General features: G+C 43.7%; 3 protein-coding genes and 1 long non-coding RNA gene across 4 annotated transcripts; 2 read left to right on the plus strand and 2 right to left on the minus strand.

The window, feature by feature from the left end:
- Nucleotides 1-13848: 13848 nt before the first annotated feature.
- On the plus strand, nt 13849-23216 carry bphl (biphenyl hydrolase like). Its single transcript, XM_024422239.2, has 7 exons — nt 13849-14122; nt 14797-14900; nt 19524-19690; nt 22029-22182; nt 22297-22428; nt 22552-22675; nt 22863-23216. Exons 1-7 carry the CDS (start codon nt 14046-14048, stop codon nt 22951-22953), a joined length of 849 nt encoding a protein of 282 aa, XP_024278007.1. The 5' UTR covers nt 13849-14045; the 3' UTR covers nt 22954-23216.
- Nucleotides 23217-23406: 190 nt separating this feature from the next.
- Nucleotides 23407-27084, minus strand: LOC112251313 (oocyte zinc finger protein XlCOF6). Its single transcript, XM_024422238.2, has 2 exons — nt 26738-27084; nt 23407-26345 (listed from the first exon to the last, which is right to left on the minus strand). The coding sequence occupies exons 1-2, from the start codon at nt 26961-26963 to the stop codon at nt 24298-24300; spliced, it is 2274 nt and encodes a 757-aa protein (XP_024278006.1). The 5' UTR covers nt 26964-27084; the 3' UTR covers nt 23407-24297.
- Nucleotides 27085-27206: 122 nt separating this feature from the next.
- On the plus strand, nt 27207-29612 carry LOC112251315. Its single transcript, XR_002953652.2, has 3 exons — nt 27207-27502; nt 27640-27715; nt 29078-29612. It is a non-coding gene; the product is annotated as an uncharacterized LOC112251315 (long non-coding RNA).
- On the minus strand, nt 29399-42498 carry LOC112251316 (solute carrier family 22 member 23-like). Its single transcript, XM_024422241.2, has 7 exons — nt 42317-42498; nt 41710-41837; nt 40116-40218; nt 35127-35353; nt 34639-34671; nt 33083-33206; nt 29399-32399 (listed from the first exon to the last, which is right to left on the minus strand). Exons 1-7 carry the CDS (start codon nt 42466-42468, stop codon nt 31961-31963), a joined length of 1206 nt encoding a protein of 401 aa, XP_024278009.1. The 5' UTR covers nt 42469-42498; the 3' UTR covers nt 29399-31960.
- Nucleotides 42499-72089: the final 29591 nt, after the last annotated feature.

Here is a 72089-nt window from a genome sequence, read left to right on the forward strand (position 1 = left end):
TGAGGTTCTTAACTATGAAGTTGTTAATGTTCTTCCATATTGTTATGAGGTTCTTAACTATGAAGTTGTTAGGTTTATTCTACCTGTTAGAATAAATATAAACTTTGGGAGGAGTCATGTCCTTCTGAAGAGGTTTATTCTAGGTTTATTCTACCTGTTGAGTTTTCAATATTAGTCAGGTATGTCAGGCTAAATTATTTTAGCTGGAAAGTTGAAGGCTTCCAAAGTTTTGAAAAGAAAAGACCATGCCTTTTCGGCATTAACAGCAGTTATTCATAAATCTAAATCATGTATTTCAGCAGTATTGAATTATACTGAAACATGTTCTTGTATTTGTTTGTAAGTGTGTATTTTGAATAAACCCTGTTTGATTAATATGTCTCAAGTCTGGTAAGACTTTTACCATTGTGTTACATATGAGTTTTATTATTATTTTATTGTCACAATTTATGGTTCTGTAATCTGCAGGGGACTCTGCAGATTTTTCTGATTTTAATATAACTTAAATAACTTTTTGGAAGCACTGAATTGAGTGACGTGTGTTGTCATTTGAGTAAATAGAGGCACTACTTTGTCCTAGAATGTCAAACAAAAATCTATGTGAAAACCGTCCCACAGCTGGTACTTTTCTCCACGGTAATGTTTTAACAGTGAATATTTATTTTTGATTGATTTATATTTTTAGTGATTATTTTTTGTCTGCTGTGTTAAGGTTTTCTTCCTCAGAAGAGGAGGTGTAGCAGGGATCGGACCAAAATGCAGCGTGGTTATCTTGATACATAGATAATACCGAACAATACATAAACGTAACGTGAAAAACCGAAACAGCCCTATCTGGTGCAAACAAACACAGAGACAGGAACAATCACCCACCAAACGCTCAAAGAATATGGCTGCCGAAATATGGTTCCCAATCAGAGACAACGATAAACACCTGCCTCTGATTGAGAACCACTCTAGGCAACCATAGACTTACCTAGACTACTACACTACCACAATCCCATAACCTACAAAAACCCCAAGACGAAAACACACCACATAAATAACCCATGTCACACCCTGGCCTGACCAGAATAATAATGAAAACACAAAATACTAAGACCAGGGCGTGACATGCTGATAGTTGCTTTAGGGTTTTTGAGTCTAAGAAGGATGTAGGATCAGTCCAATTGCAAAAAGTATTAGGACAGTGACAATTCTTTGTATTGTTTTGGGCTCTGTACTCAGAATTGTACCATGCTGAAATTATACAATGACTATTAGGTTACAAAGCAGACTGTCAGCTTTAATTTCTGTGTATTTTCATCCATATCTGGGGAACCGTTTAGAAATTACAGCACTTTTTGAACATAGTCCCCCAATTTTAGGGGACAAAAAGTACAGTGCATTCGTAAAGTATGCAGAACCCTTGACATTTTCCACATTTTGTCATGTTACAACCTTATTCTATTCCTAATTTTTTCCTCATCAATCTCCACACAATACCCCATAATGACAAAGCAAAAACAGTTTTTTAGAAATGTTTGTACATAAGTATTCATAAGCCTCCAGTCTTCCTGGGTATGATGCTACAAGCTTGGCACACATGTATTTGGGGACTTTCTCCCATTCTTCTCTGCAGATCTTCTCAAGCTCTGTCAGGTTGGATGGGGAGTGTCACTGCATAGATATTTTCAGGTTTCTCTAGAGATGTTCAATTGAGTTCAGGTCCGGGCTCTGGCTGAGCCACTCAAGGACATTCACAGACTTGTCCTGAAGCCACTCCTGTGTTGTCTTGGCTGTGTGCTTAGGGTCGTTGTCCTGTTGGAAGGTGAACATTCACCCCAGTCTGAGGTCCTGAGTGCTCTGGAGCAGGTTTTCATCAAGGATCTCTCTGTACTTTGCTCCATTCATCTTTGCCTCGATCTGACTAGTCTCCCAGTCCCTGCAACTGAAAAATATCCCCACAGTATAATGCTGCCACCACCATGCTTCGTCGTAGGGATGGTGCCAGGTTTTCTCCAGACGTGACGTTTGGCCTTCAGGGTTCAATCTTGGTTTCATCCGACCAGGAAATCTTGTTTCTCATGGTCTGAGAGTACTTTAGGTGCCTTTTGGCAAACTCCAAGCGGGCTGTCATATGCCTTTTACTGAGGAGTGACTTCTGTCAGGCCACTCTACCATGAAGGGCTGATTGGTGGAGTGCTGCAGAGATGGTTGTCCTTCCAGAAGGTTATCCCATCTCCATAGAGGAACTCTTGAGCTCTCTCAGTGTGACCATCGGGTTCTTAGTCACCTCCCTGACCAAGGCCGTTCACCCCCGATTGCTCAGTTTGGTTGGGCGGCCAGCTCTAGGAAGAGTCTTGGTAGTTCCAAACTTCTTTATTTTAAGAATGATGGAGGCCACGGTGTTCATGTGAACCTTCAATGCTGCAGACATTTTTGGTACCCTTCCCCAGATTTGTGCCTCGACACAATCCTGTCTCGGAGCTCTACGGACAATTCCTTCTCAATTATGGCTTGGTTTTTCTCTGACATGCACTGTCATCTGTGGGACCTTATATAGACAGGTGTGTGCCTTTCCAAATCATGTCCAATCAATTGAATTTACCACAAGTGGACTCCAATCAAGTTGTAGAAACATCTCAAGGATGACCAAAGGAAACAGGATGCACCTGAACTCAATTTTGAGTCTCATAGAAAAGGGTCTGAATACTGATGTAAATAAGGTATTTCAGTTTTTTATTTGTAAGAAATTTTCTAACATTTCTAAAAACCTGTTTTCTTTTAGTAATTATGGGGTATTATCTGTAGATTGATGAGGAAAGAAATGTGTTTCATCCATTTTAGAATAAGGCTCTAACATAGCAAAATGTGGAAAAAGTCAAGGGGTCTGAATGCTTTCTGAATACACTGATTAGGTGAATCCAGGAAAAAGCTATGATCCCTTATTGGTGTCACTTTGACCCCTTATTAAATCCACTTCAATCAGTGTAGAATGAATGGGAGGAGACAGTGGGAGGAGACAGGTTAAATAAGGATTTTTAAGCCTTGAAACAATTGCAACATGGACTGTGTATGTGTGCCATTCAGAGGAGGGTGAATGGGCAAGGCAAAACATTTAAGTGCCTTTGAACGGGGTATAGTAGTAGGTGCCAGGTGCACTGATTTGTGTCAATAACTACAACACTCCTGTGTTTTTCATGCTACAACTACAATGCTCCATGTGTATCAAAAATGATCCCCCACCCAAAGGACATCTAGACAACTTGACACAACTGTGGGAAGTATTGGAGTCAACATGAGCCAGCATCCCTGTGGAAAGCTTTCGATGCCATGTAGAGTCCACGCCCTGACAAATTGAGGCTGTTCTGAGGTAAAAAGAGGAGGTGCAACTCAATATTAGGAAGGTGTCCTTAAATGTTTTGTACACTCAGTGTGTATGTTGTTGAGGGTGGGGCTCAAGCCAATTTTAACTGCACACTTGTTAGTGTACATTGATTTAATACATTTCATATGTTTTTCCCCCAACACCACTTTCCATCAGTTTGTATAGCAGACCCTCACGCCAAATTGAGTAAAAAGTTTTTTTGAAATCAACAAAGCATGAGAAGACTTTGCTTTTGTTTGTCAGGTAGCGTGTGCAGGGTGTATATGTGGTGTGTCGTACGGGATTTTGATAAGAAGACCATTTTACTTTTGCTCAGGACATTGTTTTCACTGAGGAAGTCTGCTGTTGATGATACTGCAGAGGGTTTTTCCGAGATTGCTGTTGGCGCAGATTCCACTGTAATTATTGGGGTGAAATTTGTTTGTGCATTGGGGTGATCAGTCCTTGGTTCCAAATATTGGGGAATATGCCAGAGCTGAGGATGATGTTAAAGAGTTTAAGTATAGTCAATTGGAATTTGTGGTCTGTATGTTTTATCATTTTTGCTTAGGATACCATCAACACCACAGGCCTTTTTGGGTTGGAGGGGTTGTACTTTGTCCTGTAGTTCATTCAATGTAATTGAAGAATCCAGTGCGTTCTGGTAATCTTTAATAGCTGATTCTATGATTTGTAGTTGATCATGTACACTGAACAAAAATATTTACACAACATGCAACAATTTCAAAGATTATACTGAGTTAAGTCAATTGAATTCATTAGACCCTAATCTATAGATTTCACATGACTGGGAATACTGATGCAGCATGACAAACATGCTCAATGGGTGACATGTCTGGTGAGTGTGCAGGCCATGGAAGAACTGGGACATTTCTGGGATCTTTTATTTCAGCTCATGAAACATGGTTTTGTGTGTTCCAATATTCCCAGAAGTGGTTAGATTCAATCGATTCTTCAATTGCCTTGAGCTGATTTTTGATGTGTTGTTCCTTATTTTTTCTTAGTGTATTTCTGTACTGTTTTAGTGTTTCACCATAGTCAAGATGTAGGCTCAGGTTTTCTGGGTCTCTGGGTTTTTGGTTGGATATGTTACTAAATTTCTTTATTAGGGTTTTGTGTTCATAAAAATGTTTTCATTGTTGTTAATTCTCTCTCCCTCCCTGCTGCCATCTATCTGTCACAGGAGGAACTAAGGTCTTACACTCAGTCCTGTAATATACACTGTAGTAATATATCTGTCTTTTCTTCTGCCTCGCAGTCCATTTGACATAAGCAAAACAATCTCGATATAATCAAATTATTTAGACACGGAATAGGGCAGTTTTACATGCACACACAGACAGACAGAGAGAGACAGATCAATAGACACCCCGCCCAGACCAGTGGGACCCCGACCCCAACCAGTCAACACTCCCCCAAGTCAACCAAGTCAACACCCCATTTAGGCCCCCTCAGATCAGACCTATGCCCCTCCTGCCCACCCCATGCCTCCCACTCCCGCAAAGAAGGCCTCAACATGGAAGTCACACATACGCCCAGGCCGTGAGCAGGCAAACAGGCCCAACCCCCACTCTTACACTAACCCAAGCCAATAGCATGTACCAGATGCTCAGCAGGCTCTGCTCACACTTACTGGCCTGAGGCCAAACCACACAAACAACAACATTGGACACTTTATGGAGCCTTCACTATCTCATCCTGGAATATCCAATGTCATCTGCATTTGGCCTACAGAGCAGGAACCTGGACTTCACCAACGAAATCAGAATACAGACATTGTCATCCTGCAAGAAACATGGTATAGAGGAGACGGACCCACTGGTTGCCCTCTAGGTTACAGAGATCTGGTAGTCCCATCCTGTCATGTGTGCTCCCTCTCCGGCCTCTAGGTCACCAGGCTGCTCGTGATGGCGCACACCTGTCACCATCGTTATGTGCACCTGCACGTCATCACTCACCTTGACTCCATCACTTCCCTGATTACCTTCCCTATATATGTCACTCCCTTCGGTTCCTTCCCTATATATGTCACTCCCTTTGGTTCCTTCCCTATTTATGTCACTCCCTTTGGTTCCTTCCCTATATATGTCACTCCCTTTGGTTCCTTCCCTATATATGTCACTCCCTTTGGTTCCTTCCCTATATATGTCACTCCCTTTGGTTCCTTCCCCAGGCGTCATTGTTTCTGTTTCATGTCTGTGTGTTGTCCGTGTTTCTTATTTTGTATTATGTTGTGTTTATTTATTAAAACACTCACTCCCTGAACTTGCTTCCCGACTCTCAGTGCACATCGTTACACATCCACCAAACTACCAGGTGTGCAACAGGGAAGGGACTCATGGGTATGCTAATTTGGAATAGAGCAGATCTAACTCACTCTATTAAATAAATCAAAACAGGAACATTTGACATTTGGTTAGAAATTATAAAGGAAATTGTCTTACCAGAGAAAAATGTCCTTCTGTGTGCTACCTACAGTTGAAGACGGAAGTTTACATACACCTTTACCAAGTACATTTCAACTCAGTTTTTCACAAATCCTGACATTTAATCATAGTGAAAATTCCCAGTTTTAGGTCAGTTAGGATCACTACTTTATTTTAAGAATGTGAAATGTCAGAATAATAGAATAGAATAATTTATTTCAGCTTTATTTCTTTCATCACATTTCCAGTGGGTCAGAAGTTTACATACACTCAATTAGTATTTGGTAGCATTGCCTTTAAATTGTTTAACTTGGGTCAAACGTTTAGGGTAGCCTTCCACATGCTTGCCACAGTAAGTTGGGTGAATTTTGGCCCATTCCTTCTGACAGAGCTGGTGTAACTGAGTCAGGTTTGTAGGCCTCTTTGCTCGCACACACTTTTTCCAGTTCTGCCCACAAATTTTCTATAGGATTGAGGTCAGGGCTTTGTGATGGCCATTCCAATACCTTGACTTTGTTGTCCTTAAGCCATTTTGCCACAACTTTGGAAGTATGCTTGGGGTCATTGTCCATTTGGAAGACCCATTTGCGACCAAGCTTTAACATCCTGTCTGATGTCTTGAGATGTTGCTTCAATATATCCACATCATTTTCCTTTCTCTTGATGCCATCTATTTTGTGAAGTGCACCAGTCCCTCCTGCAGCAAAGCACCCCCACAACATGATGCTGCCACCCCTGTGCTTCACAGTCGGAATGGTGTTCTTCGGCTAGCAAGCGTCCCCCTTTTTCCTCCAAACATAAAGATGGTCATTATGGCCAAACAGTTCTATTTTTGTTTCATCAGACCAGAGGACATTTCTCCAAAAAGTACGATCTTTGTCCCCATGTGCAGTTGCAAACCGTAGTATGATTTTTTTAATGGCGGTTTTGGAGCAGTGGCTTCTTCCTTTCTGAGCAGCCTTTCAAGATATGTTGATATAGGACTCGTTTTACTGTGGATATAGACACTTTTGTACCAGTTTCCTCCAGCATCTTCACAATGTCCTTTGCTGTTGTTCTGGGATTGATTTGCACTTTTCGCACCAAAGTACATTAATCTCTAGGAGACATAACGTGTCTCCTTCCTGAGCGGTATGACGGCTGCGTGGTCCCATGTTGTTTATACTTGCGCACTATTGTTTGTACAGATGAACGTGCCACCTTCAGGCATTTGGAAATTGCTCCCAGGGATGAACCAGACTTGTGGAGGTCTACAATTTTTTTCTGAGGTCTTGGCTGATTTCTTTTGATTTTCCCATGATGTCAAGAAAAGAGGCACTGATTTTAAAGGTAGGCCTTGAAATACATCCACAGGTACACCTCCAATTGACTCAAATGAAGTCCATTAGCCTATCAGAATCTTCTAAAGCCATGACATAATTTTTGGAATTGTCCAAGCTGTTTAAAGGCACAGTCAACTTAGTGTATGTAAACTTCTGACCAACTGGAACTGTGATACAGTGAATTATAAGTGAAATAATCTGTCTGTAAACCATTGTTGGAAAAATTACTTGTGTCATGCACAAAGTAGATATCCTAACCGACTTCCCAAAACTATAGTTTGTTAACAAGAAATTTGTGGAGTGGTTGAAAAACTAGTTTTAATGACTCCAATCTAAGTGTATGTAAACTTCCGACTTCAACTGTATATCCCACCCCCGCTAGAATCTCCATACCTTAATGAAGACAGCTTCTCCATCCAGGAGGTGGAAATCAATAATTTCCAGGCCCAGGGACATGTACTAGTCTGTGGCGACCTACATGCCAGAAACGGACAAGAACCTGACACCCTCAGCACACAGGGGGACAAACACCTGCCTGGAGGTGACAGCATTCCCTCCCCTATATGCCCCCCCTAGGCACAAAATTACAACATAACCAACAAAAACGGGTCACAACTCCTGCAGCTCTGTCGCACGCTGGGTATGTACATAGTCAATGGTAGGCTTCGAGGGGACTCCTATGGTAGGTACACCTATAGCTCATCTCTTGGCAGTAGTACTGTAGACTACTGCCAAGACCCAGAGTCTCTTAGAGCGTTCAGTCAGCCAACTGACACCCCTATCAGACCACAGCAAAATCACAGTCTACTTGAACAGAGCAATACTCAATCATGAGGCATCAAAGCCAAAGGAACTGAATAATATATAGATGGAAGGAAAGTATTGTAGAAACCTACCAAAAAACAATTAGGCAACAACAAATTCAATCCCTTTTAGATAACTTCCTGGACAAAATGTTCCACTAAAATAGTGAAGGTGTAAACTTGTCAGTAGAAAATCTAAACAGTATATTTGACCTCTCAGCTTCCCTATCAAATCAAAAAATGTCAAACAGAAAACCGAAGAAAATGAACAACAATGACAAATGGTTTGATGAAGAATGCAAACACCTAAGAAACCTATCCAACCAAAAACATAGAGACCCAGAAAACCTGAGCCTACGCCTTCACTATGGTGAATCAATGAAACAATACAGTAATACAGTACGGAAGAAGAAGGAAGAGCACGTCCGAAATCAGCTCAATGACATTGAAGAACCCATAGACTCTAATCACTTCTGGGAAAATTGTAAAACACTAAACAAACAACAAGAGTTATCTATCCAAAATGGAGATGTACTGTATGAGTAAACCACCTCTCCAATCTTTTTGAACCTATAACAAAGAACAAAGAACAAACAGCAAAAACATATACATGATAATATACAAATCTTAGAATCAACTTTTAAAGACAAACGGAACCCACTGGGATTCTCCAATTACATTGAATGAACTACAGGACAAAATGCAAACCCTCCAACCCAAAAAGGCCTGTGGTGTTAATGGTATCCTCAATGAAATTATAAAATATACAGACAACAAATTCCAATTGACTATACTAAAACTCTTTAACATCATCCTTAGCCATGGCATCTTCCCCAATAGTTGGAACAAAGGACTGATCACCCCAATCCACAAAAGTAGAGACAAATTTGACCCCAATAACTACCGTGGGATTTGTGTCAACAGCAACCTTGGGAAAATCATCTGCATTATCTTTAACAACAGACTTGTACATTTCCTCAGTGAAAACAATGTACTGAGCAAATGTCAAATGGGCTTTTTACCAAATTGCTGTATGACAGACCACATATTCACCCTGCACACCCTAATTCACAAACAAACAAACCTATACAAATTTATAGAAACCAGTGACGGGGGAAAACATACGACATTATAAAATCCATATAAACAAACAAGTGTGCGGTTAAAATTGGCAAAAAAAACACATTTTTTTCCCCACAGGGCTGTGGTGTGACACAGGGATGCAGCTTAAGCCCCACCCTCTTCAACATATATATCAATGAATTGGCGAGGGCACTAGAACAGTCTGCAGCACGCTACTAGAATCTGAAGTCAAAGGTCTACTGTTTGCTGATGATCTGGTGCTTCTGTTACCAATCAAGGAGGGCCTACAGCAGCATCTAGATTTTCTACACAGATTCTGCCAGACCTGGGTCCTGACAGTAAATCTCAGTAAGACTAAAATAATGGTGTTCCTTCTAGACACCATTGCCCTAGAGCACACAAAATAACTATGCATACCTCGGCCTAAACATCAGTGCCACAAGTAACTTCCACAAAGCTGTGAACGAGCTGAGAGACAAGGCAAGAAGGGCCTTCTATGCCATCAAAAGGAACATAAAATTTGACATACATATTAGTATCTGGCAAAAAATACTTGAATCAGTTATAGAACCCATTGCCTTTTGTGGTTGTGAGGTCTGTGGTCCGCTCACCAACCAAGAATTCACAAAATTGGACAAACACCAAATGGAGAGACTGCATGCAGAATTCTGCAAAAATATCCTCTGTGTACAACGTAAAACACCAAATAATGCATGCAGAGCAGAATTAGGGCGATAACCGCTGATTATCAAAATCCAGAAAAGAGCCATTAAATTCTAAGGGATTCCCAAACCTTCCAAAACAAAGCCATCACCTAGAGAGAGATGAACCTGGAGAAGAGTCCCCTAAGCAAACTGGTCCTGGGTCTCTGTTCACAAACACAAACAGACCCCACAGAGCCCCAGCACAGCATCACAACTAGACCCAACCAAATCATGAGGAAGAAAAAAGATTATTACTTGACACATTGGAAAGAATTAACAAAACAAACGAGGAAACTAGAATGCTATTTGGCCCTAAACAGAGAGTACACAGAGGCAGAATACCTGACCACTGTGACTGACACAGTCGTAAAAGCCTATTCCCCCCCAGGAAACTAAAAAGATTTGGCATGGGTCTTGAGATCCTCAAAAGGTTCTACAGCTGTAACATCGAGAGCACCAGCTGACTGGTTGCATCACTGCCTGTACGGCAACTGCTTGGCCTCTGACCGCAAGGCACTACGGAGGGTAGTGCGTACGGCCCAGTACATCACCGGGGCTAAGCTGCCTGCTATCCAGGTCCTCTACACCAGGCGGTGTCAGAGGAAGGCCCTAAAAATTGTCAAAGACCCCAGCCACCCCAGTCATAGACTGTTCTCTCTACTATCGCATGGCAAGCGGTACTGGAGTGCCAAGTCTAGGACAAAAAGGCTTCTCAACAGTTTTAACCCCCAAGCCATAAGACTCCTGAACAGGTAATCAAATGGCTACCCGGACTATTTGCATTGTGTGCCCCCCCCAACCCCTCTTTTTATACTGCTGCTACTCTCTGTTTATCATATATGCATAGTCACTTTAACTATACATTCATGTACATACTACCTCAATTGGGCCGACCAACCAGTGCTCCCGCACATTGGCTAGCCGGGCTATCTGCATTGTGTCCCACCCACCACCCGCCAACCCCTCTTTTACACTACTGCTACACTGTTCATCATATATGCATAGTCACTTTAAACATATCTACATGCACATACTACCTCAATCAGCCTGACTAACTGGTGTCTGTATGTAGCCTCGCTACTTTTATAGCCTCGCTACTGTATGTAGCCTGTCTTTTTATTGTTGTTTTATTTCTTTACCTACCTATTGTTCACCTAATACCTTTTTTTGCACTACTGGTTAGAGCCTGTAAGTAAGCATTTCACTGTTGTATTCAGCGCACGTGACAAATAAACTTTGATTTGACCCAAATTTAAGGAAAGCTTTGACTATGTACAAACTCAGTGAGCATAGCCTTGCTATTGAGAAAGGCAGCTGTAGGCAGACCTGGCTCTCAAGAGAAGGCAGGCTATGTGCACACTGCCCACAAAATGAAATGGAAACTGAGCTGCACTTCCTAACTTCCTGCCGAATGTATGATCGTATTAGAGACACATATTTCCCACAGATTACAAAGATCCACAAAAAAATTGAAAACAAACTCAATTTTGATAAACTCCCATATCTACTGGGTGAAATACCACAATGTGCCATCGCAGCAGCAAGATTTGTGACCTGTTGCCACAAGAAAAGGGCAACCACAGAAGAACAAACACCATTGTAAATACAAGCCATATTTATGTTTATTTATTTTTTCTTTTGTAGTTTAATTATTTGCACTTCGTTACAACACTGTATGTAGACATAATATGACATTTGGAATCAGAGCGCGGGTAAACCTTGCCAATGGGGTGTTAAGGGGAACACACAACACAGAAAGCATTCTGCTCTCATCTCGCATAAAGCAGCTCGTATAATCACACATCACACTATGCCCAGGGCATGTTATCTTCAGCCTTGATCAGGTATTCCCAAACTGGGGTACACCCAATGCTGTCGGGAGTACACCAATAAAAATGTGATTCAATTATATATATATATATATATAGTATATCATCATTATTTATTTATGAAAAAATCTTCACATTTTCAAACAGTACATTTATATTTTCCAACCGGGAGATACATTTGGGTGAGGTTTTCTTCTCGCCTGAGTAACCTCTTTTGCACTGCCAAAAATAAAATGAAAACATCTAGTGTTCAGCAAAATAACAGCACAATGTCAAATACAGGTAGCCTAGTCAAATAATTAACATCCAATCACATTAACTGTTACTCTCTCGCGGGAAACCTTCACTCTTGCGCAGACATTTAGAAACGCAACATGACAATTTGAAAAATAAGCCAAGGTGGGTTTTTGAGTGAGAATAAAGACAACTTTCGAGTAGTAAGACATGTATAAAAGCAACAGATATAATTAATAATAAGGGGCTAGAAGCATCTTATATGGTGAGCTACTGAGTGGCTAGGACAGACAAGCCCCATACTATTGTGGAGGACTTAATTCTTCCTGCTGCCGCGGATATGACTGGGACAAGGCTGCGGGAAAAGGCCAAAAAAACTATACAGACAGTGCCTTCATCAAACAACAGTTTCACAACACATTAGTGACATGGCAGGAGATGTTTTGAAACAATTACTGCTTCGCATACAAGCCAGTGAATTATATGCATTACAGTTGGATGAGTCGACAGACGTGGCAGGCCTGGCACAGCTCCTGGTATATGTCTATTATGTTTATAGGGGGCCAATTAAGGAAGACATCCTCTTCTGCAAACCACTGGACACCAGGACAACATGAAAGGATATTTCTAATGTACTGGACAGCTTTGTGACATCAAATGACTTTGGTGGTCAGGATGTGTTGGAATCTGTACTGATGGTACCATGACAGGGAGACATAGTGGAGTGGTAACGCACATGCAAGCTGTTGCTCACGACACCACTTGGGTGCACTGCAGCATCCACCAAGAGGCTCTTGCTGCGAAGGAAATGCCTGACAGCTTGAAAGATGATATGGACACTACAGTGAAAATGGTTAACTTTGTTAAAGCAAGGCTCCTGAACTCTTGTGTATTTTCTGCATTATGTAATGATATGTGCAGCGACCATGTACTGCTTTTACAACATATGGACGCTGGTTATCAAGGGGCAAAGTATTGACACGTTTTTTTTTTAATTGAGAGAGTAGCTTAAAGTTTTCTTTACTGACCATAATTTTCACTTGTCTGACCGCTTGCATGATGGCGAGTTTCTCAGACGACTGGCCTATCTGGGTGAAGTTTTTTCACGCCTGAATGATCTGAATCTAGGATTACAGGTACTCTCCGCAACTATATTTAATGTGCGGGACAAAATTGAGGCTATGATTAAGAAGTTGGAGAGCTTTTCTGTTTGCATTAACAAGGAAAACACACAGTTCTTTCCATCACTGTATGATTTTTTGTGTACAAATGAACTCAAGCTTACGGACAATGTCAAATGTGATATAGCGAAGCACCTGAGTAAGATGGGTGCACAATTACGCATGTACTTTCCCGAAACGGATGACACAAACAACTGGATTCCTTATCCCTTTCATGCCCTGCCTCCAGTCCACTTACCGATATCTGAACAAGAGAGCCTCATCGAATTTGCAACAAGCGGTTCTGTGAAAATGTAATTTAATCAGAAGCCACTGCCAGATTTCTGGATAGGGCTGCGCTCAGAGTTTCTTGCCTTGGCAAATTGGCTGTTAAGACACTGATGCCCTTTGCAACCACATACCTATGTGAGAGTGGATTCTCGGCCCTCACTAGCATGAAAACTAAATACAGGCGGGCACAGACTGTGTGGAAAATGATTTAAGACTGAGACTTTCCAATGTTTGAAGGGGTACGGGACTATAAAAAGTTTGGGAACCACTGACCTAGATGGGGGTTGTAGTGATACTATAACATTTAACTGTACCACTGTATAATTAAATAGTATACGTAGAGAAATAAGGACATGTAATTTCCATTAGAGCGGTCACTTGACTATCTTGTCACTATAATAGACCATTTTTGCTCAGGTGATGGCTAGAAGAGATCGAGGTTTGGTCAAAAAACATCAGATTTGACTTTTCGTAGCAGGCTAGAACTTAAACAGCATGTTATGATAATTAACGTAACAGGTTAGGATAATTTGGCTAAGGTAAGGAAAAACAGTTAAAATTTCAATTTTTGACGTTAATTTAACAAGAGCTGTATCCCATCTAGCCATGACCCTTTGGCTAATATGAGCTAGTGAAAGATTTGCCTCCGTACTTTCGCCAAAACGCACACTTGTGTCGAAATTGTCGGCAGGTTCTTCAAGCTATTCATTCACCAAAACAAACTTTGCTTTACACGTTTACCTGTCAATATAGTTCAGCTGTGACACTGTCAAATGAGAAATTGTGCGAGGTGAAACTCATTTAGAAACGTTTTGTCAACGAAATGGCGATGTTATTCTGGGAAAGAGGACTTCGCAACGCTGTTACCAAAAAGGCTATGCAAGGAGTCCAGCTCTACTGGTAATACATGCAGTTCAAGTGTCCGTAAATACGATGTGCATTCTACGGTAGCTAGCTAGCGAATTATTTGCAAATATTACAACAATGGTTCGTGTTTAGCAATGAAAATACTTAGAATAGTCTTTGCCTCCAATACAGCTGTCATGCATGTTGTCTGGCTATCAGTGCAGTTTAATATATTTACAGACGATGGCGCTATTTACCAATCTCAGGCTCCAGTTGCAGCGTATGAAATTTAATATGCATTTGGTTTGAGACCAATCAAATTTCAATCAAATGTATTTATGAAGCCCTTTTTACGCCAGCCGATGTCACAAAATGCTGTACAGAAACCCAGCCTAAAACGCCAAACCGCAAGCAATGCAGATGTAGAAGCACGGTGGCTAGGAAATACTCCCTAGGAAGAAACCTAGCGAGTAACCAGGATCTGAGGGGTGGCAAAGCCTCTTCTGGCTGTGCCGGGTGGAGATTTTAACAGTACATGGCTAAGATGTTTAAACGTTCATGGTTGTAGAGGGTGCAACAGGTCAGCACCTCAGGAGAAAATGTCAGTTGGCTTTTCAGAGCTGATCATGATTCTGTATGTCACAGATTATCAGTTAAAATACGCATGCATTGTCAGTATTTATTCATCAAGTAGATAATCTGTCTAATTGTGTTTGTTTTCCCCTCAGTACGTCAGTGGTATCAGGCAGAGAGCGTGTGAATGGGGTGGATCTGTTCTACCAGCAGACTGGAAAAGGAGACCATGCTGTTTTACTACTGCCTGGAGCTCTGGGTAGGTAACAACACTCGTAACCTGTTCCCCAGGCTTTCAGTGTCTGGTGCACAACACTATCGACCTTTGTCACTTCCCCAAGCCTTGTCGAGTGACTGTCTAAAGTTGTAGATGATGATCTCTTTCAAATATGGAGTAGCCTAAATCATACGTCACACTACTGATTAAGGCCTCTGCCCATCAGAGCATCAACATTAGTAATTGTGACTTTGATATTGAGAGGAGACTGAGGACTTCAAGCGGCAGTGGTTCCCAAACGTTTTATAGTCCCGTACCCCTTCAAACATTCAACCTCCAGCTGCGTACCCCCTCTAGCACCAGGGTCAGTGCAATCTCAAATGTTGTTTTTTGCCATCATTGTAAGCCTGCCACACACATACTATACGATAAATGTATTAAACATAAGAATGAGTGTGAGTTTTTGTCACAACCTGGCTCATGGGAAGTGGCAAAGAGCTCTTATAGGACCAGGGCACAAATAATAACATAATAATCATTCATTTTTCTCTTTATTTAGCCATCTTACATATAAAACCTTATTTGTTCATCAAAAATTGTGAATAACTCGCCACAGGTTAATGAGAAGGGTGTGCTTGAAAGGATGCACATAACTGCATGTAGAGAGTCTGTCTTAAATAATTTTCCACAGTCAGTGCCTCTATTTAGTTTATGCTAGTGAGGGCCGAGAATCCACTCTCACATAGGGACGTGGTTGCAACGGGCATCAGTGTCTTAACAGCGCGATTTGCCAAGACAGGATACTCTGAGCGCAGCCCTATCCAGAAATCTGGCAGTGGCTTCTGATTAAATTAAATTTTCACAGAACCGCTTGTTGCAAATCCGATGAGGCTCTCTTGTTCAGATATCGGTAAGTGGACTGGAGGCAGAAAGGGATAACGAATCCAGTTGTTTGTTTCGTCCGTTTCGGGAAAGTACCTGCGTAATTGCGAACCCATCTTACTCAGGTTCTTCGCTATATCACATTTGACATTGTCCATAAGCTTGAGTTCATTTGCACACAAAAAAAATCATACAATGATGGAAAGACCTGTGTGTTGTCCTTGTTAATACAAACAGAGAAGAGCTCCAACTTCTTAATCATAGGCTCAATTTTGTCCCGCACATTGAATATAGTTGCGGAGAGTCCCTTTAATCCTAGATTCAGATCATTGAGGTGAGAAAAAACTTCACCCAGATTGGCCAGTCGTTTGAGATGCTCGTCATCATGCAAGCGGTCAGACAAGTGAAAATTACAGTGGCAAGAAGAAGTATGTGAACCCTTTGGAATTACCTGGATTTCTGCATAAATTAGGCAAAACATTTGATCTGATCCTCATCTTAGTCAAAACAATAGACGAATACAGTGTGCTTAAACTAATAAAACATTGTCTTGTCTATATTGAATACATAATTTAAACATTGATAGTATAGGTTGGTAAAAGTATGTGAACCCCTAGACTAAGGACTTTTCCAAAATCTAATTGGAGTCAGGAGTCAGCTAACCTGGAGTCCAATTAATGAGACAAGATTGGAGATGTTGGTTAGAGTTCCCTATAAAAAAAACTCAGAAAATTTGAGTTTGCTATTCACAAGAAGCATTGTCTGATGTGAACCATGTCTCGAACAAAAGAGATCTCAGAAGACCTAAGATTAAGAATTGTTGACTTGCATAAAGCTGGAAAGGGTTCGAAAAGTATCTCTAAAATCCTTGATGTTCATCAGTCCACAGTAAGACAAATTGTCTATAAATGGAGTAAGTTCAACGTTGTTGCTACTCTCTCTTGGAGTGGACGTCCTGCAAAGATAACTGCAAGAGCACAGTGCAGAATGCTCAATGAGGTTACGAAGAATCCTAGAGTGTCAGCTTAAGATGTACAGAAATCTCTGGAACATTCTAACATCTCTGTTGACGAGTCTACGATACGTAAAACACTAAACAAGAAAGGTGTTCATGGGAGGACACCGCGGAAGAAGCCACTGCTGTCCAAAAAAAAAACATAGCTTGAGTTCATAAAAAAAGCACCTGGATAATTAAAACTTTTTTTAAAAATGTCACCTTTATTTATTTAACCAGGTTAGCCAGTTGAGAACAAATTCTCATTTACAACTGCGACCTGGCCAAGATAGGGCAAAGCAGTGTGACACAAACAACAGAGTTACACATACACATGGGATAAACAAACATACAGTCAATAACACAATATAAAAAGTCTATATACAGTGTGTGCAAATGTAGTAACATTAGGGAGGTAAGGCAATAAATAGGACATTGTGGCAAAATAATTACAATTTAGCAATTAAACACGAGTGATAGATGTGCAGAAGATGAATGTGCATGTAGAGATACTGGAGTGAAAAGGAGCACAAAAAAAATAACAATATGGGGATTAGGTAGTTGGGTGGGCAATTCACAGATGGGCTATATACAAATGCAGTGATCGGTAAGCAGCTCTGACAGCTGATGCTTAAAGTTTGTGAGGGAGATATGTCTCCAGCTTCAGTGATTTTTGCAATTTGTTCCAGTCATTGGCAGCAGAGAACTGGAAGGAAAGGCGGCCAAAGGAGGAGTTGGTTTTGTGGGTGACCAGTGAAATATACCTGCTGGAGCGCGTGCTACGAGTGGGTGCTGCAATGGTGACCAGTGAGCTGAGATAAGGCGGGGCTTTACCTAGCAAAGACTTATAGATGGCCTGGAGCCAGCGGGTTTGGCGACGAATATGAAGCGAGTACCAGCCAACGAGAGCATACAGGTTGCAGTGATGGGTAGTATATGGGGCATTGGTGACAAAACTGATGGCGCTGTGACATCCAATTTGCTGAGTAGAGTGATGGAGGCTATTATGTAAATTACATCGCCGAAGTCAAGGATCGGTAGGATAGTCAGTTTTCCAGGGTATGATTGACAGCATGAGTGAAGGAGGCTTTGTTGCGAAATAGGAAGCCGATTATAGATTTAATTTTGGATTGGAGATGCTTAATGTGAGCCTGGAAGGAGAGTTTACAGTCTAACCAGGTGTTTGTAGTTGTCCACATATTCTAAGTCAAAACTGTCCAGAGTAGAGATGCTAGACGAGCGGGCGCGGGCAGCGATCGGTTGAAGAGCATGCATTTAGTTTTGCTTGCATTTAAGAGCCGTTGGAGGCCACGGAAGGAGTGTGGTATGGAATTGAAGCTCATCTGGAGGTTAGTTAACACAGTGTCCAAAGAAGGGCCAGAAGTATACAGAATGGTGTCGTCTGCGTAGAGGTGGATCAGAGAATAACCCGCAGCAAGAGCAACATCATTGATGTATACAGAGAAAAGAGTCGGCTCGAGAATTGAACCCTGTGGCACCCCCATAGAGACTGCCAGATGTCCGGACAACAGGCCCTCCGATTTGACACACTGAACTCTATCTGAAAAGTAGTTGATTAACCAGGCGAGGCAGTCATTTGAGAAACCAAGGCTGTTGAGACTGCCTATAAGAATGCGGTGATTGACAGAGTCGAAAGCCTTGGCCAGGTCGATGAATACGGCTGCACAGTATTGTCTTTTATCGATGTAGGTTATAATATCGTTTAAGACCTTGAGCATGCCTGAGGTGCACCCATGGCCAGCTCATTAACCAGATTGCATAGCGGAGAAATTATGGTGGGATTCGAAATGGTTGGTGATCTGTTTGTTAACTTGGCTTTCGAAGACTTTAGAAAGGCAGGGTAGGATGGATATAGGTATGTAACAGTTTGGGTCTAGAGCGTCACCCCATTTGAAAAGGGGGATGACCGCGGCAGCTTTCCAATCTTTAGGGATCTCAGATGATACAAATGAGAGGTTGAACAGGCTAGTAATAGGGGTTGCGGTGGATAATTTTAAAAAGAGATGGTCTAGATTGTCTAGCCCAGCTGATTTTAGGGGTCTAGATTTTATAGCTCTTTCAGAACATCAGCTATCCACAGCGCTTCTGGCAAAATATTCTGTGGACAGATTAAACTGAAGTTGAGTTGTTTGGAATGAACACACAACACTACAGTGGGGCAAAAAAGTATTTAGTCAGCCACCAATTGTGCAAGTTCTCCCACTTAAAAAGATGAGAGAGGCCTATAATTTTCATCATAGGTACACTTCAACTATGACAGACAAAATGAGAAAAAGAAATCCAGAAAATTACATTGTAGGATTTTTAATTTATTTATTTGGAAATTATGGTGGAAAATAAGTATTTGGTCACCTACAAACAAGCAAGATTTCTGGCTCTCACACACCTGTAACTTCTTCTTTAAGAGGCTCCTCTGTCCTCCACTCATTACCTGTATTAATGGCACCTGTTTGAACTTGTTATCAGTATAAAAGACACCTGTCCACAACCTCAGTCACACTCCAAACTCCACTATGGCCAAGACCAAAGAGCTCACCCCCATTTAAAAAAATATATATACATAGAATTTTTAAAATATTTTTTTAATGTGAATCACATTTTTATTTGGTGTACCCCCGACGGCATTGCACATACCCCAGTTTGGGAATACCTGGCCTACGGTATAGAAAACTTCATAAAAACACATAGTAAGTTGTTTTGAGTCCTCATCAGAACAGGCATAGACCCTCTATAATGTTGGTTACCAGCAGTGTGTGTTCCTGTAACAGGAAGTGCTCAGACTGACTTTGGGCCGCAGCTGAAGTCTTTGAGTAAGGACCGCTTCACTGTGATTGGTTGGGACCCTCGCGGGTACGGAAACTCCCGCCCCCCGGAGAGAGACTTCCCACTGGACTTCTTTGAGAGGGACGCCAAGGACGCTGTGGATCTGATGCAGGTCAGAGTTAAACCAATCAGGAATCACATTGGGAAGATGCTTTAAAATGTTGCTGTAGAGTGCGTCTCTCAATATTGCATATATTGCAAGTCAGCACACGATGACTTTCTCCGCAACACAGAGAAACAGGACTACTCTGGAGAACATGAACTACACAGTTACCTCTCTTGCTCTTTGTATGTGAGGACAGTCAGCCAAGTATATTTCCTTATTTTTCTGTGAATGTGTGTATGTCTTTCCCTCGTTGCTTTTCTGTGAATGTGTGTACAGTTGTGGCCAAAAGTTTTGAGAATGACACCAATTTTACTTTTTACAAAGTCTGCTGCCTCAGTTTGTATGATGGCAATTTGCATATACTCCAGACTGTTATGAAGAGTGATCAGATGAATTGCAATTAATTGCAAAGTCCCTCTTTGCCATGCAAATGAACTGAATGCCAAAAAAACATTTCCACTGCATTTCAGCCCTGCCACAAAAGGACCAGCTGACATCATGTCAGTGATTCTCTCGTTAACACAGCTGTGAGTGTTGACGAGGACAAGGCTGGAGATCACTGTCACACTGATTGAGTTCAAATAACAGACTGGAAGCTTCAAAAGGAGGGTGGTGCTTGGAATCATTGATCTTCCTCTGTCAACCATGATTACCTGAAAGGAAACACGTGCCGTCATCATTGCTTTGCACAAAAAGTGCTTCACAGGCAAGGATATTGCTGCCAGTAAGATTGCACCTAAATCAACCATTTATCGGATCATCAAGAACTTTGAGAGCGGTTCAATTGTTGTGAAGAAGGCTTCAGGGCACCCAAGAAAGTCCAGCAAGCGTCAGGACCGTGTCCTAAAGTTGATTCAGCTGCGGGATCGGGGCAAAACCAGTACAGAGCTTGCTCAGGAATGGCAGCAGAAGACTTTTGGAGGATGGCCTGGTGTCAAGAAGGGCAGCAAAGAAGCCACTTCTCTCCAGGACAAACATCAGGGACAGACGGATATTCTGCAAAAGGTACAGGGATTGGACTGCTGAGGACTGGGGTAAAGTCATTTTCTCTGATGAATCCCCTTTCCGATTGTTTGGGGCATCTGGAAAAAAGATTGTCCGGAGAAGACAAGGTGAGCGCTACCATCAGTCCTGTGTCATTCCAACAGTAAAGCATCCTGAGACCATTCATGTGTGGGGTTGCTTCTCAGCCAAGGGAGTGGGCTCACTCACAATTTTGCCTAAGAACACAGCCATGAATAAATAATGGAACCAACACATCCTCCGACAGCAACTTCTCCCAACCATCCAGGAACAGTTTGGTGATGAACAATGCCTTTTCTGGCATGATGGAGCACCTTGCCATAAGGCAAAAGTGATAAAGTGGCTCGTGGAACAAAACATCGATACTTTGGGTCCATGGCCAGGAAACTCCCCAGACCTTAATCCCATTGAGAACTTGTGGTCAATCCTCAAGAGGCGGGTGGACAAACAAAACCCCACAAATTCTGACAAACTCCAAGCATTGATTATGCAAGAATGGGCTGCAATCAGTCAGGATGTGGCCCAGAAGTTAATTGACAGCATGCCAGGGCGGTTTGCAGAGGTCGTGAAAAAGAAGGGTCAACATTGCAAATATTGACTCTTTGCATCAACTTCATGTAATTGTCAATAAAAGCATTTGACACGTATGAAATGCTTGTAATTATACTTCAGTATTCCATAGTAACATCTGACAAAAATATCTAAAGACACTGAAGCAGCAAACTTTGTGAAAATTAATATTTGTGTCATTCTCTTTTGGCCACGACTGTATGCTTTTTCCCTCATTGCTTATCTGTGAACGTGTCTTTTCCTTTATTGCTTATCTGTGAACGTGTGTCTTTTCCTTCATTGCTTATCCGTGAACGTGTCTTTTCCTTCATTGCTTATCTGTGAACGTGTGTCTTTTCCTTCATTGCTTATCTGTGAACGTGTCTTTTCCTTCATTGCTTATCTGTGAACGTGTGTCTTTTCCTTCATTGCTTATCTGTGAATGTGTGTGTGTGTGTGTCTTTTCCTTCATTGCTTATCTGTGAATGTGTGTGTGTGTGTGTGTGTCTTTTCCTTCATTGCTTATCTGTGAATGTGTGTGTGTGTGTGTGTGTCTTTTCCTTCATTGCTTATCTGTGAATGTGTGTGTGTGTCTTTTCCTTCATTGCTTATCTGTGAACGTGTGTGTCTTTTCCTTCATTGCTTATCTGTGAACGTGTGTGTCTTTTCCTTCATTGCTTATCTGTGAACGTGTGTGTCTTTTCCTTCATTGCTTATCTGTGAACGTGTGTGTCTTTTCCCTTATTGCATATCTGTATCTTTCCCATGGTAGGCGTTGAGATTTCCAAGGTTCTCTCTGCTGGGCTGGAGTGACGGAGGCATTACTGCTCTGATTGCAGCAGCCAGGAACCCCTCCCTGGTCAATAAGATGGTGGTGTGGGGCTCCAACGCATATGTGTCACCACAAGATGTAAAGATCTACAATGGTGAGGTCCTCTTATTGGTGTGTGTGTGAGCATGCTTTGGAGAGACTGGATGAGGCAGCTCTGCATGTGTCAGGGTTTGTGTAATACAGCTTGTGTGTGTCCATGTGTCTTCAGCGATCCGTGATGTGTCTCAGTGGAGTGAGAGGATGAGGAGGCCCATGGAGGAAGTGTATGGGGCAGAGCTCTTCATTAAGACCTGGGAAGGATGGGTGGACGGGATTGGACAGTTCGCCCAGAGACCAGAAGGTAAGGGCAGCAACATCTTTGCAGCAAAGATTCCAATTTTCCAGTTCCACTTGTCAGTTCCTGTGTTAGGGAGTATCTGTATAGATCCTTAGACTTGTTTTCTGTCTGTCCTGTATTGTTCAGGAAGCATCTGTATGGAGCTGTTGCCTCAGATCAGCTGTCCCTCTCTCATCATCCACGGAGAGAAGGATCCCATGGTGCCCAGCTTCCACCCTCAGTATCTCCTCAAACACATCAAGGGTTCAAGGTGAGCTGATTCCCCCATTACATTCCTTCTCTTTTGTTTTCCTATCCTCCCTTCTGTATGTTTTTCTCTCTTATAGAGGCATTGTATGAAAGAAATGGTGTACAGTCAGCATGTATTATGTCAATGTTTAACTACAACCACTAATGATACGTACAACCTCCACTGTAACATCTTCTTTGGTGTCCAGGTTGCATCTGATGCCGGAAGGGAAACACAACCTGCATCTGAGGTTTGCTGCCAAGTTCAACAAGCTGGTTGAAGACTTCCTGAACCAGTGATGGACATAGGAATAGGGTGCCATTTGGGACGCATCCTAACATTTTGCAGTATGTAGGGATTAGGGTGCCAATTCGGTTACACAAATCCTGCACCCACAGGAAATGAGAAGCTTTCAGGCCTGGGTCTGTGTTCAAGAGTGGACAACATTGAAGGAGCACTATAGAAAGCAACAGTAATAATCAATCGGAGTCTGGTCCATTAATTAACTGACTTATCACTGAATTACTGGTATACGAGCCAAAATAAATACGCATCCACATGACTATTGGAAATGATATGTATTAATTCCTTGTGTAATCAGTTTTTGTTTAACTTTTTTGCATAATTTGTATTGTGTCCAGTCCTCTGTTTTGTACTGTTGTGTGTCATATATGGCATGTAATGTAAATGTTGCATTTGCACTAACTGTTATGCCGTGTAAAACAAAGCAAAAGAAAAGTTGGAAAATGATGGTCATTCAATTACAATTTTAATCAGACATATTTAGAAAACAGCAGGGGTGAAAGTAAGGTGGTGTGGTACGGCGTCCCAGCAAAATAAATAGTTTGGGTACGCCGTACCAGTTAAACATGAACCTATCACAATGATTAAAACAAAATGTCAAGAAAATTAGCAAATGGACTTAAACTGGTGGTATAGCCTATGCTCCAATATGCGATGTGGTCAGATGAGAACACTGACATTTTGCCAAGGTAGAGATGAGTGGCTGACACAGATGCTTGTGGACAGCAGTGGACGCTTCAATTCTGGCCTAATGACAATCGCCAAATGTCATTAGACTTTTTGGTGTTTTGTGTAACAGATGACTGGAAAGAGTCACCACTGTTTGGAACAAGAGCTCCACTTGGACTGAAATAGGTTGCGGTACTTTTGAGCTAATATTCTATAAGAGGAACAGGAGCTCAAGCAGTAGAACATTTGAAGTACCAGTACTCAGTTCATGCGAGGTCCTGCCCAAGTCAACCACTGGTTTGGAGGCTGGAAATATGTTGAGTGGATGAGCTTGGAGCCCTTTGAAGTGATTGTTAGATAATCAGATAAAAACAGAATGACTGGTTGTGTTTATACCACAATACTAGTTAATACATTTTAAAAGTTCTGAAAAATCTTCTAGGTCCACAGACATCCTTTTGAATGAATTTGGAATTCTATGATTAGGCCAATACATGTATTGGGTCTATAGGCACAAGCACATGTTGGTCCCGTAGTGGGAAGAAATGAATTGTACTTTCACCGCTGGTAAAGTCTTTATATGTACAGTGTGTTCTCTGACAGGCACAACAGTGACAGTTACAATGAGCCTATCCATCTTTTGATGGACACATTTTACACCTGACCGAGAACTACATGCTCTCCCTCTTGTGAATGTTATTCATGTGTGATTTCAGAGAACTCATCTGATTGAAGCATTTATCACAATAGTTACAGCGAAACGGTTTCTCGCCAGTGTGAATTCTCTGATGGCGTTTAAGATCACTTGTTGATAAAAAGCATTTGCCACACGAAGGACACATGTATGGTTTCTCCCCTGAATGAGTCCTCATGTGACCATTCAGGTGTTCCTTCCTGCTAAAGCTTTTCCCACAAGTGTTACACAGGTACGGTTTCTCTCCAGTGTGAATTCTCTCGTGGAGTTTGAGTTGGCTTTCTTTTGGAAAAGCTTTTTCACACATAGTGCACTGCAGCATTGCCTTCTGTTTGTGACTCTTCATATGCTGCTTAAGGTTTCGCATCTGATGGAAGCTTTTGCCGCAATCGCTGCAGAGATACGCTGGAGGCTCCTCTCCTTCCTCTCCTGTCTCCCCTGTGTGTACCCTCATATGGCTTAGCAAATTACCCTCGTAGTTGAAGCATTTGTTACATTCAACACACCTGTATGGTTCCTCACCTGTGTGAATTCTCTCATGCTTTTTCAAATCGCTCGAATAGATAAAGCATTTCCCACAGACATCACACTTGTACGGCTGCTCCCCTGTGTGGCTCCTCATGTGGTCTGTCAGTCTAGTATTGTGGAGGAAGCATTTGCCACATTCATGGCAGCAGTAGGGTTTCCGTGTTGTGTGTATCTTCATGTGCGTTTTCAGACCTCCCTTAAGAGTGAAGCTTTTGTCGCATTCCTTGCAGCTGTATGGTTTCTCACCAGTGTGGATCCGCTGGTGGCGTTTTAAATCACAGTCTGATATAAAGCATTTCTCACATAGAAGGCACCGGAATAATCTCTCTCCTGTATGAGTGCGCATATGCCCGATCAAGTCCGATTTACGGCTGAAACTTTGACTGCAATCGCTGCACACGTATGGTGTCTCTCTATTGTGAGTTTTTAGGTGTTGTCTTAGACCTGCTTTAAATGTGAAACATTTTTCACACATAGGACACTGAAGTCGTTGCCCTGTGTGGCTCCTCATATGCTCTTTTAGTGTTGCCTTCAGACTGTAGCTTTTTCCGCACTCCTGGCAGCTGCATGGTTTCACTCCGGTGTGAATTAGCTGATGCCGTTTTAGAACCACGGCTGATGTACAGGATTTCTCACACACAGGACATTTAAATAGGCTCTCCCCTCCTGTGTGGGATCTCATATGCTCTGTCAGGTGTCCCTGACGTGTGAAGCCTTTGTCACACTCAAAACATTGATAAGGTTTCTCTCCATTGTGAGTCTTCATATGCCTGACCAGAGCTCCCTTGCCTTTGAAGGACCTGGAGCATTCTTTGCACTTATATGGCTTTTCATCTTTCTGATGAATTTTCCGGTGATTTCCTAAATGGCTTCTGCTAATGAAGCATTGACTGCACACAGGGCATTTGTATGGTGTCACTCCTGTGTGAGTGTTTATATGCCTGTCCAGGATTTCCTTGTGGTTGAATGATTTGCCACATTCAGTACAGCTGTATGGTTTCTCACCGATGTGAATAATTCTCTGATGTATTTTTAACTGGCCTGCCCTGGTGAAGCTTTTCCTGCACACAGTACACATGTGTAACCGCTTCTCTGTGTGAGCCCTCAACGGTGCTTTCAGCTCACTGGTTATCTTGGCCTCAGTGCAGACTTTAGAGTCTGGATGTAGACCAAGTTCAGAGAGGGGCTGAGAGTCAATGATTGGTTCTGATACTCCGTAGTCCTCTCCATCATCAGGTTCTGTTTTGATTCCGACAGTGGTGTTGGTGGGTAGAGGGTCCCTTTCACTGTCCTGATCACGGTCACGTTCCACATAGGGAGGAGGAAATATAAACTGTGTGACCTCTGTGGTATCCTGACTGGCCTTGAGTTCCTCCTGTTGCTCTGTAATCAATGTGTGCTCTGTCTCCTCCTGCACCCGACTGGGGCTCCACTCCTGCTCACAGTGTGGTTGTTGATGCTGCTTAGGTGGAATCTCCCGAGTTAGCTGCTGGGGATCTGGGGAGAAGGATGGGAAATAAGGTTCTACACATTCGATAAATAACTCAAACACAATTCACATCAATTCAAGTTGGCTACCTTCACAATTATTTAGGCCTATGCCCAGCTTCTTAACCTGGGGAAATACAGTTTGTTTGAGCTAACATTCCACTCTTGTCATGCACATTTTTTGGGGCAATGACACCGAATACAAGGATTGGAATGTTAGCAACAAAAAAAAAAAACAGGTTCTGACTCAGGCATTCTGGAGTGGCAAAGAGTGACATCATCGCTTTAAGACTGTCAGTCTACCGCCCTTCTACTACTGCGACGAATGCAACTGTGGATTAATATGTGCATTAGCAGTCATCTGTATTGTTTTAATCGTATGCTGTTTACTAGTCACAAACCTGCTCCCAAATCCAGAAGAATCCTCCGCAGACGACCATTCTCCTGCTTTGAGCTGGATATCTCTTCCAAGTACTCTATTATCGTCTTTTCCACTATCCTGAATATATCAACTGCCGCTGATTTTAATCGGTCATGGTACTCGGTTTTATTTTCTCCAAATAGCTCAACAGCTGCCGTTGTTAACCGTTCGGTGATAAACAGATTCAACAGCTGTATTTTGGACATTTTGAGGAAATATTAACGCTTTAACAACTTAAATTAAACCTAAAGATACTCGTCAACTTCTAACCACCTTAGCATTTTTCATGCCGAAGTTCCGAGCTTGCAAAGATTTCCGGCTTCGAAAAGATGTTGACACTTTGAGGACCGAATGACATTCAAGCAAAGGCGGGAACAATACACAGCTAGCCAATCATGTTTCTCATGATGTTCAGAATCACGTGCAAGTGCTTCTATCGATTGCTTACGCCTTCCAGAAACCAGGAAGTGACTTGATTTACGGGCGCACATGAGTAGGTTGAACAAATTCAAATGAATCGTCTCGTTTAGTCGTAGCTACTTGTCTTCCTACAAACAGCTATTCAAAATGAACATATCAGAAAATGGAGCAGTAGGCGATGCCATTACAGTGCACGATATCTCAGAGAAGATTCTGGAGCAAACGGTTCACTTTCACGTCATGAAATTCCATGTTTTTTTTGCTCCTTTGGTTCGGCTCGAACCCCGTCTTGTCCAACTTGGTTGTTTCAATGGAAAGTACATTTGTGAGTTGCCTACTGTACAACAAATACACGGTTACAAAGCAGACTAGCTAACAGAGATTGGAAGCTAGCTAGCTTCACTGTGTAATGTTTCTAGCTAGCTACGTTAAAGGTATTATATCAGGTGTGTGTGTATTCAGGATTCGATGCCGCTGTCTACCTTAGTCCTGGAGGACCCATCTGAAACCACCCAGAATTCACTGGCGCAGAAATTGAGTAAGCACCCCTTTCTTCATCTTCCTGTCAATATCCTATCTCTCAGAAGATTGGCTGTATCCTCCACAGACTGTGAAGGGATTGTCCAGCTTCATGCTATCATGATGGTGCTGTCAAGACAACTGGGAATTTGGGAGAAAAAAAATAATCAGGACAGAAAGTCGGAGCTCTATAAAGACGGAGCTATATCGGTCCGCAAATACAGGACTACAAAATATATATTTTTGTATTAACTGTTTTTTTCTTCAGATTTTCCAGGTGGTGCTGCAGCACCTCTACTTCCCGAGGCTATGGTCGGACCTCGTTTTTTTCTGAATTCGCAGTTGTCTTGAACTCACTGAAGTTGGAATCAGTTCCCAGTTGTTTTGAACGCAGCATAAGACAGGCCACATATTTACACACACACAAACTTATCCAAGATGCAACAACATTGTGCTTACAGTCAAATTTGTCTAACAATCAATTATACATTGATTTATACTGAACAAAAAAATAAACTCAACATGCAACAATTTTACTGAGTTACAGTTCATATAAGGAAGTCAGTCAATTGAAATAAATAAATGAGGCCCTAATCTATGAATGGGAGGGCATAGGCATAGGCCCACCCACTGGGGAGCCAGGCCCAGCCATCTGAATGAGTTCTTTAATACCGAAATAAATACTCCTCAGTTTCTTCAGGTGGCTAGTCTCAGACGATTTTGCAGGTGAAGAAGCTGAGTGTGGAGGTCCTGGGATGGGGTGGTTACGTGTGGTCTGTGTTTGTGACGCTGGTTGGACGTACTGCCAAATTCTCTAAAATAACGTTGGTAGAGAAATTAACCTTCAATTCTCTGGCAAGACTCTGGTGGAAATTCATGCAGTCAGCATGCCAAGTGCACACTCCCTCAACTTGAGACATCTGTGGCATTGTGTTGTGTGACAAAACTGCACATTTTAGAGTAGCTTTTTATTCTCCCCAGTAGAAGTTGCACCTGTGTAATGATCATGCTGTTTAATCAGCTTCTTGATTAAATCCATCCACCCGACAGGTGTGGCATATCTTGGCAAAGGAAAAATGCTCACTAACAGGGATGTAAACAAATTTGTACACAACATTTGAGAAGCTTTTATGTGTATTGAACATTTGTGGATCTTTAATTTCAGCTCATGAAACATGGGACCAACACTTTACATGTTGCGTTTATATTTTTCTTCACTATAGTTGCTATGTTATTCAGAATCAGAACATTTACAGAAAGCTAGACACTTAAACCACTAACCAGTATGATTCTCTTTTGTTGGTGTCAGCTTACACGATTTGAAACATCACTAACTAACTCGTCACTAATCCAGCTGTCCTCCTTATCCTTTGTTTTCCAGCTACGAGGACTAAGAAACGGGTGTTTGTGAGCTACAATCTGCCCATGACCGACTCCAACCTGTCTCTGCTGGTGGAGAATAGGATAAAGAAGGAGATGGAAGTTCACATGGATACATTTGAATCTTTCCCCCATTTATATAGACTTTTTACCAAAATAATACAATGGAGAGAACAACATTACCTACCTGTCTAGACTGTTTGTCACTTGCTGTTTTAGCACTTGCTTGAGATCTAACCAGAGACGGTCTCTGTTTAGAGGCTGCAGACACACAACATTTCCTGTGCCCACTGCCCACCTACAGACTTAGACATCACATGTATCACCTCGATAGTGTTCATTTATTGACAAACAATACATTAAGTGGTTTATTATCAAAACAACATTTATGGTTTTAATATGTACAAGTGCATCATATAAAAAAAACATTTAGAAAATATTAGTGGTTGACAATCACTCATGGAATTTCATTTATTTTACCACAATATTTCATTGATAAACATTTACAAACTACCAAATAAACAATACAAGGTGTCCACCGTCAAAATATGTGCCATTTGTATCAACTATGGTTCATGGTAGAAATGTATAGAGTATACTTGGCCTTTAAGGTCCTCTATGTACATTGTGTGACATTGTCCTATGAAAATAATTGATGTGCCTAGTACATGAGATATGATAGTCCATACATCAGGGATCATTAACTAGATTCAGCAGCGGCTGATTTATTTTGGTTGAGTGGATGGTCAGGGGGCCAGGTCATACTTAAAAATAATTTGTAGACTGCAAATTGACTGAAAGAAGCCCAAATAGATATATTTGACAAAAACAAATCATTTCAAACCTTGTTTACATTTGTATACGGTCACATATCTCTTATGCGTGGGAATACTTTGGAACAGACTTCTAAAATTAAAATCAGTTGGAGCTGATTTGCTGGTGTTTCTACGGTCTTTTCAGAAAACTTGGGGAGCCAAATAAAATCACCTGAGGTCGCCAATGTACGGTGTGTATTAATAATTTGTATGTTAGAGTAGAGTTTGAATACAAACATACCCTGTAAGTCACAGCTGTTCGAACTAGATCACACTATTGTACTAACCTAATAAACTAGACACTAACCATTTCAAAACCCTGATAGACATTGTGCTTCGTGGCATGGCCAGCCATTATTTAACCGTGCTAAAGAGACGGGTTGAAACAAGTCCTAAAAACACCAATATACTACTAACATTATTTACCACAGTGTTGAGAACAGGGACAGGAAAGGTCAGAATTAGGTAAATTAAAGGTATTTCAAGCAACAAGAATGCCCTTGGCAACATGACAAAAATAAATACTGAATTACTGAACGATTCTTTCAAAGTAGCCTGTCCCATTTTAATTTTATTTTTAAACAAAAGAACCATCATGATAAAGCCATTCAGAAACATATGTTTCATAGTGGAAACAGGCTCAATCTCAAATTGTACCCTATTCCCTATGTAGTGCACTACATTTGACCAAGTAGTGCACTATGTAGTAAATAGGGTGCTATTTGGGACATATTCTGCACATACTAGTAACTAACTAGTATTGTCCACTCAACACCATAGAATACGGAAATAAAAACACCATGAAAAGGTCAAGTTCAAATCCTTTTCCATCACAGTTTTTAGGTTTCCGACTGTCACTCACATAGCATTGTGTTGACAACCATCATTCACCAACATTACATGGGGGAAGCAATACTCTGTTTTCTAAAGTCATCATAGTGATTCCACTCCTATACTAAGCATAAAGTGCCAACTTGGACTTTTGACGGGGGTGGGAGGCACAAATTCATAAATAAACCCATCAGGTAGGCAACAGTATATAGGCCTACCCTTTTATTCAATTTAGAGCGCAGCAGTTTCACCTAAAACAAGTTGGCTGACAAATATTTTATTACATTTGATTTAACTTTGAATTTTAGTGCAAAAAAAAAATAAGTAGAGGGAAATTAAATGCATAGAGCACACATCACTGTTGAAAGCCATGACGTTTCAAATGAAATATAGAATACAGTGTCTGTTCTGCTGCTCTATACATTTGTCTCTATGCGGTTTGAGTACACTACTCTGCTGATAACTTACAGACACCATGACATCCCTCCTCAGCATGGAACCATGCTGCTCATTCTACACACTGACAACCCTTGGCAACAACTACCCTATGGGCACTAATGCATGTAAGTCATTGTAATGAGTTTCAGTTAATTGCAAAGACATACTTTCCCATATTTTGTTCCAAGATCCTGTTCTATTGCAAGCCCTCAAAGTCTTACTAAATCATATTGAGTGTCCAAAATAGTACCCTATTCCCTATAGATAGGCCTCGGGTCATGAGTAGTGCACTATGCAGGCCCTGGTCAAAAGCAGTACACTATATAGGGAATATGGTGACATTCAGGACACAGAGAATCACTACTCTACAGGCTAACCCATCACCATATTACATTACGACCCATTTAAATCCAACCATTGATGCCCTCCTGGGGCATCTGAATAGTAATTCGTTTTTTATTTTGTCCAAATCTTGGATGTCCATGATTGGGGAAGCTCAATTTTCCCCTTTCAGACTAACACAACGTGGAGAGATCGCATCATAAGTCTAATGAGAGGGATAATATGTTCATTAAACCCACCAGAATGGGAATGTTTTCAAATTAAAGAGTTCCTCATGGAAGAATCTGACAAGCGGAATTATTCCATGTTCTCCTGACTGCATGATCACATCAGACCAGGTCAGTCATGACAGTGACCAGGAGTGGGACAGTTTATTTGGGACAGTCCCTGCCATCCCTACAGCACAGTCTTGTCCTATCCTCTGTCTGTGTGTGTCAGAGAGGAGTGTGTGTCTGCTGCTACGACGACCCTCCCACCCCATTTGACACCATAATATTACTGATCACCCCCCCTCCGGTAACATACAATGTCGGCACTGCTGCATGAGCAGTAGCCGCTGCTGTTGTGCCGCCCCCGGTGGCCGTAAGATGCCGCGGCGTGTCGTGGACCCGGGAGTATAAGTCCCTATCCCCAGGCTTGGTGAGAAGGAGGTGCTGCTCTCCAGGCCGGTGGGTGAGGAGGGGCTGGCGAGTGTAGCTCTCCCCATCCGCGAGGCTCTCTGGCAGGGGCTGGTTGCGCGGCTCGGGCAGCAGTAGGAGACAGATGATGCACAGCAGGGTGCAGGCAGCGAAGATCATGTGATGCAGGAAGTAGCCCTTCTGGTTGTGGAGCTCCATGATGGGGGCTGTCAGCATGCCGAAGCCAGCACTGGCCAGGACCAGGCCCAGACCACCACCCCTGGGGGAGGAAGGGAGACAGAGGGAGAGTCAGTTTTACACTTAATTTCCTGCAATTCTACACAGTTTACTATAGAGGGGAGGTAAAGGTTTGCAGTTTTTAATATGATAACTGATGAGCAATGGGCCCCCCCCGGTCAGTAATTCCACTATGCTTACTACAAGTGTAGATAGCGGGCCGCTAGACTACTACCAATCTATAAAAAAAAAATGCTGACATGAGCTAATTGAGTAACTGCTGATGCACAATCAATTTTCAAAATTGCACCTTGTGTATTTTATTATTCTAACTCTCAACAGTAAGTTGAGACCCCAACGGGCCGCCAGTTGCCCTTCCCTGATCTACATTCTAGAACAGCAGTCTCTGTCAAATTGCATTTATATGACACATACAGATTACACCAAAAGATAGCGCTAGTAGGCCACTCAAACCTAAAACTTGGTGAGTAGCAGTGGAGGCTGCTGAGGGGAAGATGGCTCATAATGGCTGGAAGGGGCGAATGGAATGGTGTCCATGTGTTTGATGTTGTTGTTGATACCTTTCCACATGTTCCGCTCCAGCCATTACCACAAGCCCGTCCTCCCAATTAAGGTGCCACCAACCACCTGTAGTGTGTAGTTATAGGAATCAAATAACTAGGTGTGTGTGGGTGCAGTCAGAGCATACATAGATGTGTGTGTTACCTGATGACGGTGGGAGTGATCTCAGCGCAGAAGAAGATGCTGAGGGTGCTGACGGCATGAGAGGAGAACATTCCAATGATGGAGAATGCCACAGAGAACTTCCTGTTTAGCGTGTCCCTCAGAACTAACCATACAAGAGGAGGAGGGACACGAGAGGGGGTGAGACACATACATCATAAGTATAAACATTTCACTTAATAAAAACCAAACACAGTGGTGTACTGACTAGCCATTCATTTTATTTAATGACTGTTTTGTATATTCTACAACACAAAATGAACAGATGGAGCCTGAGGCTGGCCTGTAGAGCACCTGACCGGCATATACTCTTAGAAAAATGGTTCCAAAAACAGTTATTTGGTTGTCCCAATAGGTAAAACCCTTTTTGGTTCCAGGTAGAACCCCCTTTTTGAACCTTTATTTAACTGGGCAAGTCAGTTAAGAACTAATTCTTATTTACAATGACAGTCTAGGAACAGTGTGTTAATAGCTTTGTTCAGGGGCAGAAAGACAGATTTTTACCTTGTTTGCTCGGGGATTCAATCTAGCAACCTTTCAGTTACTGTCCCAATGTACTAACCACTAGGCTACCTGCCGCCCCAGGTTAAAAGGGTTATACCTGGAACCTAAAGGGTTATACCTGGAACCTAAAGGGTTTACCCTGGAACCTAAAGGGTTATACATGGAAACTAAAGTGTTATACCTGGAACCTAAAGGGTTTAACCTGGAACCTAAAGGGTTATACCTGGAACCTAAAGGGTTATACCGAACCTAAAGGCTTTAACCTAGAACCTAAAGGGTTAAAACTGGAACCTAAAGGGTTATACCTGGAACCTAAAGGGTTTAACCTGGAACCTAAAGGGTTTAACCTGGAACCTAAAGGGTTATACCTGGAACCTAAATGGTTATACATGGAACCTAAAGGGTTTAACCTGGAAACTAAAGGGTTTAACCTGGAACCTAAATGGTTATACCTGGAGCCTAAAGGGTTTACCCTGGAACCTAAAGGGTTATACATGGAAACTAAAGGGTTATACCTGGAACCTAAAGGGTTTACCCTGGAACCTAAAGGGTTATACATGGAAACTAAAGGGTTATACCTGGAACCTAAAGGGTTTAACATGGAACCTAATGGGTTTAACCTGGAATCTAAAGGGTTACACCTGGAACCTAAAGGCTTTAACCTAGAACCTAAAGGGTTAAAACTGGAACCTAAAGGGTTTAACCTGGAACCTAAAGGGTTTAACCTGGAACCTAAATGGTTATACCTGGAAACTAAAGGGTTATACCTGGAACCTAAAGGGTTTAACATGGAACCTAATGTGTTTAACCTGGAACCTAAAGGGTTATACCTGGAACCTAAAGGCTTTAACCTAGAACCTAAAGGGTTAAAACTGGAACCTAAAGGGGTTAACCTGGAACCTAAATGGTTATACCTGGAACCTAAAGGGTTTAACCTAGAACCTAAAGGGTTATACCTGGAACCTAAAGAGTTATACCTGGAACCAATGAGTGCATTCTTCCAATCAGTATGATTGTATAAAGTCAAACTGTACCTGTGTCATGGCGAAGGCTGTACTTGCCAATCACTATATTCAAACAAAGGCCAGGGTAGGGGGAATAAAAATAGAGAAAATTAGCATGAGCATAGCCATTAGAAGAGCTCATTATTTGTCTAACAGATACTGTTGATCTGATATAATGACTGAATAACAGAGGTAATGATGCAGAAAGTGACATTCTCCTAGTAATGAGTTCTCTGAAGCACTGTAAGTCCATTATCTGAGTATGACACTTGTCTATGACAAATTAAAATTATAATGGGATGATTTTGCTTTGTGTTTACCCATGTAAAGAGCTATTTGTGAATGAAGAATTATGAGGGGGATGGCTGCATTGGTCACTTGTTAAAACATCTGACAAAACATGGGCTTTCATAAACTGAAGGTTGACCTAAATGTTTATTTCATAGAGATAAGATGTATATATCTGTGTTTCATTTGTGTGTGTGTGTGCATAACACGTGTGTGTGTCTCCAACTCACAGTTGAGCAGACCCAACTGCAACAGTGATGCCAGGGCGGTGATGATCATGAAGGTGAGCAGTCCGCCCCGACGACCCATGAATGCCACGGCCGGACACAGCGCCAGGCACGTCGCTACGGCGATGCCAGCCATAGTGTAGTAGTCAGCGTGAAACATGGCCGACACAGGAGCCTCCGGGTCCATCATACTGCGGGCAAAACAGTGGTGGATACCGTACCCAGTCAACCTGAGGAAAGAGAGATATGTAGGTGAGTTGGACTCTCTGGCGGAAGGGTATTCTCTCCTGGTCTAGGCGAGTTGGACTCTCTGGCGGGAGGGTATTCTCTCCTGGTCTAGGTGAGTTGGACTCTCTGGCGGAAGGGTATTCTCTCCTGGTCTAGGTGAGTTGGACTCTCTGGCAGAAGGGTATTCTCTCCTGGTCTAGGTGAGCTGGACTCTCTGGCAGAAGGTTATTCTCTCCTGGTCTAGGTGAGCTGGACTCTCTGGCGGAAGGGTATTCTCTCCTGGTCTAGGTGAGTTGGACTCTCTGGCAGAAGGGTATTCTCTCCTGGTCTAGGTGAGCTGGACTCTCTGGCAGAAGGGTATTCTCTCCTGGTCTAGGTGAGTTGGACTCTCTGGCAGAAGGGTATTCTCTCCTGGTCTAGGTGAGTTGGACTCTCTGGTGGAAGGGTATTCTCTCCTGGTCTAGGTGAGCTGGACTCTCTGGCGGAAGGGTATTCTCTCCTGGTCTAGGTGAGTTGGACTCTCTGGCAGAAGGGTATTCTCTCCTGGTCTAGGTGAGCTGGACTCTCTGGCAGAAGGGTATTCTCTCCTGGTCTAGGTGAGTTGGACTCTCTGGCAGAAGGGTATTCTCTCCTGGTCTAGGTGAGTTGGACTCTCTGGTGGAAGGGTATTCTCTCCTGGTCTAGGTGAGCTGGACTCTCTGGCGGAAGGGTATTCTCTCCTGGTCTAGGTGAGTTGGACTCTCTGGCGGAAGGGTATTCTCTCCTGGTCTAGGCGAGTTGGACTCTCTGGCGGGAGGGTATTCTCTCCTGGTCTAGGTGAGTTGGACTCTCTGGCGGAAGGGTATTCTCTCCTGGTCTAGGTGAGTTGGACTCTCTGGCAGAAGGGTATTCTCTCCTGGTCTAGGTGAGCTGGACTCTCTGGCAGAAGGTTATTCTCTCCTGGTCTAGGTGAGCTGGACTCTCTGGCGGAAGGGTATTCTCTCCTGGTCTAGGTGAGTTGGACTCTCTGGCAGAAGGGTATTCTCTCCTGGTCTAGGCGAGTTGGACTCTCTGGCGGGAGGGTATTCTCTCCTGGTCTAGGCGAGTTGGACTCTCTGGCGGGAGGGTATTCTCTCCTGGTCTAGGTGAGTTGGACTCTCTGGCGGAAGGGTATTCTCTCCTGGTCTAGGTGAGTTGGACTCTCTGGCAGAAGGGTATTCTCTCCTGGTCTAGGTGAGCTGGACTCTCTGGCAGAAGGTTATTCTCTCCTGGTCTAGGTGAGCTGGACTCTCTGGCGGAAGGGTATTCTCTCCTGGTCTAGGTGAGTTGGACTCTCTGGCAGAAGGGTATTCTCTCCTGGTCTAGGTGAGCTGGACTCTCTGGCAGAAGGGTATTCTCTCCTGGTCTAGGTGAGTTGGACTCTCTGGCAGAAGGGTATTCTCTCCTGGTCTAGGTGAGTTGGACTCTCTGGTGGAAGGGTATTCTCTCCTGGTCTAGGTGAGCTGGACTCTCTGGCGGAAGGGTATTCTCTCCTGGTCTAGGTGAGTTGGACTCTCTGGCAGAAGGGTATTCTCTCCTGGTCTAGGTGAGCTGGACTCTCTGGCAGAAGGGTATTCTCTCCTGGTCTAGGTGAGTTGGACTCTCTGGCAGAAGGGTATTCTCTCCTGGTCTAGGTGAGTTGGACTCTCTGGTGGAAGGGTATTCTCTCCTGGTCTAGGTGAGCTGGACTCTCTGGCGGAAGGGTATTCTCTCCTGGTCTAGGTGAGTTGGACTCTCTGGCGGAAGGGTATTCTCTCCTGGTCTAGGCGAGTTGGACTCTCTGGCGGGAGGGTATTCTCTCCTGGTCTAGGTGAGTTGGACTCTCTGGCGGAAGGGTATTCTCTCCTGGTCTAGGTGAGTTGGACTCTCTGGCAGAAGGGTATTCTCTCCTGGTCTAGGTGAGCTGGACTCTCTGGCAGAAGGTTATTCTCTCCTGGTCTAGGTGAGCTGGACTCTCTGGCGGAAGGGTATTCTCTCCTGGTCTAGGTGAGTTGGACTCTCTGGCAGAAGGGTATTCTCTCCTGGTCTAGGTGAGCTGGACTCTCTGGCAGAAGGGTATTCTCTCCTGGTCTAGGTGAGTTGGACTCTCTGGCAGAAGGGTATTCTCTCCTGGTCTAGGTGAGTTGGACTCTCTGGTGGAAGGGTATTCTCTCCTGGTCTAGGTGAGCTGGACTCTCTGGCGGAAGGGTATTCTCTCCTGGTCTAGGTGAGTTGGACTCTCTGGCAGAAGGGTATTCTCTCCTGGTCTAGGTGAGCTGGACTCTCTGGCAGAAGGGTATTCTCTCCTGGTCTAGGTGAGTTGGACTCTCTGGCAGAAGGGTATTCTCTCCTGGTCTAGGTGAGCTGGACTCTCTGGCAGAAGGGTATTCTCTCCTGGTCTAGGTGAGTTGGACTCTCTGGCAGAAGGTTATTCTCTCCTGGTCTAGGTGAGCTGGACTCTCTGGCGGAAGGGTATTCTCTCCTGGTCTAGGTGAGTTGGACTCTCTGGCAGAAGGGTATTCTCTCCTGGTCTAGGTGAGCTGGACTCTCTGGCAGAAGGGTATTCTCTCCTGGTCTAGGTGAGTTGGACTCTCTGGCAGAAGGGTATTCTCTCCTGGTCTAGGTGAGTTGGACTCTCTGGTGGAAGGGTATTCTCTCCTGGTCTAGGTGAGCTGGACTCTCTGGCGGAAGGGTATTCTCTCCTGGTCTAGGTGAGTTGGACTCTCTGGCAGAAGGGTATTCTCTCCTGGTCTAGGTGAGTTGGACTCTCTGGGAGAAAGGTATTCTCTCCTGGTCTAGGTGAGTTGGACTCTCTGGCGGAAGGGTATTCTCTCCTGGTCTAGGTGAGTTGGGCTCTCTAGCGGAAGGGTATTCTCTCCTGGTCTAGGTGAGTTGGACTCTCTGGCGGAAGGGTATTCTCTCCTGGTCTAGGTGAGTTGGACTCTCTGGCGGAAGGGTATTCTCTCCTGGTCTAGGTGAGCTGGACTCTCTGGCGGAAGGGTATTCTCTCCTGGTCTAGGTGAGTTGGACTCTCTGGCGGGAGGGTAATCTCTCCTGGTCTAGGTGAGTTGGACTCTCTGGCGGAAGGGTATTCTCTCCTGGTCTAGGTGAGCTGGACTCTCTGGCGGAAGGGTATTCTCTCCTGGTCTAGGTGAGTTGGACTCTCTGGCGGAAGGGTATTCTCTCCTGGTCTAGGTGAGTTGGACTCTCTGGCGGAAGGGTATTTTCTCCTGGTCTAGGTGAGTTGGACTCTCTGGCGGAAGGGTATTCTCTCCTGGTCTAGGTGAGCTGGACTCTCTGGCAGAAGGATATTCTCTCCTGGTCTAATCTCTCCTGGTCTAATGGTTAAGACATTGCCCACTGGGCAAAGACGTCAATTTAATATTTATTTCACGTTGGTTGGAACAACGTTGATATAACCAGTGTGAGGTTTCCCAAGCGGGAGAGCAGAACCCACCAGTTACACACACACACACACACACACACACAGCCTTGTCATAGCCACAAACTGTACCGGCACACCACCATGTCATAGCCACAAAGCGTACCAGCAAAACAGCCTTGTCATAGCCACAAACTATACCGGCAAACAGCCTTGTCATAGCCACAAACAGCCTTTTCATAGCCACAAACAGCCTTGTCATAGCCACAAACTATACCGGCAAACAGCCTTTTCATAGCCACAAACAGCCTTGTCATAGCCACAAACTATACCGGCAAACAGCCTTGTCATAGCCACAAACAGCCTTGTCATAGCCACAAACAAACTATACCGGCAAACAGCCTTTTCATAGCCACAAACAGCCTTGTCATAGCCACAAACTATACCGGCAAACAGCCTTGTCATAGCCACACACAGCCTTTTCATAGCCACAAACTATACCGGCAAACAGCCTTTTCATAGCCACAAACAGCCTTGTCATAGCCACAAACAGCCTTTTCATAGCCACAAACAGCCTTGTCATAGCCACAAACTATACCGGCAAACAGCCTTTTCATAGCCACAAACAGCCTTGTCATAGCCACAAACTATACCTTGTCATAGCCACAAACAGCCTTTTCATAGCCACAAACAGCCTTGTCATAGTCACAAACTATACCTTGTCATAGCCACAAACAGCCTTTTCATAGCCACAAACAGCCTTGTCATAGCCACAAACAGCCTTGTCATAGCCACAATGGCTATTATTATTATTTTTTTCAATGTACCCCGTTTTTCTCCACAATTTCGCGGTATCCAATTGTTTTAGTAGCTACTATCTTGTCTCATCGCTACAACTCCCGTACGGGCTCGGGAGAGACGTCCTCCGATACACAACCCAACCAAGCCGCACTGCTTCTTAACACAGCGCGCATCCAACCCGGAAGCCAGCCGCACCAATGTGTCGGAGGAAACACCGTGCACCTGGCAACCTTGGTTAGCGCGCACTGCGCCCGGCCCGCCACAGGAGTCGCTGGTGCGCGATGAGACAAGGACATCCCTACCGGCCAAACCCTCCCTAACCCGGACGACTCTAGGCCAATTGTGCGTCGCCCCACGGACCCCGGTTATGACAGAGCCTGGGCGCGAACCCAGAGTCTCTGGTGGCACAGCTGGCGCTGCAGTACAGCCCCCTTAACCACTGCACCACCTGGGAGGCCAATGTACCGTTTCTCAATGGGAAACTTAACTCATATGAAATTCATGCTCTGTTTGGCACATTACCCACTGCCTTCGATACAGATGTGCACACACACACAGATGTGCACACACACAGACAGACTTACGAGTTGACACAGAGCACGACGATGTTCTTCCACAGGTTTCTGGTGCTGGTCATCTTGACGATGCAGGTCCTCTTTGGCTTCTTATGCAGCTCATGCTCCAGCTCTGATGGTGAGATAGAACACAGTGTGAGACCTTTACACTGGCAAGGAAACAACACACACACACGCACATACATGGAGCCAGCCTCCACACCACACAGATTATACAGTAATGGTCTTCTGTGGGTTGATGTGTGTGTATGAGATCCAGTTGTATTAATCTGCTCCCTGCGTTAAACTCATTTCTCATGGAGAGTGTATGTCTGGCATCAAGCCTTGCAGATATATTTCATCATATGAAACTAAATCCCTGCAGTTGCACATATAAAAATGAACGAGTGTGTGTGTTTGACAGTGTCTGACTGACTGAATCCATGGCAGACACATTTCATCACTGAAATCAGAGACCTGCAGTTGCATGTTGTTTATAACAACAATGTGATCCGTGTAAATGCAATAGACAATGGTGTGTTGTTGTTGACTCTACGTGAGACTTCCCATATGTATATACTGCACGATCAGCTGCAAACCAGGGATCTGTGTAGTGGCCATGGACAGAACACAGTTATTTTTTGACATGCAGTGTCTTTTCCCTCTCTGTCTCTACATCTCTCCTTTTACTCTCTGTCTCTACATCTCTCCTTTTACTCTCTGTCTCTACATCTCTCCTTTTACTCTGTCTCTCTACCTCTCCCCTCTCTGTCTCTCTACCTCTCCCCTCTCTGTCTCTCTACCTCTCCCCTCTCTGTCTCTCTACCTCTCCCCTCTCTGTCTCTCTACCTCTCCCCTCTCTGTCTCTCTACCTCTCCTTTTACTCTGTCTCTCTACCTCTCCCCTCTCTGTCTCTCTACCTCTCCCCTCTCTGTCTCTCTACCTCTCCCCTCTCTGTCTCTCTACCTCTCCCCTCTGTCTCTCTACCTCTCCCCTCTCTGTCTCTCTACCTCTCCTTTTACTCTCTGTCTCTCTACCTCTCCCCTCTCTGTCTCTCTACCTCTCCCCTCTCTGTCTCTCTACCTCTCCCCTCTCTGTCTCTCTACCTCTCCCCTCTGTCTCTCTACCTCTCCCCTCTGTCTCTCTACCTCTCCTTTTACTCTCTGTCTCTCTACCTCTCCCCTCTCTACCTCTCCCCTCTGTCTCTACCTTTCCCCTCTCTGTCTCTCTACCTCTCCCCCCTCTGTCTCTCTACCTCTCCCCTCTCTGTCTCTCCATCTCTCCTTTTACTCTGTCTCTCTACCTCTCCATCTCTCCTTTTACTCTGTCTCTACCTCTCCCCTCCCTGCCTCTCCAGCTCTCCTTTTACTCTGTCTCTCTACCTCTCCATCTCTCCTTTTACTCTGTCTCTACCTCTCCCCTCCCTGCCTCTCCAGCTCTCCTTTTACTCTGTCTCTCTACCTCTCCATCTCTCCTTTTACTCTGTCTCTACCTCTCCCCTCCCTGCCTCTCCAGCTCTCCTTTTACTCTCTGTCTCTCTACCTCTCCCCTCTCTGTCTCTCTACCTCTCCTTTTACTCTTTGTCTCTCTACCTCTCCCCTCCCTGTCTCTCCATCTCCTTCACCTGTTAGAACGCCACTGTGCTCGGTTGTCATGTCGACCTGGTTCTTCCTGGCGATGCAGAGCATCATAGCTTTAGAGCGGTGGTAGTGCTGGGTGGCCAGGAGCCAACGCAGGGACTCAGGGAAGATCCTACAGAGAGAAAGGGGGGGGGAGTCAGAGAGCCAGAGAGAGGGTAGGGGAGATGGGAGGGGAGTAGGGAGAGAAAGATAATACGTTGTGAGGGAATGAGTAGAGGAGAGAGAGAAAGAAAGGAAGGAAGGGAGAGAGAGAGAAGTAAACATGACAAAGAGAGAAAGAATGACAGAAGGGAAGTGAGAGAAAGAGAGTATTGTCTAAAGATCTGAACAGAGCATGCAGTGTGTAATGTACTGTACAAGCCGAAGCCTGGTCCTGATGACCAAGTCTTTAACCTCTAACCCCACAGCATGGCGGACTCCCTCAGTGGGCTGAGGTACTTCATCAGTGGGAGGGGCCACTCTCTAAGTGGGTGTGGCTATCCCCTCAGTGGGTGGGACTACATGGTGATTCAAATTTTCACCTCTAACTCTAGGATGAATGTCTCAACAGAATAGTGGTGACATGGAAGACATTTGGGCATGTCTCCTTACCAGATGTAGGGCAGCATGAGGACAAAGGGGCAGATTATGAAAATCTGCAGGACCTGCCAATCATCCCGGGCGGGCCAATCACGACACAGAGCCGCCACCCCGGGCATCACCAGCTGCCCGCCCACCATGAGGAAACTGGCCACCATGGTCATGGAGAAACGCCAGCCTGGCAGGCACAACTCAATCCCTGTAAAGAGGGAGAGTGGGGGGGACGATAGGGGAGCGAGAAGGGGGAAGTAGAGAGAGAGAGGGAGGGAGGCGAGGTTAGACATATACAGACACCATGGTCATAGAGAACCGCCAGTTCAATCCATGTAGAGGAGAGGGACAGAAGTTCCAGACAGATACATTGGTTCAATTAGTGCATTCTAAGAGGTTTTTGTGTATTCCTTCTAATAAGGGCTTTTTACACTACTGAGCTGAACCAAATCAAACTGGGCCAAATCAAACTGTGCTGAGCCTGGTTATGCATTCACCATAGTTGCTGGAAATGTGCTGAAAAGGAAAATGTTAAACGAATATTGTGAAAACGGTATAATTGTATATCACTTGGTACTGGCTGGTATCTCTGTCTTTGGTGTATGTGTGTTTAAAGACTAAACAGTGAAACCTACATCTCATTCAATTAATAATTTAACACCTCTTCATGGCTGACCATTCCCTGGAGAAAATCCCAGTTAACCACCAGTTAACAATCAGTGAACCACCACACAACCTATCTGTCAGACCTCAACACTATAGCCATTGTCAAGGGTTCAGTCAGTTCAGTAAGTGAGCGTTTCACACTAACCGTCCCTTTCTTCCCTGAATGGGCTCTCGTCTCACCCCCCTACTGGCTACCCTGTGGTACAGTCCAGATGGTCTACCCCAGATGGCAAGGTCTATTTGAAGGTGACCAGTAAGGGTGTGTAGGAGAGGGTGGCTGTATACTGTATGCTCACTAACCAGGGTTCTTGTACTGCCACTTCCCATAGCGAAGATTACAGAGAGAGGGGAGAAAGGAGAGGGACAGGATACAAATGAGCCAAACTCTTGAGAGGAGAAGAAAACTCCCTCCCTCCATTCATCATCTAGATCACTGGAAGAAGAAGAATAAACCTTCAGAGAGAGAGAGAGAGAGAGAGATATATTTTGGTCTTTCTTTATTGAAACATTCTCAATTCATTTAAAACTCACCCCCCCACTCCTAAAATAAAAATATAAAAACCCTCTCCTACAACCGTATATCCAAAACATCTTCCCCAGCAATACAGACAGCCCCCCCAACACACCATATCTCCGCAAACATCTCCACACATTTGATCATTTTATAGAACTCAAACTCAACCCTAAGGCGCGCAGAGACCATCCCATTAAACAGTAGTAAAGGGTCTGTTATCCCCCACCTTTGACCCTGTTCCTCCTTGTTAGCCAAATAGCTAACTTTGCCTGAGCAAACAGAAAATTCAACAAAACACATTTTTCTTTCTCCTTACTCGAATACCTGTATCCCATTATAAACATCCCAACAGCAAAAACCACCCCCAACCTGTCACACAGACATTCCAACAGAGACATTAATGGCATTAACCTGGTGCACACAGAAAACAATTGAATTACAGTTTCTTTCATTTGACAGAAAGGACACCCCTGCCCAATTCCCGGATCAACCCGTGCCAACCAGCTGTTAGTGGCCAGGGCTCCATGAAGAACCCTCCACTGGAGGTCCCCTGACCTCTTTGGTACTGGGGGTTTGTAGAGCGCCCTCCATCTAAAACCCACCATACTCTCTGCCCCACATACCCCCTGCCACTGATGTGCCTTCACTCCTGTTAGGCTTCTAATGCTCCTAACCTTAACGCAGAGGTTGTAGAGGGCTTTACCTCCCACCCCCTCAAACTCCCCCAGGCTCGGAGTGTTAAAATCTAACAAGTCCTCCAGACCCCCTTGCCAGTCTCCAGTCTCTGCCGTCACCTGCAGTGGCGGGAACATTGGTGGCCCCTCTCCCTTTGGCCTCTCAAACACCCCCCTTACCGGCTCAGACAGTGCCTCCTGGACCTCCTCCAGGAATCTCTCCAGCAGCCTAAGATACGTTATTCCTGTTTGTTGCGCCAAGACCTCCGGGGTTTTCCACCCCTCATCTCCCAGCAGTCTCAGGTCACCCAGCCTTTGTAAACCCCCTGCCTTTAGTTGCCTCTGCAGGGTGGCCGACTGAACCGATCTCAAAGGGATGGCTGGGTTGTGGAAGATAGGCTCCTCCCACACCCACTGCCCAGGCTCCACACCCCCTTCTCGTGTGGGCCTTAGCAGCTGCCAGGCCCTCAGCACCGCAGAGTAAAACTCTGAGAAAACCCTGCTGTACTCAGCCTCTCCAGCTTCATGAGGAACAGCTGCCGGTCCAACCCTAATCTGCCAGCTCTCCTCAGCAGCGCGCATGCTGGTTCCCTCCAGCCAACATCAGTGTGGTACAGCAGTCTCTGCACCGCCTTTAGTCGGAAAGCAGCCATCCTGCTCTCCAGTTCCACCAGGCCCTGTCCTCCTTCGTGGACGGTCATGTACAAAACTGCTGCCTTCAGTCAGTGATGTCCCGACCAAAAGAAGTCCACCAGCTTGCGTTGCAGGTCTGCAAGCAGACCGGCGGGGGGGTTGAGGACAGCCAGTTTATACCACAAGGAAGATGCCACCAGGTTGTTGATTATCAGCACCCTCCCTCTATATGACACTTGGGACAGGAGCCACCTCCACCTGGCCAGTCTTGACACCACTGCCTGTGACAGCCCCTCCCAGTTCTTGCTGACCCACCTCTCCGAGCCCAGGTACAACCCCAACACTTTAAGCCCTTCACAACCCCACTGCAAACCCCCTGGAAGCAGAGGAGGAGCCCTATCCCCCCATGCCCCACATAACAGAGCTTTGCTCTTTCCCCAGTTTACCTTAGCTGATGAAGCTCCCTCGTACACCTTCAGACTGGTCTCTAGTTCCTGCATATCTTGCCCATCCCTGACCATCACAGAAACATCATCTGCATATGCTGAGACTGCTATTCCTGTCACCACATCCATGCCTGTCCAGCACACTCCCCGCATTCTCCTGTGTAGCAGTCCTAAAAAAGGCTCAATGGCTAGTGTGTACAGCTGCCCAGATAGAGGGCATCCTTGTCTAATGCCCCGTCTCACCCAGACTGGCCTACTGAGCCCCCCTCCCACCTTAACCATACATGACGCCCCAGCATACAACAGCTTCACACAGGTCACAAAACTCTTCCCAAACCCAAACACAGACATCACATTAAACAGATACTCATGATCCACTCTATCAAAAGCCTTCTCTTGATCTAAAGAGACCAGTCCAAAGTTCACATTAGAACCTCTCGACAAGTCCAACATGTCCCTAATCAAGAATAAGTTGTCCGTGATTGAGCGTCCCGGTACACAATATGTCTGGTCCTTGTGTATTATAGAGTCCAGATGGGACTTCAGTCTGTTAGAGAGGACCTTGGCAAAAATCTTGTAGTCCGCACAGAGTAATGCCACAGGCCTCCAGTTCTTAAGTTCACACAAGTCCCCTTTTTTGGGCAGGAGAGTCAGAGCCGCCCGACGGCAGCTCATCGGCAACTCTCCTACCCCGACGCATTCACGCAACACGCAAAAGAAATCCTGTCCAATTGTTCCCCAGAATTTTTTGTAAAATTCCACTGGAAGTCCATCGACCCCGGGTGCACGACCGGGGGACATCTGGGTTACTGCCTCTGCCAGTTCATGTGACAACAGAGGAATGTCCATTTCATCCCTCTGTGCCCGAGAGAGCTTAGGGAGTCCTGCGAACAAGACCTGAGCACACATAGGATCACACATTTCTGCCCTATACAATTCAGTATAAAACTCCACAGTCCGCTCCCGCATCTCCCCCACCACAGAGGTCACCCGCCCATCAGACAGCCGTAGACAATGCATACCCTTGGCTTCACTGCTCTGTCTTTCCAAACCAAAGAAGAAGGAGCTGGGAGCATCCATCTCCTTGAGCATGGAGAACCTAGCTCTTACAAGTGCTCCCTTTGCTTTAACCTGGAAAAAACTGCCCAGGTCCCTACGTAGTCGGCTAAGTTAGCCTGGAGGCCTACATTGCCTTGCCCCACCATCTCTACCTCCATCTCACTAATACACCGCTCTAGTTCCCCCAATACTCTCCTAGCCTCTGAGGATGAGAGAGCTGTGTACTGTTGACAGAAAAGCCGAATTTGCACTTTCCCCACATCCCACCATTGACTCAGAGACTCATACTCCTCTCTTCGCTGCCCCCATCTTTCCCAAAAAGTCTGGAAACCTGAGCAAAAAGTGGCATCTTGTAAGAGCTTTACATTGAACTTCCAATAAGATGCCTGCCGGGGCCCTGGTGAAATAGACAGCCGAGCCATGGTTATGTGGTGATCCGAAAACCCCACTGGGAGAATGGTAGCACCCAGCAGCCTATTGCTCTGATTCCTGGACATGTAAAAACGATCAAGTCGAGCTGCACTCACCCTAGCCCCAAAAACCTTCACCCACGTATACTGTCTTGTGTTTGGATGTTTAGTTCTCCAAACATCCACTAGGTCAAACTGATTAAAGATATCCCTTAACACTCCCACTGACACTGAATGAGGCTCTTCCCCATTTCTGTCTTTTGTAAAATCCATTGTACAGTTCCAGTCACCTCCGATCACCAGCGTCTCCTCAGGCGCTACTTGTGAGAGTTCCTGTCTAAGACTCCCAAATAGAACCCCTCTTTCTCTCCCTGTGTTAGGCGCATACACATTTATAAAGACAAAACACATGTTGTTAATTTCTGCTTTAACAACAAGCAACCTACCCCTACACACCTCCTTTGAGGAGCAAATTTTTACAGCCAGACCCGGTGCAAAAAGGACTGCCACCCCTGCACTAAGATTTGTCCCATGGCTCAACACACTTGCCCCTTTCCACCAGAGCCCCCAATCAACTTCATTCACCACATCACTATGCGTCTCCTGCAGAAACATCACTTGTACTTTTTTTTGTTTTACATATTCACCCAACACACTCCTCTTTCCCGCATCTCTGGCGCCATTTATATTGAGCGAGCCTACCCGAAGAGTCTCCATAAGAAGTGGGAGAAAAGCCAGCAGACAAATAGACCAATAGCAAAGCTCAAAAAGCCCCAGTGTCAGTAAGAAATTAAACATTTAAACAGTGTCTGAAGGAAAAACCTTTACGCACTGTTGTGACCCACTTCCTCAACCTAAACCGTTTCCTGGGTGAGAGGACACCATGCCCCTCATTTGTCATAGCATGTTGTACTGATCTTACAAACTTTCTAGGATCAGGAAAAAAAGCCTCAAGATTAACTTTTTTCCCCTTAGTCTCATTCAGGAACCTTGTCAGTTCTCTCAACGTGTACTTAGACCCCTCTGGTTGACTGGCTGTCAGCTTCGGGCCAATTGAAGAGGAGTCTGAAAAATAACTCCTCATCCTCTTCCTCAGACTCACTTTCCTCCTCTTCTCTATCTCCCACCCTGACCACCTGCCCTTTCTCTCTGGTTAGGGCCTCACCCACAGCAACAGGCAACATTTCCATGGTGCCTTTGTCCACACCCTTTTTCCTTTTCCTCTTGACACCCTCCTCCTCCCCCTAATCTCTTACACTTCCCCACTATACTCTCCTCATCCACTAGAATAACCTGACTAGACGCAGTATCATCTGCACCACCCTCCATAGCATGACTAGGGCCAGCCTCAGCTACACCACCCTCCATAGAATGACTAGGGCCAGCCTCAGCTACACCACCCTCCATAGAATGACTAGGGCCAGCCTCAGCTACACCACCCTCCATAGCATGTCTAGGCCCAGCCTCAGCTACCCCACCATCTCTAGCCTGACTAGACCCAGCCTCTGCTTCTCCACCATCTCTAGCCTGACTAGACCCAGCCTCCACTACCCTACCATCTCTAGCCTGACTAGGCCCAGCCTCATCTACACCACCATCTCTAGACTGACTATGCCCAGCCTCTGCTGTCTGCATCTCCTTAACCCCTGCATTTTGACCTCGATTTCCCCCACTTGCGCTTGTACCCTCACCTTGTCTATGGCCTTTATGTGGGCACGCAAAACTCTTGTGCCCCAAATCCCCACATTCAAAACACCGTAGACTATCTGTGCTGGCAAAACCTGCATAGAGCCCCTCCCCATGCCTCACTTTAAAATGCACATTTAGCTGTTGCTCATTATTGTTCAGAAACATAAACACTTGCCTCCTGAACGAAACAACGTGCTTAACGGCATCTGACTGAAAACCTGCTGACAGTACACGGAAACCGCTAGCAAACTTACCAAAACGACTCAGCTCTTTCCTAATTTGATCATCCGTAATAAACGGAGGCAAATTTGCCACTACAACTCTTGTTAAAGGGGTAGAGAGAGGTGAAATTGACACCAACATATCCCTTACAAATATTCCGCTAGCAATTAGCCTACCGACCAAATTAGCCCTTTTCATGAACACAACCACAGCTTTGTTCATTCTAGAAGCAGAATGTATAAACTCAGCTCCTACCTGTTCACCGACCGCGAGCAGAACCTCCTCCACCTTAACTCCGTTCTCAGGAACACACCTGAATCCATGCTGTATCGACAGCGTCTCCTCCGCGCTAGGCTGAGAAGCCATTGCGCACACTACACCTTCCAACCCCCAGGAAAGTTACTCTGTCCTCTTCCACCCTAACTTTGGAAAAAAACTTTGGATACCGCTAAAAACAAATATTGCATTAACCCTCCACCATAGAAAATAACATGTAAAGAAAAGAATCAAGAAAGTTAGTTAGGATAGAGCTTTCCACACCAAACACTCAAACTCCAAAAACTCCCAGCATGCACCGAGAGAGAGAGAGAGAGAGAGAGAGAGGGAGAAAGAGAGAGAGAAAGAGAAAGAAAGAAAGAAAGAGAAAGAAAGAGAGACAGAGAGAGAGAGAGAAGCGGTGTTGAAGCGGTGTTGTGGGAAAAAAATGCAATACTGTGAAATCCATGTACACAAACAACAACAAGTGTGCAGTTAAAATGAGCAAAAAACACATTTTCTTCCACAGGGCTGTGGGTGAGTCAGGGATGCAGCTTAAGCCCCATCCTCTTCAATATATATATCAACGAATTGGCTACTAGAATCTGAAGTCATCTGTTTGCTGATGATCTGGTGCTTCTGTCACCAACCAAGGAGGGCCTAAAGCAGCACCTAGATCTTCTGCACAGATTCTGTCAGACCTGGGCCCTGACAGACCTGGGCCCTGACAGTAAATCTCAGTAAGACCAAAATAATGGTGTTCCAAAAAAGGTCCAGTGGTCAGGACCACAAATACAAATTCCATCTAGACACCGTTGCCCTAGAGCACACAAAAAACGATACATACCTCGGCCTAAACATCAACGCCACAGGTAACTTCCACAAAGCTGTGAACGATTTGAGAGACAAGGCAAGAAGGGTCTTCTATGCCATCAAAAGGAACATAAAATTCGACATACAAATTAGGACCTGGCTAAATATAATTCATTCAGTTATAGAACCCAATGCCCTTCATGGTTGACAGTAGGGCTGTTGCGGTGACCGTATTACCGCCACAACAGGCGGTCACGAGTCATGAAGGCAGTCATATTCCACATGACTGTTTAGTCACGGTAGTTAGGCTTCTCCAAGCTCTGATGCTGCTGCTGGTCATTAGTACCTACCAAAGGTTCTAACTGCCTGGTACTCAGCACTCTACTGTCCTCCTAAATTACCCTAATGTAACTCTAAATCCCTCTACTGTAACTCTAAATCCCTCTACTGTAACTATAAATCACTCTACTGTACCTATAAATCACTGTGCTCTCCCTCTAAATCACTCCACTGTCCCTCATCACTCTACTGTTCCTCTAAATAACTCTACTGTCCCTCTAAATCACTCTACTGCCCCTCTAAATCACTCTACTGTCCCTCATCACTCTACTGTCCCTCATCACTCTACTGTCCCTCTAAATCACTCTACTGTCCCTCTAAACACTCTACTGTCCCTCTAAACACCCTACTGTCCCTCTAAACACTCTACTGTCCCTCTAAAACACTCTACTGTCACTCATCACTCTACTGTTCCTCTAAAATCACTCTACTGTCCCGCTAAAATCACTCTACTGTCCTCTAAATCACTCTACTGTCCCTCTAAACACTCTACTGTCCCTCTAAACACTCTACTGTCCCTCTACTGTTCCTCTAAATCACTCTACTGTCCCTCTAAACACTCTACTGTCCCTCTACTGTTCCTCTAAATATGTTTACTGTCCCTCTAAATCACTATACTGTCCCTCTAAATCACTCTACTGTCCCTCTAAATCACTCTACTGTCCCTCTAAATCACTCTACTGTCCCTCTAAATCACTCTACTCTCCCTCTCATCACTCTACTGTCCCTCTAAATCACTCTACTGTTCCTCTAAATCCCTCATCACTCTACTGTCCCTCATCACTCTACTGTTCCTCTAAATCACTCTACTGTCCCTCTAAATCACTCTACTGTCCCTCTAAATCCCTCTACTGTCCCTCATCACTCTACTGTCCCTCATCACTCTACTGTCCTCTAAATCACTCTACTGTCCCTCTAAATCACTCTACTGTCCCTCTAATTCACTCTACTGTTCCTCTAAATATGTCTACTGTCCCTCTCATCACTCTACTGTCCTTCTAAAACACTCTACTGTCCCTCTAAATCACTCTACTGCCCCTCATCACTCTACTGTTCCTCTAAATCACTCTACTGTCCTCTAAATCACTCTACTGTCTCTCATCACTCTACTGTTCCTCTAAATCACTCTACTGTTCCTCTAAATCACTCTACTGTCCCTCATCACTCTACTGTCCCTCTAAATAACTCTACTGTCCTCTAAATCACTCTACTGTCCCCATCACTCTACTGTCCCTCTCATCACTCTACTGTTCCTCTCATCACTCTACTGTTCCTCTCATCACTCTACTGTCCCTCATCACTCTACTGTCCCTCTAAATCACTCTACTGTTCCTCTAAATATGTCTACTGTCCCTCTAAATCACTCTACTGTCCCTCTAATTCACTCTACTGTTCCTCTAAATATGTCTACTGTCCCTCTCATCACTCTACTGTCCCTCTAAATCACTCTACTGTTCCTCTAAATATGTCTACTGTCCCTCTAAATCACTCTACTGTCCCTCTAATTCACTCTACTGTTCCTCTAAATATGTCTACTGTCCCTCTCATCACTCTACTGTCCCTCTAAAACACTACTGCCCCTCTAAATCACTCTACTGTCCCTCTAAATCACTCTACTGTCACTCTAAATCACTCTACTGTTCCTCTAAATCCCTCATCACTCTACTGTTCCTCTAAATAACTCTACTGTCCCTCTAAATCACTCTACTGCCCCTCTAAATCACTCTACTGTCCCTCATCACTCTACTGTCCCTCATCACTCTACTGTCCCTCTAAATCACTCTACTGTCCCTCTAAACACTCTACTGTCCCTCTAAAACACTCTACTGTCCCTCTAAAACACTCTACTGTCCCTCATCACTCTACTGTTCCTCTAAATCACTCTACTGTCCTCTAAATCACTCTACTGTCCCTCTAAACACTCTACTGTCCCTCTACTGTTCCTCTAAATATGTCTACTGTCCCTCTAAATCACTATACTGTCCCTCTAAATCACTCTACTGTCCTCTAAATCACTCTACTGTCCTCTAAATCACTCTACTGTCCCTCTAAATCACTCTACTGTCCCTCTAAATCACTCTACTGTCCCTCTAAATCACTCTACTGTCCCTCTAAATCACTCTACTGTTCCTCTAAATCACTCTACTGTCCCTCTAAATCACTCTACTCTCCCTCTCATCACTCTACTGTTCCTCTAAATCACTCTACTGTCCCTCTAAATCACTCTACTGTTCCTCTAAATCCCTCATCACTCTACTGTCCCTCATCACTCTACTGTTCCTCTAAATCACTCTACTGTCCCTCTAAATCACTCTACTGTCCCTCTAAATCCCTCTACTGTCCCTCATCACTCTACTGTCCCTCATCACTCTACTGTCCCTCTAAAACACTCTACTGTCCCTCTCATCACTCTACCGTCCCTCTAATTCACTCTACTGTTCCTCTAAATATGTCTACTGTCCCTCTCATCACTCTACTCTCCTTCTAAAACACTCTACTGTCCCTCTAAATCACTCTACTGCCCCTCATCACTCTACTGTTCCTCTAAATCACTCTACTGTCCCTCTAAATCACTCTACTGTCTCTCATCACTCTACTGTTCCTCTAAATCACTCTACTGTTCCTCTAAATCACTCTACTGTCCCTCATCACTCTACTGTCCCTCTAAATAACTCTACTGTCCCTCTAAATCACTCTACTGTCCCCATCACTCTACTGTCCCTCTCATCACTCTACTGTTCCTCTCATCACTCTACTGTTCCTCTCATCACTCTACTGTCCCTCATCACTCTACTGTCCTCTAAATCACTCTACTGTTCCTCTAAATATGTCTACTGTCCCTCTAAATCACTCTACTGTCCCTCTAATTCACTCTACTGTTCCTCTAAATATGTCTACTGTCCCTCTAAATCACTCTACTGTCCCTCTAAATCACTCTACTGTTCCTCTAAATATGTCTACTGTCCCTCTAAATCACTCTACTGTCCCTCTAATTCACTCTACTGTTCCTCTAAATATGTCTACTGTCCCTCTAAATCACTCTACTGTCACTCTACATCACTCTACTGTCCCTCTAAAACACTACTGCCCCTCTAAATCACTCTACTGTCCCTCTAAATCACTCTACTGTCACTCTAAATCACTCTACTGTTCCTCTAAATCCCTCATCACTCTACTGTTCCTCTAAATAACTCTACTGTCCCTCTAAATCACTCTACTGCCCCTCTAAATCACTCTACTGTCCCTCATCACTCTACTGTCCCTCATCACTCTACTGTCCCTCTAAATCACTCTACTGTCCTCTAAACACTCTACTGTCCCTCTAAAACACTCTACTGTCCTCTAAAACACTCTACTGTCCTCATCACTCTACTGTTCCTCTAAATCACTCTACTGTCCCTCTAAATCACTCTACTGTCCCTCTAAACACTCTACTGTCCCTCTACTGTTCCTCTAAATATGTCTACTGTCCCTCTAAATCACTATACTGTCCCTCTAAATCACTCTACTGTCCCTCTAAATCACTCTACTGTCCCTCTAAATCACTCTACTGTCCCTCTAAATCACTCTACTGTCCCTCTAAATCACTCTACTGTCCCTCTAAATCACTCTACTGTTCCTCTCATCACTCTACTGTTCCTCTAAATCACTCTACTATCACTCTACTGTTCCTCTAAATCCCTCTACTGTCCCTCATCACTCTACTGTCCCTCATCACTCTACTGTTCCTCTAAATCCCTCTACTGTCCCTCATCACTCTACTGTCCCTCTAAATCACTCTACTGTTCCTCTAAATATGTCTACTGTCCCTCTAAATCACTCTACTGTCCCTCTAATTCACTCTACTGTTCCTCTAAATATGTCTACTGTCCCTCTCATCACTCTACTGTCCCTCTAAAACACTACTGCCCCTCTAAATCACTCTACTGTCCCTCTAAATCACTCTACTGTCCTCTAAATCACTCTACTGTTCCTCTAAATCCCTCATCACTCTACTGTTCCTCTAAATAACTCTACTGTCCCTCTAAATCACTCTACTGCCCCTCTAAATCACTCTACTGTCCCTCATCACTCTACTGTCCCTCATCACTCTACTGTCCCTCTAAATCACTACTGTCCCTCTAAACACTCTACTGTCCCTCTAAAACACTCTACTGTCCCTCTAAAACACTCTACTGTCCCTCATCACTCTACTGTTCCTCTAAATCACTCTACTGTCCTCTAAATCACTCTACTGTGTCCCTCTAAACACTCTACTGTCCTCTAAATCACTCTACTGTCCCTCTAAAACACTCTACTGTCCCTCATCACTCTACTGTTCCTCTAAATCACTCTACTGTCCCTCTAAATCACTCTACTGTTCCTCTAAATCACTCTACTGTTCCTCTAAATCACTCTACTGTCCCTCATCACTCTACTGTCCCTCTAAATCACTCTACTGTCCCCATCACTCTACTGTCCCCATCACTCTACTGTCCCTCTCATCACTCTACTGTCCCCATCACTCTACTGTCCCTCTCATCACTCTACTGTTCCTCTCATCACTCTACTGTTCCTCTCATCACTCTACTGTTCCTCTCATCACTCTACTGTTCCACTAAATCCCTCTACTGTCCCTCTCATCACTCTACCGTCCCTCTAATTCACTCTACTGTCCCTCTAAAACACTCTACTGTCCCTCTAAAACACTCTACTGTTCCTCTAAAACACTCTACTGTTCCTCTAAAACACTCTACGGTTCCTCTCATCACTCTACTGTCCCTCTAAATCACTCTACTGTCCCTCTAAATCACTCTACTGTCCCTCTAAATCACTCTACTGTTCCTCTCATCACTCTACTGTTCCTCTAAATCACTCTACTGTCCCTCATCACTCTACTGTTCCTCTAAAACACTCTACTGTTCCTCTAAAACACTCTACTGTTCCTCTAAAACACTCTACTGTCCCTCTAAATCACTACTGTCCCTCTACATCACTCTACTGTCCCTCTCATCACTCCACTGTCCCTCTAAATATCTACTGTCCCTCTAAAACACTCTACTGTCCCTCTAAAACACTCTACTGTCCCTCTCATCACTCTACTGTTCCTCTCATCACTCTACTGTCCCTCTCATCACTCTACTGCCCCTCTAAATCACTCTACTGTCCCTCTAAATCACTCTACTGTTCCTCTAAAACACTCTACGGTTCCTCTCATCACTCTACTGTCCCTCTAAAACACTCTACTGTCCCTCTCATCACTCTACTGTTCCTCTCATCACTCTACTGTCCCTCTCATCACTCTACTGCCCCTCTAAATCACTCTACTGTCCCTCATCACTCTACTGTTCCTCTAAATCCCTCTACTGTTCCTTTTTCATTTTTATTTATTTTACCTTTATTTAACCAGGTAGGCAAGTTGAGAACAAGTTCTCATTTACAATTGCGACCTGGCCAAGACAAAGTAAAGCAGTTCGACAGATGCAACAACACAGAGTTACACATGGAGTAAAACAAACATACAGTCAATAATACAGTAGAAACAAGTCTATATACAATGTGAGCAAATGAGGTGAGAAGGGAGGTAAAGGCAAAAAGGCCATGGTGGCAAAGTAAATACAATATAGCAAGTAAAACACTGGAATGGTAGTTTTGCAATGGAAGAATGTGCAAAGTAGAAATAAAAATAATGGGGTGCAAAGGAGCAAAATAAATAAATAAATTAAAATTAAATACAGTTGGGAAAGAGGTAGTTGTTTGGGCTAAATTATAGGTGGGCTATGTACAGGTGCAGTAATCTGTGAGCTGCTCTGACAGTTGGTGCTTAAAGCTAGTGAGGGAGATAAGTGTTTCCAGTTTCAGAGATTTTTGTAGTTCGTTCCAGTCATTGGCAGCAGAGAACTGGAAGGAGAGGCGGCCAAAGAAAGAATTGGTTTTGGGGGTGACTAGAGAGATATACCTGCTGGAGCGTGTGCTACAGGGCTTTGGTGACAAAACGGATTGCACTGTGATAGACTGCATCCAATTTGTTGAGTAGGGTATTGGAGGCTATTTTGTAAATGACATCGCCAAAGTCGAGGATTGGTAGGATGGTCATTTTTACAAGGGTATGTTTGGCAGCATGAGTGAAGGATGCTTTGTTGCGAAATAGGAAGCCAATTCTAGATTTAACTTTGGATTGGAGATGTTTGATATGGGTCTGGAAGGAGAGTTTACAGTCTAACCAGACACCTAAGTATTTGTAGTTGTCCACGTATTCTAAGTCAGAGCCGTCCAGAGTAGTGATGTTGGACAGGCGGGTAGGTGCAGGTAGCGATCGGTTGAAGAGCATGCATTTAGTTTTACTTGCTCATCACTCTACTGTTCCTCTAAATCCCTCTACTGTCCCTCATCACTCTACTGTCCCTCTAAATCACTCTACTGTTCCTCTCATCACTCTACTGTTCCTCTCATCACTCTACTGTCCCTCTATATCACTCTACTGTCCCTCTTAATCTCTCTATTGTTCCTCTCATCACTCTACTGTTCCTCTCATCACTCTACTGTTCCTCTAAATCACTCTACTGTTCCTCTAAATCACTCTACTGTTCCTCTAAATCACTCTACTGTTCCTCTAAATCACTCTACTGTTCCTCTAAAACACTCTACTGTTCCTCTAAATCACTCTACTGTTCCTCTAAATCACTCTACTGTTCCTCTAAATCACTCTACTGTCCCTCATCACTCTACTGTTCCTCTAAATCACTCTACTGTTCCTCTAAATCACTCTACTGTTCCTCTAAAACACTCTACTGTTCCTCTAAATCACTCTACTGTTCCTCTAAATCACTCTACTGTTCCTCTAAATCACTCTACTGTCCCTCTAAAACACTCTACTGTTCCTCTCATCACTCTACTGTTCCTCTAAATCACTCTACTGTCCCTCATCACTCTACTGTTCCTCTAAATCACTCTACTGTTCCTCTAAATCACTCTACTGTTCCTCTAAATCACTCTACTGTTCCTCTAAAACACTCTACTGTTCCTCTAAAACACTCTACTGTTCCTCTAAAACACTCTACTGTTCCTCTAAAACACTCTACTGTTCCTCTCATCACTCTACTGTTCCTCTAAAACACTCTACTGTTCCTCTAAAACACTCTACTGTTCCTCTAAAACACTCTACTGTTCCTCTAAAACACTTTACGGTTCCTCTCATCACTCTACTGTCCCTCATCACTCTACTGTTCCTCTAAATCACTCTACCGTCCCTCTAAATCACTCTACTGTTCCTCTAAATATGTCTACTGTCCCTCTAAATCACTCTACTGTTCCTCTAAATCACTCTACCGTCCCTCTAAATCACTCTACTGTTCCTCTAAAAACCTCTACTGTTCCTCTAAAACACTCTACTGTTCCTCTAAAACACTCTACTGTCCTCTAAATCACTACTGTCCCTCTACATCACTCTACTGTCCCTCTCATCACTCCACTGTCCCTCTAAATATCTACTGTCCCTCTAAAACACTCTACTGTCCCTCTAAAACACTCTACTGTCCCTCTCATCACTCTACTGTTCCTCTAAATCACTCTACTGTCCCTCTCATCACTCTACTGCCCCTCTAAATCACTCTACTGTCCTCTAAATCACTCTACTGTTCCTCTAAAACACTCTACTGTTCCTCTCATCACTCTACTGTCCCTCTAAAACACTCTACTGTCCCTCTCATCACTCTACTGTTCCTCTCATCACTCTACTGTCCCTCTCATCACTCTACTGCCCCTCTAAATCACTCTACTGTCCCTCATCACTCTACTGTTCCTCTAAATCCCTCTACTGTTCCTTTTTCATTTTTATTTATTTTACCTTTATTTAACCAGGTAGGCAAGTTGAGAACAAGTTCTCATTTACAATTGCGACCTGGCCAAGACAAAGTAAAGCAGTTCGACAGATGCAACAACACAGAGTTACACATGGAGTAAAACAAACATACAGTCAATAATACAGTAGAAACAAGTCTATATACAATGTGAGCAAATGAGGTGAGAAGGGAGGTAAAGGCAAAAAGGCCATGGTGGCAAAGTAAATACAATATAGCAAGTAAAACACTGGAATGGTAGTTTTGCAATGGAAGAATGTGCAAAGTAGAAATAAAAATAATGGGGTGCAAAGGAGCAAAATAAATAAATAAATTAAAATTAAATACAGTTGGGAAAGAGGTAGTTGTTTGGGCTAAATTATAGGTGGGCTATGTACAGGTGCAGTAATCTGTGAGCTGCTCTGACAGTTGGTGCTTAAAGCTAGTGAGGGAGATAAGTGTTTCCAGTTTCAGAGATTTTTGTAGTTCGTTCCAGTCATTGGCAGCAGAGAACTGGAAGGAGAGGCGGCCAAAGAAAGAATTGGTTTTGGGGGTGACTAGAGAGATATACCTGCTGGAGCGTGTGCTACAGGTGGGAGATGCTATGGTGACCAGCGAGCTGAGATAAGGGGGACTTTACCTAGCAGGGTCTTGTAGATGACATGGAGCCAGTGGGTTTGGCGACGAGTATGAAGCGAGGGCCAGCCAACGAGAGCGTACAGGTCGCAATGGTGGGTAGTATATAGGGCTTTGGTGACAAAACGGATTGCACTGTGATAGACTGCATCCAATTTGTTGAGTAGGGTATTGGAGGCTATTTTGTAAATGACATCGCCAAAGTCGAGGATTGGTAGGATGGTCAGTTTTACAAGGGTATGTTTGGCAGCATGAGTGAAGGATGCTTTGTTGCGAAATAGGAAGCCAATTCTAGATTTAACTTTGGATTGGAGATGTTTGATATGGGTCTGCAAGGAGAGTTTACAGTCTAACCAGACACCTAAGTATTTGTAGTTGTCCACGTATTCTAAGTCAGAGCCGTCCAGAGTAGTGATGTTGGACAGGCGGTTAGGTGCAGGTAGCGATCGGTTGAAGAGCATGCATTTAGTTTTACTTGCTCATCACTCTACTGTTCCTCTAAATCCCTCTACTGTCCCTCATCACTCTACTGTCCCTCTAAATCACTCTACTGTTCCTCTCATCACTCTACTGTTCTCTCTCATCACTCTACTGTCCCTCTATATCACTCTACTGTCCCTCTTAATCACTCTACTGTTCCTCTCATCACTCTACTGTTCCTCTCATCACTCTACTGTTCCTCTAAATCACTCTACTGTTCCTCTAAATCACTCTACTGTTCCTCTAAATCACTCTACTGTTCCTCTAAATCACTCTACTGTCCCTCATCACTCTAATGTTCCTCTAAATCACTCTACTGTTCCTCTAAAACACTCTACTGTTCCTCTAAAACACTCTACTGTTCCTCTAAAACACTCTACTGTTCCTCTAAAACACTCTACTGTTCCTCTCATCACTCTACTGTTCCTCTAAAACACTCTACTGTTCCTCTAAAACACTCTACTGTTCCTCTAAAACACTCTACTGTTCCTCTAAAACACTCTACTGTTCCTCTCATCACTCTACTGTTCCTCTAAAACACTCTACTGTTCCTCTAAAACACTCTACTGTTCCTCTAAAACACTCTACTGTTCCTCTAAAACACTCTACTGTTCCTCTCATCACTCTACTGTCCCTCATCACTCTACTGTTCCTCTAAAACACTCTACTGTTCCTCTAAAACACTCTACTGTTCCTCTCATCACTCTACTGTTCCTCTAAAACACTCTACTGTTCCTCTAAAACACTCTACTGTTCCTCTAAAACACTCTACTGTTCCTCTAAAACACTCTACTGTTCCTCTCATCACTCTACTGTCCCTCATCACTCTACTGTTCCTCTAAATCACTCTACTGTCCCTCTAAATCACTCTACTGTCCTCTAATTCACTCTACTGTTCCTCTAAATATGTCTACTGTCCCTCTAAATCACTCTACTGCCCCTCTAAATCACTCTACTGTCCCTCTAAATCACTCTACTGTTCCTCTAAATATGTCTACTGTCCTCTAAATCACTCTACTGTTCCTCTAAATCACTCTACTGTCCCTCATCACTCTACTGTTCCTCTAAAACACTCTACTGTCCCTCTAAAACACTCTACTGTTCCTCTAAAACACTCTACTGTTCCTCTAAAACACTCTACTGTCCCTCTAAATCACTACTGTCCCTCTACATCACTCTACTGTCCCTCTCATCACTCCACTGTCCCTCTAAATATCTACTGTCCCTCTAAAACACTCTACTGTCCCTCTAAAACACTCTACTGTTCCTCTCATCACTCTACTGTTCCTCTCATCACTCTACTGTTCCTCTAAATCACTCTACTGTTCCTCTAAATCACTCTACTGTTCCTCTAAATCACTCTACTGTTCCTCTAAATCACTCTACTGTCCCTCATCACTCTACTGTCCCTCTAAATCACTCTACTGTTCCTCTAAATCACTCTACTGTTCCTCTAAATCACTCTACTGTTCCTCTAAAACACTCTACTGTTCCTCTCATCACTCTACTGTTCCTCTAAATCACTCTACTGTTCCTCTAAATCACTCTACTGTCCCTCCTCACTCTACTGTTCCTCTAAATCACTCTACTGTTCAAGACCCTCTAAATCACTCTACTGTTCCTCTAAAACACTCTACTGTTCCTCTAAAACACTCTACTGTTCCTCTAAAACACTCTACTGTTCCTCTCATCGCTCTACTGTTCCTCTAAATCACTCTACTGTTCCTCTAAATCACTCTACTGTCCCTCTAAAACACTCTACTGTTCCTCTCATCACTCTACTGTTCCTCTAAATCACTCTACTGTCCCTCATCACTCTACTGTTCCTCTAAATCACTCTACTGTTCCTCTAAAACACTCTACTGTTCCTCTAAAACACTCTACTGTTCCTCTAAAACACTCTACTGTTCCTCTAAAACACTCTACTGTTCCTCTCATCACTCTACTGTTCCTCTCATCGCTCTACTGTTCCTCTAAATCAGTCTACTGTTCCTCTAAATCACTCTACTGTCCCTCTTAATCACTCTACTGCCCCTCATCACTCTACTGTTCCTCTAAATCACTCTACTGTTCCTCTAAATCACTCTACTGTCCCTCAACACTCTACTGTCCCTCTAAATCACTCTACTGTCCCTCTAAATCACTCTACTGTCCCCATCACTCTACTGTCCCTCTCATCACTCTACTGTTCCTCTCATCACTCTACTGTTCCTCTCATCACTCTACTGTTCCTCTCATCACTCTACTGTCCCTCTATCACTCTACTGTCCCTCTAAAACACTACTGCCCCTCTAAATCACTCTACTGTCCCTCTAAATCACTCTACTGTCACTCTAAATCACTCTACTGTTCCTCTAAATCCCTCATCACTCTACTGTTCCTCTAAATAACTCTACTGTCCTCTAAATCACTCTACTGCCCCTCTAAATCACTCTACTGTCCTCATCACTCTACTGTCCTCATCACTCTACTGTCCTCTAAATCACTCTACTGTCCCTCTAAACACTCTACTGTCCTCTAAAACACTCTACTGTCCCTCTAAAACACTCTACTGTCCCTCATCACTCTACTGTTCCTCTAAATCACTCTACTGTCCCTCTAAATCACTCTACTGTCCCTCTAAACACTCTACTGTCCCTCTACTGTTCCTCTAAATCACTCTACTGTCCCTCTAAACACTCTACTGTCCTCTACTGTTCCTCTAAATATGTCTACTGTCCTCTAAATCACTCTACTGTTCCTCTAAATCACTCTACTGTCCCTCTAAATCACTCTACTGTCCCTCTAAATCACTCTACTGTCCTCTAAATCCCTCTACTGTCCTCTAAATCACTCTACTGTTCCTCTCATCACTCTACTGTTCCTCTAAATCACTCTACTATCACTCTACTGTTCCTCTAAATCACTCTACTGTCCCTCATCACTCTACTGTTCCTCTAAATCCCTCTACTGTTCCTCATCACTCTACTGTCCTCTAAAACACTCTACTGTCCCTCTCATCACTCTAACGTCCCTCTAAATCACTCTACTGTCCCTCTAATTCACTCTACTGTTCCTCTAAATATGTCTACTGTCCCTCTCATCACTCTAATGTCCTTCTAAAACACTCTACTGTCCTCTAAATCACTCTACTGCCCCTCATCACTCTACTGTTCCTCTAAATCACTCTACTGTCCCTCTAAATCACTCTACTGTCCCTCATCAATCTACTGTTCCTCTAAATCACTCTACTGTCCTCTAAATCACTCTACTGTCCCTCATCAATCTACTGTTCCTCTAAATCACTCTACTGTTCCTCTAAATCACTCTACTGTCCTCTAAATCACTCTACTGTCCTCTAAATCACTCTACTGTCCCCATCACTCTACTGTCCCCATCACTCTACTGTCCCTCTCATCACTCTACTGTTCCTCTCATCACTCTACTGTTCCTCTCATCACTCTACTGTTCCTCTAAATCCCTCCACTGTCCCCTCATCACTCTACCGTCCCTCTAAATCACTCTACTGTCCCTCTAAATCACTCTACTGTCCCTCTAATTCACTCTACTGTCCCTCTAAAACACTCTACTGTCCCTCTAAAACACTCTACTGTTCCTCTAAAACACTTTACTGTTCCTCTAAAACACTCTACGGTTCCTCTCATCACTCTACTGTCCCTCTAAATCACTCTACTGTCCCTCTAAATCACTCTACTGTCCCTCTAAATCACTCTACTGTTCCTCTCATCACTCTACTGTTCCTCTAAATCACTCTACTGTCCCTCATCACTCTACTGTCCCTCTAAATCACTCTACTGTTCCTCTCATCACTCTACTGTTCCTCTAAATCACTCTACTGTCCCTCATCACTCTACTGTTCCTCTAAAACACTCTACTGTTCCTCTAAAACACTCTACTGTTCCTCTAAATCACTACTGTCCTCTACATCACTCTACTGTCCCTCTCATCACTCACTGTCCCTCTAAAACACTCTACTGTCCCTCTCATCACTCTACTGTTCCTCTCATCACTCTACTGTCCCTCTCATCACTCTACTGCCCCTCTAAATCACTCTACTGTCCTCTAAATCACTCTACTGTTCCTCTAAAACACTCTACGGTTCCTCTCATCACTCTACTGTCCCTCTAAAACACTCTACTGTCCCTCTCATCACTCTACTGTTCCTCTCATCACTCTACTGTCCCTCTCATCACTCTACTGCCCCTCTAAATCACTCTACTGTCCCTCATCACTCTACTGTTCCTCTAAATCCCTCTACTGTTCCTTTTTCATTTTTATTTATTTTACCTTTATTTAACCAGGTAGGCAAGTTGAGAACAAGTTCTCATTTACAATTGCGACCTGGCCAAGACAAAGTAAAGCAGTTCGACAGATGCAACAACACAGAGTTACACATGGAGTAAAACAAACATACAGTCAATAATACAGTATAAACAAGTCTATATACAATGTGAGCAAATGAGGTGAGAAGGGAGGTAAAGGCAAAAAAGGCCATGGTGGCAAAGTAAATACAATATAGCAAGTAAAACACTGGAATGGTAGTTTTGCAATGGAAGAATGTGCAAAGTAGAAATAAAAATAATGGGGTGCAAAGGAGCAAAATAAAAAAAATAAATAAAAATTAAATACAGTTGGGAAAGAGGTAGTTGTTTGGGCTAAATTATAGGTGGGCTATGTACAGGTGCAGTAATCTGTGAGCTGCTCTGACAGTTGGTGCTTAAAGCTAGTGAGGGAGATAAGTGTTTCCAGTTTCAGAGATTTTTGTAGTTCGTTCCAGTCATTGGCAGCAGAGAACTGGAAGGAGAGGCGGCCAAAGAAAGAATTGGTTTTGGGGGTGACTAGAGAGATATACCTGCTGGAGCGTGTGCTACAGGTGGGAGATGCTATGGTGACCAGCGAGCTGAGATAAGGGGGACTTTACCTAGCAGGGTCTTGTAGATGACATGGAGCCAGTGGGTTTGGCGACGAGTATGAAGCGAGGGCCAGCCAACGAGAGCGTACAGGTCGCAATGGTGGGTAGTATATAGGGCTTTGGTGACAAAACGGATTGCACTGTGATAGACTGCATCCAATTTGTTGAGTAGGGTATTGGAGGCTATTTTGTAAATGACATCGCCAAAGTCGAGGATTGGTAGGATGGTCAGTTTTACAAGGGTATGTTTGGCAGCATGAGTGAAGGATGCTTTGTTGCGAAATAGGAAGCCAATTCTAGATTTAACTTTGGATTGGAGATGTTTGATATGGGTCTGGAAGGAGAGTTTACAGTCTAACCAGACACCTAAGTATTTGTAGTTGTCCACGTATTCTAAGTCAGAGCCGTCCAGAGTAGTGATGTTGGACAGGCGGGTAGGTGCAGGTAGGGCTCGGTTGAAGAGCATGCATTTAGTTTTACTTGCTCATCACTCTACTGTTCCTCTAAATCCCTCTACTGTCCCTCATCACTCTACTGTCCCTCTAAATCACTCTACTGTTCCTCTCATCACTCTACTGTTCCTCTCATCACTCTACTGTCCCTCTATATCACTCTACTGTCCCTCTTAATCACTCTACTGTTCCTCTCATCACTCTACTGTTCCTCTCATCACTCTACTGTTCCTCTAAATCACTCTACTGTTCCTCTAAATCACTCTACTGTTCCTCTAAATCACTCTACTGTTCCTCTAAATCACTCTACTGTCCCTCATCACTCTAATGTTCCTCTAAATCACTCTACTGTTCCTCTAAAACACTCTACTGTTCCTCTAAAACACTCTACTGTTCCTCTAAAACACTCTACTGTTCCTCTAAATCACTCTACTGTTCCTCTAAATCACTCTACTGTTCCTCTAAAACACTCTACTGTTCCTCTAAAACACTCTACTGTTCCTCTAAAACACTCTACTGTTCCTCTAAAACACTCTACTGTTCCTCTCATCACTCTACTGTCCCTCATCACTCTACTGTTCCTCTAAATCACTCTACCGTCCTCTAAATCACTCTACTGTTCCTCTAATTCACTCTACTGTCCCTCTATATCACTCTACTGTCCCTCTTAATCACTCTACTGTTCCTCTCATCACTCTACTGTTCCTCTCATCACTCTACTGTTCCTCTAAATCACTCTACTGTTCCTCTAAATCACTCTACTGTTCCTCTAAATCACTCTACTGTTCCTCTAAATCACTCTACTGTCCCTCATCACTCTAATGTTCCTCTAAATCACTCTACTGTTCCTCTAAAACACTCTACTGTTCCTCTAAAACACTCTACTGTTCCTCTAAAACACTCTACTGTTCCTCTAAAACACTCTACTGTTCCTCTCATCACTCTACTGTTCCTCTAAAACACTCTACTGTTCCTCTAAAACACTCTACTGTTCCTCTAAAACACTCTACGGTTCCTCTCATCACTCTACTGTCCCTCATCACTCTACTGTTCCTCTAAATCACTCTACCGTCCCTCTAAATCACTCTACTGTCCCTCTAATTCACTCTACTGTTCCTCTAAATATGTCTACTGTCCCTCTAAATCACTCTACTGCCCCTCTAAATCACTCTACTGTTCCTCTAAATCACTCTACTGTTCCTCTAAAACACTCTACTGTTCCTCTCATCACTCTACTGTTCCTCTAAATCACTCTACTGTTCCTCTAAAACACTCTACTGTCTACTGTCCCTCTAAATCACTACTGTCCCTCTACATCACTCTACTGTCCCTCTCAACTCCACTGTCCCTCTAAATATCTACTGTCCCTCTAAAACACTCTACTGTCCCTCTAAAACACTCTACTGTTCCTGTTCTCTAAATCACTCTACTGTTCCTCTAAATCACTCTACTGTTCCTCTAAATCACTCTACTGTTCCTCTAAATCACTCTACTGTTCCTCTAAATCACTTCTACTGTTCCTCTCTACTGTTCCTCTAAATCACTCTGTTCCTCTAAAACACTCTACTGTTCCTCTCATCGCTCTACTGTTCCTCTAAATCACTCTACTGTTCCTCTAAATCACTCTACTGTCCCTCTAAAACACTCTACTGTTCCTCTCATCACTCTACTGTCCCCTCTCTAAATCTCTACTGCCCTCTAAATCACTCTACTGTCCCTCATCACTCTACTGTTCCTCTAAATCCCTCTACTGTTCCTTTTTCATTTTTATTTATTTTACCTTTATTTAACCAGGTAGGCAAGTTGAGAACAAGTTCTCATTTACAATTGCGACCTGGCCAAGACAAAGTAAAGCAGTTCGACAGATGCAACAACACAGAGTTACACATGGAGTAAAACAAACATTCAGTCAATAATACAGTAGAAACAAGTCTATATACAATGTGAGCAAATGAGGTGAGAAGGGAGGTAAAGGCAAAAAGGCCATGGTGGCAAAGTAAATACAATATAGCAAGTAAAACACTGGAATGGTAGTTTTGCAATGGAAGAATGTGCAAAGTAGAAATAAAAATAATGGGGTGCAAACGAGCAAAATAAATAAATAAATAAAAAATTAAATACAGTTGGGAAAGAGGTAGTTGTTTGGGCTAAATTATAGGTGGGCTATGTACAGGTGCAGTAATCTGTGAGCTGCTCTGACAGTTGGTGCTTAAAGCTAGTGAGGGAGATAAGTGTTTCCAGTTTCAGAGATTTTTGTAGTTCGTTCCAGTCATTGGCAGCAGAGAACTGGAAGGAGAGGCGGCCAAAGAAAGAATTGGTTTTGGGGGTGACTAGAGAGATATACCTGCTGGAGCGTGTGCTACAGGTGGGAGATGCTATGGTGACCAGCGAGCTGAGATAAGGGGGACTTTACCTAGCAGGGTCTTGTAGATGACATGGAGCCAGTGGGTTTGGCGACGAGTATGAAGCGAGGGCCAGCCAACGAGAGCGTACAGGTCGCAATGGTGGGTAGTATATAGGGCTTTGGTGACAAAACGGATTGCACTGTGATAGACTGCATCCAATTTGTTGAGTAGGGTATTGGAGGCTATTTTGTAAATGACATCGCCAAAGTCGAGGATTGGTAGGATGGTCAGTTTTACAAGGGTATGTTTGGCAGCATGAGTGAAGGATGCTTTGTTGCGAAATAGGAAGCCAATTCTAGATTTAACTTTGGATTGGAGATGTTTGATATGGGTCTGGAAGGAGAGTTTACAGTCTAACCAGACACCTAAGTATTTGTAGTTGTCCACGTATTCTAAGTCAGAGCCGTCCAGAGTAGTGATGTTGGACAGGCGGGTAGGTGCAGGTAGCGATCGGTTGAAGAGCATGCATTTAGTTTTACTTGCTCATCACTCTACTGTTCCTCTAAATCCCTCTACTGTCCCTCATCACTCTACTGTCCCTCTAAATCACTCTACTGTCCCTCTCATCACTCTACTGTTCCTCTCATCACTCTACTGTCCCTCATCACTCTACTGTCCCTCTTAATCACTCTATTGTTCCTCTCATCACTCTACTGTTCTCTCATCACTCTACTGTTCCTCTAAAACACTGTACTGTTCCTCTCATCACTCTACTGTTCCTCTAAATCACTCTACTGTTCCTCTAAATCACTCTACTGTCCCTCATCACTCTACTGTTCCTCTAAATCACTCTACTGTTCCTCTAAATCACTCTACTGTTCCTCTAAAACACTCTACTGTTCCTCTCACTCTACTGTTCCTCTAAATCACTCTACTGTTCCTCTAAATCACTCTACTGTCCTCTAAAACACTCTACTGTTCCTCTCATCACTCTACTGTTCCTCTAAATCACTCTACTGTCCTCATCACTCTACTGTTCCTCTAAATCACTCTACTGTTCCTCTAAATCACTCTACTGTTCCTCTAAATCACTCTACTGTTGCTCTAAAACACTCTACTGTTCCTCTAAAACACTCTACTGTTCCTCTAAAATCACTCTACTGTTCCTCTAAAACACTCTACTGTTCCTCTCATCACTCTACTGTTCCTCTAAAACACTCTACTGTTCCTCTAAAACACTCTACTGTTCCTCTAAAACACTCTACTGTTCCTCTAAAACACTCTACTGTTCCTCTAAAACACTCTACTGTTCCTCTAAAACACTCTACTGTTCCTCTAAAACACTCTACTGTTCCTCTCATCACTCTACTGTCCCTCATCACTCTACTGTTCCTCTAAATCACTCTACTGTCCCTCTAAATCACTCTACTGTTCCTCTAAATATGTCTACTGTCCCTCTAAATCACTCTACTGCCCCTCTAAATCACTCTACTGTCCTCATCACTCTACTGTTCCTCTAAAACACTCTACTGTTCCTCTAAAACACTCTACTGTTCCTCTAAAACACTCTACTGTTCCTCTAAATCACACTACTGTTCCTCTAATCACTCTACTGTCCCTCTCATCTACTGTCCCTCTAAAATCTACTGTCCCTCTAAAACACTCTACTGTTCCTCTAAAACACTCTACTGTCCTCTAAATCACTCTACTGTTCCTCTCATCACTCTACTGTCCCTCTCATACTGTTCCTCTAAATCACTCTACTGTTCCTCTAAAACACTCTACTGTTCCTCTAAAACACTCTACTGTTCCTCTAAAACACTCTACTGTTCCTCTAAAACACTCTACTGTTCCTCTCATCACTCTACTGTTCCTCTAAAACACTCTACTGTTCCTCTAAAACACTCTACTGTTCCTCTAAAACACTCTACGGTTCCTCTCATCACTCTACTGTCCCTCATCACTCTACTGTTCCTCTAAATCACTCTACCGTCCCTCTAAATCACTCTACTGTCCCTCTAATTCACTCTACTGTTCCTCTAAATATGTCTACTGTCCCTCTAAATCACTCTACTGCCCCTCTAAATCACTCTACTGTCCTCTAAATCACTCTACTGTTCCTCTAAATATGTCTACTGTCCTCTAAATCACTCTACTGTTCCTCTAAATCACTCTACTGTCCCTCATCACTCTACTGTTCCTCTAAAACACTCTACTGTTCCTCTAAAACACTCTACTGTTCCTCTAAAACACTCTACTGTTCCTCTAAAACACTCTACTGTCCCTCTAAATCACTACTGTCCCTCTACATCACTCTACTGTCCCTCTCATCACTCTACTGTCCTCTAAATATCTACTGTCCCTCTAAAACACTCTACTGTCCCTCTAAAACACTCTACTGTCCCTCTCATCACTCTACTGTTCCTCTAAATCACTCTACTGTCCCTCTCATCACTCTACTGCCCCTCTAAATCACTCTACTGTCCCTCTAAATCACTCTACTGTTCCTCTAAAACACTCTACGGTTCCTCTCATCACTCTACTGTCCCTCTAAAACACTCTACTGTCCCTCTCATCACTCTACTGTTCCTCTCATCACTCTACTGTCCCTCTCATCACTCTACTGCCCCTCTAAATCACTCTACTGTCCCTCATCACTCTACTGTTCCTCTAAATCCCTCTACTGTTCCTTTTTCATTTTTATTTATTTTACCTTTATTTAACCAGGTAGGCAAGTTGAGAACAAGTTCTCATTTACAATTGCGACCTGGCCAAGACAAAGTAAAGCAGTTCGACAGATGCAACAACACAGAGTTACACATGGAGTAAAACAAACATACAGTCAATAATACAGTAGAAACAAGTCTATATACAATGTGAGCAAATGAGGTGAGAAGGGAGGTAAAGGCAAAAAGGCCATGGTGGCAAAGTAAATACAATATAGCAAGTAAAACACTGGAATGGTAGTTTTGCAATGGAAGAATGTGCAAAGTAGAAATAAAAATAATGGGGTGCAAAGGAGCAAAATAAATAAATAAATTAAAATTAAATACAGTTGGGAAAGAGGTAGTTGTTTGGGCTAAATTATAGGTGGGCTATGTACAGGTGCAGTAATCTGTGAGCTGCTCTGACAGTTGGTGCTTAAAGCTAGTGAGGGAGATAAGTGTTTCCAGTTTCAGAGATTTTTGTAGTTCGTTCCAGTCATTGGCAGCAGAGAACTGGAAGGAGAGGCGGCCAAAGAAAGAATTGGTTTTGGGGGTGACTAGAGAGATATACCTGCTGGAGCGTGTGCTACAGGTGGGAGATGCTATGGTGACCAGCGAGCTGAGATAAGGGGGACTTTACCTAGCAGGGTCTTGTAGATGACATGGAGCCAGTGGGTTTGGCGACGAGTATGAAGCGAGGGCCAGCCAACGAGAGCGTACAGGTCGCAATGGTGGGTAGTATATAGGGCTTTGGTGACAAAACGGATTGCACTGTGATAGACTGCATCCAATTTGTTGAGTAGGGTATTGGAGGCTATTTTGTAAATGACATCGCCAAAGTCGAGGATTGGTAGGATGGTCAGTTTTACAAGGGTATGTTTGGCAGCATGAGTGAAGGATGCTTTGTTGCGAAATAGGAAGCCAATTCTAGATTTAACTTTGGATTGGAGATGTTTGATATGGGTCTGGAAGGAGAGTTTACAGTCTAACCAGACACCTAAGTATTTGTAGTTGTCCACGTATTCTAAGTCAGAGCCGTCCAGAGTAGTGATGTTGGACAGGCGGGTAGGTGCAGGTAGCGATCGGTTAGAGCATGCATTTAGTTTTACTTGCTCATCACTCTACTGTTCCTCTAAATCCCTCTACTGTCCCTCATCACTCTACTGTCCCTCTAAATCACTCTACTGTTCCTCTCATCACTCTACTGTTCCTCTCATCACTCTACTGTCCCTCTATATCACTCTACTGTCCTCTTAATCACTCTACTGTTCCTCTCATCACTCTACTGTTCCTCTCATCACTCTACTGTTCCTCTAAATCACTCTACTGTTCCTCTAAATCACTCTACTGTTCCTCTAAATCACTCTACTGTTCCTCTAAATCACTCTACTGTCCCTCATCACTCTAATGTTCCTCTAAATCACTCTACTGTTCCTCTAAATCACTCTACTGTTCCTCTAAATCACTCTACTGTTCCTCTAAAACACTCTACTGTTCCTCTCATCACTCTACTGTTCCTCTAAATCACTCTACTGTTCCTCTAAATCACTCTACTGTCCCTCATCACTCTACTGTTCCTCTAAATCACTCTACTGTTCCTCTAAATCACTCTACTGTTCCTCTAAAACACTCTACTGTTCCTCTCATCGCTCTACTGTTCCTCTAAATCACTCTACTGTTCCTCTAAATCACTCTACTGTCCCTCTAAAACACTCTACTGTTCCTCTCATCACTCTACTGTTCCTCTAAATCACTCTACTGTCCCTCATCACTCTACTGTTCCTCTAAATCACTCTACTGTTCCTCTAAATCACTCTACTGTTCCTCTAAATCACTCTACTGTTCCTCTTCTACTGTTCCTCTAAAACACTCTACTGTTCCTCTAAAACACTCTACTGTTCCTCTAAAACACTCTACTGTTCCTCTAAAACACTCTACTGTTCCTCTAAAACACTCTACTGTTCCTCTAAAACACTCTACTGTTCCTCTAAAACACTCTACTGTTCCTCTAAATATGTCTACTGTCCCTCTAAATCACTCTACTGTTCCTCTAATTCACTCTACTGTTCCTCTAAATATGTCTACTGTCCCTCTCATCACTCTACTGTCACTCTAAAACACTACTGCCCCTCTAAATCACTCTACTGTTCCTCTAAATCACTCTACTGTTCCTCTAAATCACTCTACTGTTCCTCTAAATATGTCTACTGTCCTCTAAATCACTCTACTGTCCCTCTAAATTCACTCTACTGTTCCTCTAAATATGTCTCTCTAAATCACTCTACTGTTCCTCTAAAACACTACTGCCCCTCTAAATCACTCTACTGTCCCTCTAAATCACTCTACTGTTCCTCTAAATCACTCTACTGTTCCTCTAAATCACTCTACTGTCCCTCTAAATCACTCTACTGTTCCTCTAAATCACTCTACTGTCCTCTCATCACTCTACTGTTCCTCTAAATCACTCTACTGTCCTCTCATCACTCTACTGTTCCTCTAAATCACTCTACTGTTCCTCTAAATCACTCTACTGTCCCTCATCACTCTACTGTTCCTCTAAATCACTCTACTGTTCCTCTAAATCACTCTACTGTTCCTCTAAATCACTCTACTGTTCTCTAAAACACTCTACTGTTCCTCTAAATCACTCTACTGTTCCTCTAAATCACTCTACTGTCCTCTAAATCACTCTACTGTTCCTCTAAATCACTCTACTGTTCCTCTAAA

The sequence above is a fragment of the Oncorhynchus tshawytscha genome, linkage group LG05 (genome assembly GCF_018296145.1).
Source record: "Oncorhynchus tshawytscha isolate Ot180627B linkage group LG05, Otsh_v2.0, whole genome shotgun sequence".
Taxonomy (NCBI): domain Eukaryota; kingdom Metazoa; phylum Chordata; class Actinopteri; order Salmoniformes; family Salmonidae; genus Oncorhynchus; species Oncorhynchus tshawytscha.

Bases quoted from the DNA above. Each gene is read 5' to 3' on its own strand.
- bphl (XM_024422239.2), top strand. From the start codon at position 14,046: ATGGCGATGTTATTCTGGGAAAGAGGACTTCGCAACGCTGTTACCAAA. The intron at 14,901-19,523 runs GTAGGTAACAAC...TTCCTGTAACAG, and splicing joins ACTACTGCCTGGAGCTCTGG to GAAGTGCTCAGACTGACTTT. The intron at 22,429-22,551 runs GTAAGGGCAGCA...TGTATTGTTCAG, and splicing joins GTTCGCCCAGAGACCAGAAG to GAAGCATCTGTATGGAGCTG.
- LOC112251316 (XM_024422241.2), bottom strand. From the start codon at position 42,468: ATGACCATGGTGGCCAGTTTCCTCATGGTGGGCGGGCAGCTGGTGATG. The intron at 41,838-42,316 runs GTAAGGAGACAT...TTCTCTCTGTAG, and splicing joins CTCATGCTGCCCTACATCTG to GATCTTCCCTGAGTCCCTGC. The intron at 34,672-35,126 runs GTGAGTTGGAGA...GTTTGAATATAG, and splicing joins GCAGTTGGGTCTGCTCAACT to TGATTGGCAAGTACAGCCTT.
- LOC112251313 (XM_024422238.2), bottom strand. From the start codon at position 26,963: ATGTCCAAAATACAGCTGTTGAATCTGTTTATCACCGAACGGTTAACA. The intron at 26,346-26,737 runs GTTTGTGACTAG...CCTTCTCCCCAG, and splicing joins TCTTCTGGATTTGGGAGCAG to ATCCCCAGCAGCTAACTCGG.